Genomic DNA, 72089 nt, shown 5'->3' with positions numbered 1-72089 from the left:
TAGGGAAGCAAAGGTCTCCCTTAGCAAAAAAAAAAAAACAACAAACCAACCAAACAAAAAAAACCAAACCAAACCAAACAAAAACACCAGAAACCAAAACAAAACAAAAACAAAAACAAAAAAAGAAAAAAACCCAAACTCAGGAGGCAAAATCCATTGGAGATCTTGGAAAGCTGCATAATTGAAGCTGTGAATAAAATAAGAGACTCTGTTCACCGGGCAATATGGGAACTCCCAGCTGGGACCAAGTTTCACAATTTTTCCCCTGTGGGCAGAAATTTTATGCTTCTCTCTTTGCCTGCCAAAAATAATAATTAAAAAAAAAAGTGGTCTTACTGCTGCAGAAAGAACTAAACATTTCCCTCGTGGGCTGTCTTAGTTAACAGTTGTGAAAACACCAGATTTCATTGTAAAGGTGGGATTTCTCAATGGTGAGGAGCTGCAAACGAGGCATGTTGCAGGGTCCATATGGAGTTGCTGGTAGAAACTCAACACCAGGCTCTTGGAAGCATTTCAGAAGAGGCTTTCAGGAAACAGCAGAAAAGCAGTTCAAAAGGTTGGCTCTCAGTAATACATAATGCTGTAAAAATAGCATCTGAGCATCTTCTGTTACCTGGGCGCTGGTACCCAGATCCTGTTGAGTGATTTCTCTGGCATCCGTTCCCCCTGCCTTGACTTTAACGGGTTGTGCAGATTATTTTATGATCAATAAATATCCAGGCAGACACTGTGAAATTCCAATCAGAAAAATTTACAACATTAAGGCAGATATTGTATAGCAGGATATAAATAAATAGAAATTGTCAGTCAAATCCCTGGCAGCTAGAGTCTGGTGTCAGTTGCAGTAAATTAAGTGTTACTTCACAAATCACCTTTACGGTTTTGCCCAGTAAGTGTATCTGTGCAAAGGCTTTTTTTCAACTTGCAATAGTAAATATCCTCTGGTCTCTGTGACTTCAGCATGAAGCCAGTGCCAAGAGTCAAGGTGAAGCGAGTGACGGCAGTGGATTTTGCCATAATCCTGAGTCTTGTTCCCAGCCCCAAGATTTACTCGGGGGAGTTGAGTTCAGGGGCTGAGCAATCCAGGCAACAACAAACCAACAACACGACAGGGAAGTGACCGGATCCTTTTAAGTCAAGGAGAGCTTTCAGCACCACGGGAGGGTTGCTTGATGTAATGATGTGGAGACCCGCTGACAGAGGGGAGGAGCAGCACGGACTCCTGTCGTCTCTACCAAAACGAAGTGAGCTATGGTTGGTGAAGGCTGTACCTGGGGGTAGGTGGGAAGAATGAATCACGTCAATAGTGAGACCTTCATTTACTGCAGCTGGGACAACATTTCACCTACAGATTATTATGTTTCGTTAACAACCGTTACGCTTGCTGGCCTGACCAGCAGTACACAAGTCCTACAGTATCATCTGGAGGTTCCTGCACTCTTGCGATGGCTGGAAACTGCATTAATTTTCAGCATAGACTTTTATGAATTAAAGCTGAATGTTCAGCATGGAACAAAAAAGGAGAGGAGGACTAGCTAGCGGTAGTTTTGTACTTTATTTGAGAAGAGAGAGCTACATAAACTATGTCAGGAGGGTACAGGTCTACACAGTTTCATCAATCAATAAATGGAGTTGTTAACATAACACTGAAGATATGATACTTTGAAGAAGACATAGACACATGACCAAGGAATATTTACAGCTCTAACATACAATATATTTATATTTGAGAGAGAGAGATTCGTGTGCATCTGTGCACACAGATACCACTGTGTACACATGGTGCACGCACGCGCACACGTAAATAGGTATAAAAAGCTTTAAAAAAAAAATGTACGTAATTCAAGAAATGAGTCTGCCTTTCATTTGCAGCAACTGACTATTTTCAAGGTGGAAATGGTTCCAGTTTGTGGTGGTCTGGAGTGGAGGTTTCGGTTTGAAACCTCTGTTCTCCAACGGTCGTTGGCTGAACCTGAAGCAGGTTTCTGGTGTGTGGTACACTGTGGTGGGGTGGTGACGGAGGGATGTGTGAGGTGAATGAAAGGGAGGGCAGTGGAGTTACAGGGAAGAGGGGACGCACAGCCTCTGGGGCTGGGGCAGTAACACGGAGATGAAAAAAATGACCTTTGGTGATGCCATTAAATCATCCTTTATACTAAACATAAATTATTGACACAGTTTTAAAAAAATAATTTTCTGTTTCATTTCAAGGCTGGGGAGAGAGGAAGGGACAAAGCGGGGCGGGAAGGAAGGGAAGGTCTGGGGAGGATAAATACCTCAGCACTTTAAAAGGTCCCTTGACCTCACTGCAAATCCTTAATTTAAAAAAATCTTCTTGTAAGTCTGACTAACACTGTATCAGTCGTCCCCTTCCAGGGTAGCAGCATGCTCAATGCACGTGATGTGGCAGGTAGGGGAGAAGCAGGGACCCTACCTTGGCCAATACCCAGATCAGGGTTCCTCACCCTCTGAGTTGGAACCAGAGGAGGTGGGATGGGCAGGCAGAGGTCACGACCACCTTGATCTCACCAGGTTCTCCCTTGAGGGGTAACCTGAGCTGTTCCCAGCAGGGCAAAATGGTGAGTTTTGATTTGGAGAAGGGGAGACTGCGGGATGGAAAAGGTTGAGAACCGGCAATTCAGTTGCAAAATGGCAAATAGGATTCAAAAGATGCAAAAGAAGCCCCAAACTAAGCAAATATGTCTTTTGGTGCATGGAGTAAAAAAAAGTCTGCCAAAAAAAATCAATTCAGCAAACATCACCAGAGGATTTGTTTTCTGCTCATGCAGACTTTCAGTGACATTAACTGAGATTAAAATAAGCTGTGCTAAATAATAGTAACAACAAAAGTGCCATCAAAATGTCTTTCCTCTGAGATGTAGCCCCATCCTCCTCTCAGTATCAGCTCGCCTGCCAGAGTGAGCTGTGGACCAGCACTTTCTGGGGACCAAGCCTGCCTGCATCGTTGAAGGGCAGTTCAGCTGGGAGTGGGAGTAGTTTCCTGGAAGTTAAGTCTATCCTTGCAGTTTTCTGGAGGGTGGGTGTTTCTCCTTGTGGCAGGAGTGCCAGCATGGGAAACCACTGTGGTTTCTCTGCCTGGCCATCACACTGCCACACAAGCCACTGATGGACAATACTGCTTCAAGAGAGATGTCTTGCAGAAGTCACCAGAGGCAAGTGCCCAATGCAGCCCCTAAAGAGCATCCCAAACACAGCCTGAAGGCCCCAAGACAGCCTTCACCCAAGAAGATTGTGTATCTTCAACCTTTACCTAGGGAAACCTTGCCTCCTTGCCTGACCCAGAAGAGGCAGAGGGAGCTGTAACACCCACTGAAAGCTAAATCAATGTCAATCATTTGCCTGCACAAAAATCCTTCATTTCTATTGAAATAACTTATGTAAATAGCACTTTGTTAAGACAAGGAGGGGGAGGTAATTTCGTATATTTATTTATTTATTTTTGTTCTGCTTTAAGTCTATCTATACGAAGCTCTCATGCAAGAAATTGCCTCCCAGTTTAGCTGAAAATTTCAAGGACACTTCTAAAAAAAAAAAAAAAAGGCAATTCCTTCACAGTGGGAATTGGCTGGGTGTGGGCACTGAGCAGGGGGCGTGAGGGGAACTAAAACATTATTTAGCCTGCTTGTACTGAAACCAGAGCCATCAGAGAGCAGAGGAAATACAGTGAAAATTATGGTATTTGTAAGGGTTTGAAGCAGAGGAGGTGGGCCTGGGAGAAGCCCAGCAAGGCTGAAGGTTTGGAGAAACCTTCAGGACTCATTTAGACGAGCACACATTATTTTGTAGTAACTGCTTCCTCACATCCATAGTTCTTCCCTGACCAGGGCTCTCTTCTGCCTCACCACAGCTCACATCTGACTTTCACTACCCTCACGATCGCTGACCCCTCACTGGGAATTAAGCCCTTGCCCATTTCCTTCCTCTCCCTGTGTCCCAGTAGGCTTCCTTGCTCCCTTCCCTTAGCACCGTTTGGTCTCTGAGCTCCTTATTAAATCATCTTTGCCATCCCCTGCAAGCTCATACTTTCTGACTGCCACATGGCCCTAAGCATCACAAATCTGGCCTCGATTCCTCATTTTCAGTATTGCCACTTGCAGGTTTTGAGGTTCTGTGCCTCAGGCACTTCCCAGCCCTCGCTGTCTCTAGGCGCCAGTCCAAATGTCCCATCGTAGTAACTGCCAATCACAGCTGGGGAGTACATGGGAGTTGGGATACAGAGGAAACTGCTTCTAGGAAGCAGCATGGAGGGCGGGGGGAGGATAGCCCAACTTTCTGGCTCACTTTTCTCCTTTTCTTCCTCACTGTAAGTTTTTCAGGGATGGAATGGCCTGCGTGCTCCTGCCCAATAGCTTCTTACCACGATTATGAGGTTCAGGAGGTGTTCAGCTCTAATTTGAGGGTACTTCCTCCTCAGTGTGATCTAGAAAAACAAGTGGGATGAAATCCCAAGTATGCAGGCTGAGTAAACTGGATACTGAAGTACCTCATATGTGAGATATGACTACTTCTCCGTTTGGAGCCTTGCCTGTTGATGCCTGCTTTTCTCTGCATGGCTCTTCATCTTTGACTAACTCTGTTCTGACAACTCTCCATTACACAGTAATGTAGCTTTTTTATGGATTGATGTCAAAATAACTTTCAGAGGCCACACTGTCATTTATATGCCCCTTACTTTGAATTTTCCAAGAGATTTGTCTCTTCACCCTTTACCAACAGTAAATTTAGTTGATGGCCAAGCTGAATCACATGATGCTTCCAATAAAAGAAATACCCTGTTTCTAAAGGGCTAGCAATATAGTATCTCTCAATTTGTCAAACTGTCCCAATAGACGAGGAGATAGGAACCTTTCACAGTCCAAATTAGAGTCGGAGCCTTCATAGGTAGAACACCAATGCAGGAAGAAGTGGGGCAGACAGTTTAATTCTGCAGGAAGAATGGTTCTCTCCCGCATTGGATTGATTGTTTTGCATTTTAAACCATTCCGCCTCCATCCCTTGAAAACAAGATACCGCTAACGATTTCACACTAGAAAAAAGGGTGGGAGAGAAGAGCGAAGGACGAGACAGCTGTGCCCTGAACGGTGTGGGCATGAGGTCCCCTGTGCCTTCAAAAGTGGAGTTCCTTCTCCAAAAGTGGAGTTCCTTCCTCAGAAGCGGAGCTCCCGCAAGAGCGGCAGGAGCGCGGGGGAAGCGGCGCGGCGGGCGGTGCCGCTGTCCGCGGTGCTGATCCGCAGGGGCGCGGCTCCCGACCTCTGTCGGTCCGCTAAAATCTCCGGCTTACTTGGGAGTTTTTTGTTATTATTCTTGGGGACTGAACTGGTTTATCCTCATTGTGAACACTACTTTGCACCAAATAGGGGTTGTATAAAAAAAAAAAAAAAAAAAAAAAAAAAAAAAAAGAAGGGGCACACCAGACACTTGCTACTGAAAAGGTGCTGGGCTACAAAGCTGTTGTATCATCCAGCAGGATCTGGTCTCTCTCTTCCCCTCCCAAATCTGCCTCTTACCTAAATTTCAAGAAAGCCACAAGCCAGGATTTGTTCTGTATTAGCAGAAGAAGGAGAAAAAGGAAATTAAATGTGAGAAGAGGTTTGTAGGATAGAGAGCTGCTCCTGTTGTGATGGCCAATTTCTTGGTTGCCAGGGTGAGTATTCTGAGTCTTTCTCATGTACAGCAGTGGACTTCCTTGTATTATAAACGAACCAATATCTTTTCTGATATAATGTTTGGTTTTGCCTTGTAGCATTTCTCTTCCTCTCTCCTATCGTTCTGTTCCTAACATCATAGTGATCTTCAGTGCCTCTCAGTACTGACTTCAGAAAAAGTTGTGGGTGTTCAACCCTTTCAAGGTTTAGCCTGGTGTTACACAAGAAGGTTTAGTTACATAGGAAAAACATTAAGTCCCTTGCTGATTATTTCTATTGTCTCGATCTGGCTACATAAGAATGAGGTTGGACTCGAACAGATCACAGCCGGAATCAATCCCAACCATCTCTCCAGCAATCAGAACAACCTGCTGGGAGCTGAGTAACAGCTGAATTCTTGGTGAGAGAAATTACAGGCATAAAAACAAAATCAAATAGACTCCTTGTGCTCATTCAACATTTCAAGGCATATTTATAGGTACGGCTGCATGGCATCTTAAATATCTGAGTTTAAAAAGAAACTGGATCACTCCTGTTGGGGAAAATAAATTTTCTGTTCTGTCACTTTCACTATCTTTGCCCCAATGAAAAAGATGGAGAAAGACACTGAATTACACACCCATTCAGTCCCTGCCATCTCTTCTTTGGGCTGTTTGGGTACCCCTGAGATGGATCTGTGAAGATAAGGAGATCTGAAGGTCATCTGAATGTCATTCCTCAGAACTGGAGTAAGAACAAGAAAGCTGGGCAGAAAGCTGCTCATGAAAAGCTGGGGGTTTCTTGCTGTGTGAAGCTGGGAAGGCGCTAGTAGGTGAACAGAAGACCTTGCAGTCTAGGTCTTAGTTGAGTCCCTTCCTTAGACTGCTCCACTGTATCCCTCTACCCTTGCTCCCAAATCTTGCTGTCACTGGAAGGAAAAGCTGAAAAGAAAACTTACCACTGATGAAAATCCCTACATAAGGGAGATAAGTCCACCTTATTTTTTCACTTTTACTTTCAAGAAGAGAGAAGACTTGGGAAGAGGATTTTTTAGACTTTAAGATTTTAGGAGGGACAATACTCTTCCAAAAAGTTCACAGGAAAATTGAACAATGGATCAGTATTTGTTATAGAGAGGTGAGGCAGAAAGCATACGGCTGCCAAGGCCAGTGCTCTTTAATAGTCTGGGAGAAAAAACACTGAGCAGCTAATAGCATTTGCCTTGGGAACAGCAGTCAGGAGCCTCGGGTGGGGAGGAGTGTAGGAACCAAGCTAAATCAACACACTTGCCATTGGTCCAGGACCAGAAGTAGCTAAAACTCCTCTATTGCATGCCTGAGGCTCAAGTGCTGTGTAATCTCTGTGGCATAGACATCTAGGAACCATTGTGGATAGCAGATGGCTGCTGAATGATGAAAGCAGATGACTGAGATTCTGGGCAGTGCAAAACCAGAAGACCTCAAATCCTGATCACAAAAGTCAGTTCTTGAGATTAAATCAAACCAGCTGCCTGAGCAGAAGGGTGTCACAAAACAAACATACTACCAGACATGGGAGGGCTCTTGTAAAAAGCTCCACCTCCCTTCCCCCCCACCAACACACATACACACACACTGCCACATACAGCAAAAAATATCAAGGTCATGTGTTTCCTGAAATATGGTTGGCTGAATAAATACACTTACAGAGAACTCTTTGTAAAGCAACAGCAGAATGAGTAAGAGTGCATCGCTACCATGGGAAATAAAAAGAAAAGTAACCCAACTGCAATTCAGCCAGAATCATTCCAAACCCCAGAGGTTGGCCTCTTTTTTTTTTTCTTTAATGTGTCTGACATTTTATGGCATCAATAATGCAAACAAAGAGGAAATCATATTTGCAGAACACTAATGCACGGATGTCTAAAGCGAAATACAATACTGATTACTTTTTAAATGAAGCCACCAGGTTTTGATGTGCTGTGGTGGTTAAATTGGTCCATCAAATCCCTTCCAAAGCAAATTCCAGTCCAAAGCAACAGCTTGACCTTCTCTATAACCTTGGGCAGCCTTTTCAGCTGTATTCTGATTGGGGATAGTAAATGTTAGTTTGAAGCAATCTTCCTGATGGGCTTGATTACAGAAATGTCAGGGGCACACAGCTCCATCTGAAGATGAGGGGGAACTACAGGCATGTCCCCTCTTCATAGGTTATCCAAAGCCTTTGACAAATACAACAGTAACCCTACTACGAAGAGCTGTAGGTGAGAGGATGGGTGGGCCCTGAAAGAGATTTCTAGAAGTACTATTGAGATATTGCCCTTAGGGTTAAAGGCTAATCTGTTCGGCACCTGATAACTTGTCTTTTGCCTAGAACCTCCTGCAGATGACTGCAGAGCAATGTCTGAGTACGAAAATAAGCATATGAATAAGAATGTGTGGCAAAAACTCACAAACAAAAAAAACCTTACCTTCCTCTTCCATTTTTTTTAGATGCTAGTGGTTTTTTCACAAAGAAGTGCATCTCAGAGATGCATCTTGAAAACCACAGACAGGATTGTCTCTACCCACACAAGAGTGAAGAAGCTGTTGTGCTCCTGCCTGGGAAATCTTGCTGCTTGACCTACTCTTACAGCAAAAAACAAAAAGGGCTTGGGGTCTGGCCTATGCTTCCAACTTGACAGCAGGATCTTTCAGTTCAGGAGTCAAGAGACTTCTTTTGCAATGTCCTCTGACTTGCACCAAATGAACCGTGTGAACTTCTTTAATTCATACATTTTTGGTTTGGTAGACAAAGTTAATAGTGCGCCTCTGGGCTGGTGGGTAGGATTGGATGCCATCGTCTCACATCAGCTGGGAATTTGTCTGCCATTTAGTCCTGGATCACGAGTGATCAGAGCATTGTGTGTGGGGATTGTATGTGTTGGAGCTAATCAGTGCAAGCAGCTAATTGCCACTGGTTAACTAGCGCCTTTTAATTAGGACTCTGTTGCTGGGTGGATACGTGAGGGGAGCTGTTTGTCACTGGCAAAAAATGTCAGCCTTGTGATGTAAACCTCTTTGGGGAATTAAAAAAAAAATACAGACTGGAGCTACTGTCACTTTAGCACGGTAGAAAATCAGTTTCAGCAGAACTGGCCTGGATGAGGTTAGAGTCACGCTCTGCTGGGGTCAAAAATGATAGCGGCTGCTCCCCGACCCTTTCTCCTGTGCAGAAGAGTGGGACACTTTGGGCTTCAGCTGGGATTTACAGGAGATACCCCACATGCATTACAATGAGCTTTGCTGTAAAATTCACTGCACAGAGGTTAATCTAGATGTCAACACTGCCTGACAGCAGTGAAATTACTCCGGGGCAGTGCTCCTTCTGAAGTCTTAATATAACAGTCAATTCCATCCTGCCTGCAGGAAATGAAAGTTTTCTGCTTTGTGTGTGGAATCATTCGGCGCCAATTTTCTCACTGTTTGAAGTCCAAACTGTTTGTGGTCTTGGGATTCACCTCACATTAAGACTTTCGCTTCATTTAAAAACACTGCTAGTCAAGTCCTGAGAACTGCAAGGACAGGAGCCGCACAGGGAGAAAAAGAAGAGGGCAGGGGGGAGAAATCTTATCTCACCACATCGAAATCAAACAGCTTCGTCAGCTCTCTGTGCTCTGAAAAGGGAGTGAATGCAGAAAGCCATCTATCTAGGTATCACGGAGCAAAGATTGGGGAGGCTGGAAGCTAGCAGGGAGAGAGAGAAAGCATGCAAGAAGACATTCGGACCTCCTAGAGCTATGATTTTCTTTAGAGGTATTTCAGTCCTTCCCTGCTGGGACCTTGTCCTAAGAAGCCCGTAGTTCAGCAGTTTAACGCTCCCTCAGAACAACTGCTCAAGTTTTCAGCTGTAGGATCAGTCGCTTGTGCTGGGCGGGAGATCAGTTCCCATAGAGGACTCCTGACAGTGTGAGGAAGCGAAGGTTATATTTGTTGTGCCTCCTTTCCCCTTGGCAAGATGCTAAAATTGTGGGAGGAGGGAGCAATGGTCATTCCTTTAGTCTGAAAAGACCTGTCAGATTGGGTCTGTGAGAAACTCAAGCCATCCAAATGAAACCAACCTATCAGCTCACTTAGCGCAGACCCTGAAGAAAGCTGTAAGATTGTGCCCTTCTTTCTCTTTGGTCTCTTATCTCTTTCCTCAGTTCAGTTTTTCAAAGTTGCAAGCAATGGGACTCCTATCGCTTCTCTCAGGGAACCATTTCATGGCTCAGTAGTGTACTGGAAAGGAATAAGAGGCACAGGAGGGAGAGAATGCTCCTGCATTCCTCTTGGAGCAGCGACTGACGTCTCTGCCTGTGTCATTTATGACACTGCCAGCCAGAACGGATGTTTTGAAAACACCTACTTTCTCCAGGCTTGAAACACAATATACGTGATTGCAGGGAGAGTGGCAACGGGAAAAGAATTTTTAGGACTTAGCAGCTACTTAAAGAAACATGAAATGCATACTGATGTAAGAGACACCTCGGGCTGGGGGTGGGGAAGGCACCTTAGAGTTAAGCAAGTTTGTCCACTCCTGGAAAGCAGTGCCGAGAGGGGAATTTTCTCTTTTTCTGTTTTTGGTATTCATTTGGAGACAGCACTGTTATGCCAAGGCTCCATGACCCTACCATCCGTCAGAAAGCCACTGCATCTGAAAGGAGAATAAGCCTTTTGGGTTGTGTCAGCCCGTGCCTGCTAAGTCTCACAGCAGAGGAGCCCTGTTGATAGCCCATAGCCTTCCAGTTATCAAAGGAGCCACTACAGCATGGTATCACAGCCAGGATCCCATTTATTCAGCTTGTTTATCCTCACCATTGCCTTACTATCAGACAACACACCTACAGCTGTTACAAAAACATGGAATATGAGCCACGACTGTAGTGGTTCAGCTGATTCCTGGCCAGACCAGGAAGCAAAGATGGACATATGACGCGCCAAAAATTCAGCTATCTGCATTGCCTTTTCATTAACCATTGGGAGTCACAGTTGAGCAAAGGATGTAGACACTCCCTGGGGGGGGAAGGGGAATGAGAAGGATTTAAAAAAACTTCTTAAGATGACATTGCTGAACAGAATACTGTCTCCACACTGACAGTCACATGAATGCTTGCTGATCAAGTGTTCAGAACTACTTCTGGTTTCATGGGCTTGCGGTGACCCAGGTCTGCATTCTTCAACCCGTATCCTGAGCTCAGGGACACTCATGCATTTGATTTCTGGGAAATAAGAGTCTTTCACATGAAAGGAAACAGCTCATGTAGTAGTATACTTCTGTCTGTGGCCCCGAAAAAACATAACTTTTTCAGGTCTTCTTTTAGTTGTATTTTCTTATAGAAAAAAGAAATCACAAAAAAGCACAAACCCTACCGATTTTGTTTTCTGCCTGGATAAATGGTCCCTTACTTTTATTGGTGGCTATCTCCTTTTTAAACCAATATTTGCCCAGCGTTGTAGCTAACTTTTCCTGGAGCTCTAGTATGTTGCTATTTTCTCTTGTTTTTTGTTTGTATCCACTATGCTATTTAAAATTCCATGCCACACTCCCGAAACCAGTCTCGATTTCCCAACCCAAGATACTCACTTGCCTTCTAAAACCAGCCTTTCCTTTTCCTTGGCTTTTTTATTTCCCCACATATTTTCTCACCTTGTTCCACCCACTCCTGGGGATGAGCAGACAGCTCAAAGCTAACGACGTCTCTCAAGCAAGCAGCCTCTCTAAAGGCACTCCAGATTTTTCACATTCGTCTGTGAGCACATGTTCCCAGAGTCACCTGTCTGCAATTCAACACCCTGTGGACCCAAGGACAGGCCTGAAATGAGGCAGCCCGGGCTCTTTTTCACCCCCAAAATACATGTATTGAGGGACATTTAAAAAGACCAGATGGGCAAGCTTTGTGGGAGACAGCGTGGACTTTCAGTCTGGCAGATCATTGTGTGTCTTCCCTTAGCCACATTTCAGCTTTCATCTTGCAACCTGACAGACTGGGGTAGAAGGAAAAGTAGCAGCTGGAGAAGACAAGACAGGTCACTGATGAGCCCCTAAGGCTGGAGCCACATTTACTGCCCACCGTTTGCAGCCCTGGCATGCGATTGCCATCTGTACCATGCACCAAAATAGCACCTTCACCTCCAAAAAAGCATAATTTCAGTGACGCCCTTGGGTGACTGAGTTGGTGCTAACAATTTTAATTTTTAGAGAGCGGGATGCAGCTGGGTCAGGGAAGACCCCATGGCCCCTTCTCAGCAGTGCTCAGACCAGCGTTCCTCCCAGCTCCCTTTCACAAGCCCCTTGAGAAAACTGCAGATGGAAGAGGCTGGGTGGTTGGAACATCTGCCTGGGCATGCTGGGGATTAGGCCTGGCTTTCCCCAGAGCTGGGTGAGACCTGTCGGTGTTCCGAGGCAGCAGGGATAGCTCTCTGCTCTTAGCAGAGGCAGGGCAATGATAAGTATCTCTCCTGGAAATGGCTAAGGAGTGTGAACACATTTCTCTTTGCCTCCAAACAGTCCCCACACTCAGATTCATGGCACTCGGTGAGGTTTTCCCCCCAAACTTGCTCTTCCTCTTCCCCTCACACACAGTGGGGTGGTGGCAGGGCCACCCCAGAGCCCCTCTTCCTACAGGGAAGAGCACTGTCACTCATGCTGATGGGCAGCTCCGCTTCTGGTCCAGGGAAGGTGGTTCTAGAAATGAGGTCTCAGGATGTTCACCAGGAACTCAGCACAGCTGCTTTAGCTCTTCCCCTCCAAAATTGCCATGCCAAAAAGGGATGTAGCAGTTTTCATCATGTCTTCAAACATAAAACAATCTCCTCCTGCCCCCCCCAGCAAACCTCCATCCAGCACCAACAGGCCAAGGGGCATAAAGTAGCAGCAGCATCCAGGGAGACGTCACGCCGCAGAACTGCAGCTTATCCTGCTCTTCTGAGCGATTGTTCACAATTAACTTTGACAAAAGGACCTTTTTCTGAGGCAGTCGCTGCACTTGGTGGGGCTAACAGTAAAGCAGTCAGACAGCCTGAACCTTGGTCTCAGCCACTTCACATCTTCTGGGGGACCCATCTCCTTGCCTCTCATAGACCACTTATTCCTAACCACGCAGCACCAAGGCTCAGTGTCGTGCTCAGCTCCTGAGCTCACCTGGCTGTCGTGACCATACAAAGAGGTGGCAAAAAGGACAGGGTGGTGGTGCTGGGGAGGAGGGCAAGGAGGAAAGAAGGAAGGAAAGGAGGATGTAGCTGCTGTGCAGAATGGTGACAGGGGAATCTCATCAAACCTGGGAACACAGTGTCTGTAGGTGATTTGATAGTGTAAAGGCCAGTGACATTGGCCAAAAGAGAAATAAGGGCACGAGAGCGAGAGAGAGGGGTGGACAAAATGGTGGCCTTGCATAATCCGGCACAGTGCCTGGGACCCACAAGAGCAAGAAGCCATTTTGCGGTAAGAGACAGGCAGCTTGGGTTTTCTTTTGGGGACACTGGGCTATTAACAGCCATTGCTTGTTCTCCCCTTGTACAGAGTCTCCAGTCCTTTTAGCCAAAGCAGCCTGCATACAGAGGGAGCCAGGCCAGGGCTAGCAACCTTTCAACCAATCTTTTTCAATTCCAAAGGTGGAGCTAAGTAGACAGATGAGGAAAACTAGATGTTCTCTCCCAAAGGAGCAAGATCCTGCTATTGAGGGGTGGCATGGTACGCTGTTCCTGTGTGCGGACTCCTGGCGCCGGTCCACACCCTTGTCCCTGACCATGCTGTCTTTGGTGTCCATGCTGTGAGCTGCTGGTGCCTGTTCAGCGGCAGTCCGTCCAGCCTCCATTGGCACGAGCTTGTCCCATTAGCCCAGATGTCTCTAACACGCAGAGGAAGGTTACATCCTTACTCCCACGTGGTTACTGCCACCCATCATCTCCCACCCCAAGCTTGCACTGCTCTTTACACAAGCACAAAATAAATCCACAGCCACTGCTGCCACCACAAACCTCCTTGTAGTACTGTCCCCCGTCCCTGTCTGAAACCATAAGCCAGGTCATGCCAGAACCATGGGTGGGAGGTAGAGATTGGCAAGAGACAAGGGGATGAGGAGAGGATGCAAAATCTTCCCCTTTCAGTAGCTGGCCATAACCAGGTCTCAGCCAGGGTCACCCGTCTCCCCTTGCATCCTGGCCATGAATACTACTCTGGCCTCGGGGAAGGAGCCAAGCTCCCCTCTCCATCTCCTCTTCCCCCATCTGCATCCCCTTCCAGGCAAGCACCACATCTGAACAGGCTATTTTTGTGCCAGTGGTTGTTAACTTCTCAAAATTGCCTTGACAATGCCTGTGGTGCCCACTCCCTGCCTCCTGAGAGCAGCTGCCAAGCTGAGGTTCCCCCTCACCCTCCATTAACCACATGAAAAAAAAAGACCCAGAAAGGTTTTGTATTCTCAGCCCAGTCTGGACGGCTGGGATTCAGCGTCTGACTCAGCCTTTCCCCAGGTCGGGATTGTTTCCTGCTCAAGTGAGATGGGCTATAGGGAGGATGCTTCTGTCTCTCCCTCGCTGTCCCCACCACCCCCCTGTCGCTGCCTGTCAGGCCTTTATCCTCATTGAGATGCAAGGCTGGCCGCTGCGGCCATCCGCTGAGCCGTCTGCTCCTGAAGGCACCTTCCCCCCCTCCTCCCGGGGCTGCCTGTGGAGCTATTCTTCAGCCTCTGCATTTCACAACAGCTCCAAGGCAGATGCATCAATCCTTTCAGGGGATGGGGACGTGAGGAGAATGGCAAGGGGGCTGCAGGCAGGTGTTGGTAGGTTCCCAGCCATCTCGCAAGCCTTGTCTCCCTCCCTGTCCCCCGCCGGCTTGTGCCTGAGGCTTGGATTGAGGCATGGGGCAGGGATGGGGAAGGGAAGAGGATGGGGAGGAAGAGCGCTGGGATATGCTGGCCCCATAGACATGCCCAGCCGGGATGCAGGCAAGCTCCCAGCTGTCTGCACACTGCAGCCTTTCCCCCAGGAGGGGAGCAGGGATCCAACCCTGTCTGCTGCGGGTTTACACCAGGGATCAATTTGGCCCCGGTGCAGACAGCTGAGGGAGGGGGAACAACCCCACGGCCGCTAGCAAACGTGAAGGGTGGGGAGAAAAAGGAGGGCTGGGGACGGAGGGTTGTTCCTTCCAAAGTCGCCGCCTGCGCGAAGGGCACTCCTGTCTCGCACACTGAAATGGGTTGGGGATGATTCAGGACTGGGTCTCCAGGACCCCCCCTCGACTCCCTCACGTAGCTGCTTCGGTCCCGCTGCTCTCCCGGCCCTGGCACGGGGCAGGAGGGAGGTCTGGGTCTGGCCGGCTCGCAGTCTGCGGGAGGGCGGCTGGTTCCTGGTGTGTGTTTTACCCGTAGGTGCCACAATCCTTTGACTGTGTGTTCGAAAGCCTTGAGTCTATACATTTAAGAATCAGCAAATTAGAAAAATTGTCCTGAAATGTTGGAGGGAAGAACAAGGCAGGAAGGCAGAGAGGGAGGGGGAAGGACTTGGAGGGAGGGAAGGGGTTGGTAAAAGAGAGTTCATCCAGGGGCACTGCCCTGGCTTTGCGCCCATCGCCTGCGGGCTGGGAAGGAGGGAAGGAGGCAAGGACGAAAAGGGAGGACTGATTTCACACATTCAGTGCATATCATACAACCAGGGCAAGGCTTTCCTCCCAGGGCTCCTACCTGGGATGGCATCGCTGCGTAGCCAGTCTAGAGCCCTGCCCAGCAGCCCGAACCGTACTCACAGCAGGGTTACAATTCACTGCTTCATTGCTCGGGGGAAAGATACCTTCTCCTTTCTTTCCTTTTTTTTTTTTTTTAATTATATATATCTTTTTAAGGACTTTTTTCTCCCTTTTTTGTTTCTTTTTTTTTTTTTTTAAGTCTTATAATTTTCTGTAACAGCAGCTTCTTTCTGTATTGGTGTGGAAGTTATATATAGAGAGATATCTATAAATATATATGTAAGCCAAACTGCCTTACAGGTTGTTGTTTCATGGGATTTTTGTTGGTTTGCTTTTTGTTTTGTTTTTTTCAGTGTTGTATGTGTAGCAGGCACTTGAGTTTATATGAAGATGTTTGCTTGGGAGCTGAGGGGCAAAGGACTTGGGAGAGGGAAAGGGAAGGAAGGACGGAGGAAGGAGCAGGGACTTTCGACGGGTGGCCACTGCTAGCCAAGGATGTCCAGGTAGATTGGTGTGGCCTTGCCCAGAGCATGAAGGATCTTGTAGATCTCCTTGATGTTGAGCCGTTGCTGAGGTTCTCTCTGCCAGCAGCCCAACATGATGTCGTAAACCTCCTTGGGGCAGACTCGAGGCCTTTCCAAAACTCGGCCTTGGGTAATGCATTCAATGACCTGAAAGAAAGAAAAAAAAGAGACATTGAACGCCAGTTGGGCAGTTCCTGGAGGATGTCCTGTCCCAGCTACTTCTTGGCTGATGTGGTACCATTTAGTGAATGGGAGCACTGAGAAGCCAAGAGATCTGCAGATCCTCAGCGCTCACCTGTTTGTGTGTAGTTAATGATAATTTTACAGTGAAAAGTTTGTCTCCAGCTGCAGTCTTGCAGTTCCCAAAAACCTTCCTCATTTGACACCTAACTACCTCAATTCACTCTCCAAACAGGATTTCCCAAGCAAATGAAATGAAGTTTTAATTTATGATGTCAGTTTTTTCTGCTAAATTGAAGAAGGAAAAAAAAAACCTTAAAATCCCCAAACTAAAGTAGTATTTTGCACAGCTGAAATTATATTTTTCTTCCCTGAAAGTCAAGAGTCCTTTCCATTGCAAAGCCCAGGAGAGTTCTACAAGAGTTCAGAGCATCTTTTCCTACCTCCATTTCCAAGGGCAGATTTGCCTCATTTTGACAGAGAAAAGCAGCTGAAAGAATGAAATTTCATCTCAAATCACATCTGTGATGGAGAAAAAAATTTGCAGCACTAAGACTCTGTTCTGGGTCAGGTCAGTGCTGCTAATGAGAGAAATGTGAGCTCTTGGACAGCACTGGAGTCTCTTCAGAGGGATGCCATTGGAAAGGGCTCCCCTAAGTGTCTGTTTGCGTTTTGCTCACCGGAGGAATGGATGCCAAGGGAAGGGGGGTATGATTTGTCAAAGAGCTGCTATTACCGTCTGGCCTCCTTGGTTGGAGTTGATGAGTCCCAGCATTGCAGTGTGCGAGTGACCTGCCACGCTCTGCAGATAAACACAGATCCCAAGCAGTGTGTTGAGGGAAGCCACCCAGCAAGGAGTGTTTGGAATTTATCATTTATGAATAGTAATGGGCCTGCCACACAGCTCAACAGATACTTATCGCTTTGCTGTTTGCATATAAATACAGAGGGGAGAGATTAGGACCTGCTGAAAGCTGGGCGAGGAAGACGCAGCAGGCAGAGAAACCTGCATCGCCGTAAAGCTGCTCGGCAGCGGTGACCTGTGGGAGGAGGTGAGTTACGGTTTCTGACAGGACATGCTGGACATGCACAGGAGCCCTGTGTTGGGCCCTTTGTCTCCAGGACAAAGGAAGGACATAGACAGAAGTTAATGGACTGGCTGAGGCTTTCAGATGAGGGGGTGCCCTGCCTCGTCCCTCTGCTCAGGCAAGGTCTCTTCCAGCCTTGAACAAAGCTACTAAAAATGCTCTGGGGGTACGAGGCCATGCGGATGCCACAGGAGGGAGCGAGCGTCCCAGCCTTGTTAATGCCCAGCAACCCAACAACAGCAGTGCTCCGCCAGCCTGGTGATTGCTCACGCTCCGGTCTGGAGCCTGGCACAGACTCATTTAACCTGCCTCTCCACGGGGCTCCGCAGCTGCGGCCAGGCTGCCGCTGAGACTTGCTCTGATGCCTCACCATCCAGGAGCTGGTGGAGGTGTCAGTCCCCTGCAACCACCCAGGTTCTGCCCACCTCTCCACAAATTGTGAAAAATGAACCAGGTGAGAGCTAATGTGGCTCCCTCCAGGATAGTGTGGTCTGGGGTGGAAGTCTTCAGCTCTCAGAAAGAAGTGGATACAGCAATAGGAAAGGAAAGGATAAGAGTTTTCCATGGATGGTAGAAAAGCCAATACAGCTGTATCGGTGCAGACTTTAGTCAGCCCTCCTCCCTCAAGGTTAGGGGTGACTATTCTCAGTCCTACTGCCCCGCAAAGGAAACTGAGGCAGAAAGCACGGGAGCAGCTGAGCTGTCATATTCCAGCGTGCCTATCACCCATAGACAAGCTACATGTGCTCATTTGTGTGTGTTTGTATTTACCCTCCCAGGGAAATGCAAGAGCAGCTCATTAAATAGCGTGACAAATAACTTCTGTCGCTGTCGATTCCATTGTTTGTGTCTCTAAAATGTTTGCGTGTGCTACTTTGGGATATGCAGTCAGGCCCCATTGAGCACACGAATGGGCAAGTATTAGAGCTGTAAAGCAACACCTTGGATTTGCCATCTCTGCAACTCACTTAATTAAGGGATCTGTATCCAGAAAGCAGAAAATGCACATTTCTCATTACAAAAGGTGAAATTTCTGAAATCCATTAGATACACAGTAGGATAAAAATGTGCAAGATTCCCACACACCGCTATGTCAATGCATCTTGTTCCTCTTCTATAATACCCCCTGCTATTCCGAGCAAAAATCTTCCAAACCATTTCTGCTGATGTGCCTCAAACCTCAGCTCTGACACTCTGCTAATCCCAGCCAGCCTTTCCTCCACATTTTTACAGTACAGCCCTATACTGACGGGCTGCAACTTTTGCTATTCAAAGAAACAACAAGGATGAACCAGGTCCTTGGGTCCCACCCTCAATGAACTGGGGCAAACCATGTAATAGATATCCCTATGGGAAAAAGCCCCACAGAGACGTGCCATGTGCTATATAACAGGCTTCAAACACTTTCTCATAAACCGAAGGCTGCAGTAGGAGCCCCAGCTATAAAGTAAGGAGAAAGAGAGCAGAGGAAATGCAGGACATGGCAATAACTTAGATCCCAGCAGTAATTTGGGTATCCTCAGTTCTGGCAGCACCCCAAGAGTTTCTCAGATGTGGCTGTTATGGAGGTATGTCAGGAACTTAGAAGGGAGAGACTGAGGATGAGCCAGTACATGGCTTTAGCAGAGCCTTTTGATTCCTGCATGCCTCAGTTTCCCCAGCTCTTAAATAGTGACAATGACACTTCTCCCATGGTGAAGCCATGGGAGTGCCAAGGAGGGGACTATCTATGCACGAACTGCTTTGCAAGCAATCCGGAAAGGAGAGGTGGTAAAAAGTACAGTTTCCAGCTGAGGTGTCTCAGCACTGTTGTACCTCTGTGTTTGAGAGCTGAAACCAGGGCTGCTTCCCATATGTGAAGATCTCCCAGAGGATCACCCCGAAGCTCCAGACGTCACTCTCTGTTGTGAATTTCCTGTACATGATGCTCTCCGGAGGCATCCAGCGGATAGGCAGCATGGTGTGTCCTCCAACCTGGGTGAGGGCAAAGGCACAAGGAAATCTGAGTGATGAGAGCCCCGAGGAAGGGGTCAGCCCTGACGTGACAAACTCAGGGCCTCCCTGTGAGCTACATCAACAAGGAGCTGTTCAAAAAAGCTGGGCTGGCTACTGGCTCCCCGACCACCCATGGGCTTACCCACCAATCCCACCTGGTTAACATGATGGATAGGGAGTGAAATGTATCCAGACAAATGATGTCCTCTCCTCTCAAAACGGGCTTGTAAGGAAATCAAATTACAAAATGCCAAGAGTATACTCCAGCCCTACAGTCTGATGAACCAGGAGGCAAGGCAAAGTATTGTGTTGAGTTTTGCAGGGCCTCAGTGCTCTGAGGCACCCACCAGAAATACAGCGTGAGGTTCATCCCTCTGCGGTAAGGTTTTCTAAAAGCCATGCACAGGCATCTGCACATCACCTAATTGCATGAAAGATTTTGTGCTCATAAAACTGTGCTACAGGCCTTTTCAAAAAGAGCTTTGAATATGTAAATGACTGCAGGACCGCACTGCAAAAAGGCGGTCTGTTTGTAAAGAACAGGCTCTTACAGGCAGGGATATGCCCAGCTTTTAATGGAGGCAGGAAAGCCAGCCCCTTTGGAGGGTTTGGAAATGGAAGAGCCCATGGGCGAAGTCCCATTGGGGTATGCCAAGCCAGGGAAAGGCACTTTCTCAGTCAGGGTCTACCCTCTCTAGGGCACATGAATCCAGCAGGTATACAGCAGGTTTGCAGGATACATGCAAACAGTTTGAAAACAGCAGATTCACTAGAGATTTCCAAAAAAGTGTCTCTGAGCAGGACAAGTTTTTCTCTGTTCTGTCCTTCTACATAAGAAGCACCATCTGTGGGGAAATAGCTAATTGATAAGCCCAGCCGGTGCTGGAAGCAGTATGGCTGCAAGTCTCCAGCACTCGTTTCTGCTGAGGGTAAAGTGTCCGAGGTTTTAGTGGTGATGAGAAAGAGGGCTTTTTTGGTACTGCTTGGAAGACTGCTTGTCTCATTATGGACTCCAAAAAAGCAAGTGCTAATAACTTTGTAGCACTGCAACTGAATCAAACAGGCAGAAATCTCTCTGGTCCTATGACAGATCAGGGGAGAAGGTATCTGGTATCTAGGTTTCCAGCATATGTATGGCTATTCAAAATAATGAGATTGTTGCGCTTGCTTGGATGAAAACGTTTCTTGTACAGTTTTCTCAAGCTGCCACAGGTTTCTTTGCCTGATTAAAGCAGAGCTGGTGTGGGGAAGTGTCAGTACAGAGGCACGCTGCAGTGCTTGGAAAGCAAGAGGGACAATGCTGGGGAGGAGTGTTGGAAAAGGGTGTGAAATGGCTATGATGCTTAGCAGGCTTTCTGCATGGAGGGTGCGAGTCAGACTTCTCTGGGGTTTGACAGAATTCGGACCCGGGCTGGCAGCGTTGTACCCAGAGGTCTGCAAACCAGCCCTTTTTCTAACTCTGAAACAGCTTCTTCCTACAAAAAAGAGAAGGGGTTTTAAAGGTCTCAGGAACATCTTTCTTTCCTAAGTGCAGAAGTGCTCAGAAGTGCGATGCATGAAGATAAAAAGCTCATTGCAGCTCTACACCTCCTATTTAGAAATGGCTTGGCTGGCATGTTCTCAGCTTGCTGCTCTGAACTCCCAAGAATGTTCTCCCGTAATGGAAATGGAAATATGCTTTTCTTTCTTTGTTCCTTTGAAACCCTGGCTGCAATTTTAGCTCTTTCCTGCATTCCCAGCTTTTACAAGTTGCTTTCCCTTCTTGTGCAGGGCTCTGAGGAAATGTTATCGACAGAACAGGACATGCATCAAACTCGATTGTTGCAAAAACTGTTTTGTGCTAACGCTTTTTGTTCTCCTTTAAGTAGCACTAACTCTTCAGTTTTCCAGCAATCTCAAAATGATTACTTATTGCAAAGCTCTCTACATTTGCAATATCCTGAATCTTGCAGGATCATTTGAGATTACAGGCAGTACAACATATTGAGCACACTTAAACTCCCTTTTGAACAGCTTATGGCAGTTCAGAATCTTTGAACCAGGCCCTCAGCTTACACAAACACTGTTACAGCAGTTTTGCTTGAATGGGAGGGCCCTGGTTTACACCACTTGAGAATCCGAAAGCAGAATGGAGAAGCCAGTAGTTCCATCTCAGTTCTAATAAGCTAAAATAAAGTCAAGGTCTTTGGTCTCCTCTAGACACATCCTGGTGAAGAACTGCCAACAGTCAAGGGTTGTCCCAAGGATGTGATGACACAATCTTAGCTCATATGGTAGAGCCCAGGGACTGCCAAAGCATTCCTCTCAGCCCTGTATGTCATGTGAGACACACCTTTTACTAAAAATTAATCCAGTAATAATTAATAATCAAACTAGGGGGGGGGGGAACAAGCAACGCCCAGAAATGTGTAGATCCCAAAATATGGCTCAGTTATGCTCATAGATAAGGAGGTATTCTTTGCAGAGGTGTCCTTTGCATCTCAAACAAGGTGCCACATTTTTGAGAGGAAATGTTAAGTCTTGCACTCGCTAGCTATAAGCAGAACAGGCACCAATTAAGCTGTGCCATAAACCACTCCAATGTCTAGCTTAGCACATAAGGCTGACTATTACATTTTAAAGATTTGACTATCCCATACTGCTCCCCTTGCAAACTGATTAGGATTAAAATTCCCATTTAACAGATGAGAAAACAGATGCAGGAAGGCAGGGAAAGGCCCTGCTCTGAAGCTGTATAGTACGTGAACACTAAGTCGAGTCTTCCTGGTCTGCAGTCAGCGGTACCCTGTTATTTGCTGATGTGGCAAAATTATTTAGAGCTGAGCACAGAAGGATTGTGCTACTGATGCCATAGGGAGCAGAGTGTGTCCAGGGTGACAGAAATCCTTTGCATAACACCTAGCGGCTGTGATCTGTGTTACGCCAGTGTAGACTTGCACGTGATTCCAACGGCTACATACTTCTTTCACAGGACCAGCCGTTGCCAAAAGCTTAAAAGCAAAACGGTGCTATTAAATCAGGCTAAAAAAAAAAAAAGATGCTGTGTTTTTCTTTTGCAAAGACAGTTTACATGGCATGTCCTTGGCTCTGGAAAGAATCGTTATCATGTCTTTAGAGAGAAGCTGAAAGTTTGCTTCAGTCAAGCCCCTGTTTGCTCTGAGCTGGGCCTGGCAGGTTTCAGAAATAAGTGACCATGCAGGACTGATGCTTGTCAGGAGCATACTACTTCTGAGACTTTTCTAAAACAGTCATGTCATCTTCCCACCCCACCTTCCCCACGCCATTCTCCTTGGGAGCCAGGGATGGGGGAGCCCAGACATCATGCAGGTTCATCTTCTAAACGCCCCTAAGGGTGATATGTCCTCAAACAGTGGCATTGCAACGTCTCCCCTGGAGACACTCCACAACCTGGAACAGGGATTTGCTTTCAAGCAAATAAGGCAAGTAAATCTTCTTCTGTTCCTCCCTTTAAATCCTACTATGCTGCCAAGTTCGCCCTTTCTCCTTGTTATTTTAATGCTTCATAGACCTGCAGACTGGCCACTTCATCCCATTGCCATGGCTGTCTAGCTTTGCTTGACATTTTTAGCTCTCTAACTTTCTCTCCCTAGATCAACTCCCCATGCCCATGTTGACATGTTATTCCCACTGCTTTGCTCTTTCTGTTTGCAGTACTATCCTGGTAATAAATAGAGCAATCAGTGCATATCCTCCGAATGGCCAAAGTTTCCTTCTTCTGTCTCCATTTCAAGATCACAGAATCACCTACTTGTTTCCATCCCTTTCTAATGGATATTCCCAAGTGCATGACCTGGTCTACAGCCACATGTTTCTGATACTCCAGGGCACCTGGCCTCTGCTCTGAAGCCTCATTACGCGTCCAAGCCCGTAGACTTGCAAGATAACCAGCCACTCCCTTTGAGGAGCTTATTGCTGTATTAGATATAAACCTTGGGGAGCTGGAGGAGGTTCGTGAAAGGCAGTATTAATGGCCGTTAGGGAGAGAGATAATTACTTAATGCTAGTGCAGCCCTTTGACAATGTAAAGCTATATAAGTGCTATGTACAAGCAACATTATAAGGCTCGAGGTTTGTCTGCTATCAAGGAAAGCTGGTGTCTGGGGAAAAAGTTCTCCTTGTCCCAGCTTTCTGAATGACATCCAGCTGATTAGGAAGGGAAAAGATGGCATGTTATCCCCAATGAGTTCAACGGTACAGCAGCAGGTAGTGGAGCAACAGTGTTCAGCGAAGACTGTGCAATATAGCCACTGTTTGGGCCACTAACAGAGAAACCATGGAAATCAAAACCAGAGTAAGGCTGAAAAACCCTCATGAGAACTGTGGACTGGTGGGAATTCAGATCCTAACATGTTAGAGGCAGCTCTTGGTGGGCAGCCCTGTTTTCCCCCTCCCGACTCACACACTAGCTCCAGGGCTGTAGCTCAAAGTAGCATTCAGAGGGCAGCTACTGAGCCATCCCCTCCGTGCTCACAGCTGAGGGTTGCTTCATGGATCTCAGCTAAGAACAGAATTTGGTCTCTGGCATACTCTAAGGCTGTGTTTTATTTTAATTTTTGTGCAGTTTCCTTCCCAACTTTGAAATAAAATGAAAAATAAATCAGTACTTTTGTTTTCCTTGGTCATTGGACATTTGCTTTCCAAGGTCATTTGATAGCGTTCTTCCTGTTCCTGGCATACTTTAGAGAGGTTCTGCTTCTGCTCCTGCCTTGGGAAAGTCACAAGAACCACCATAGGTGTCTTCATATGGTGCAGCATTATTCGAACTTCCCTTTTATGCACAGGAAGCTGAGACATTTGAGTTTCTAGAGAATCAAGTAGCAGCAGTGGAGACCTTGGCACCGTTTCTCTCCAAGAAAATCCACTCAACACAATCCACACAACCTAGTGAAAAGACACACATTCTCTGATCGCTGTTTCTGTTCCTGCTGCTGTAGGTAGGGATGACCTGGGATCTTCTTTAATTTCAGACCTGGCTCTCATCCCAGGCTGGGCTGCACCAGAACATACATCCTTTAGACCTCAGCTCTAGGAGCTGGGTGATCCCTGGAAGATACTTAGCTTCCCCCAGCAGCCAGATGTATGTCCCCATCAGGACACATTAACTCCTGCTGTGGGCAGGATGTGTTATTCAGCAGTTCTGGACAGCCTTGTATGAATAAGAGCCACAGGTGGCTGGGTCACCCAAGAGGACACAAGGACAAAAAAAAGCAATGCAAGCAAGAAGCAGGAAAAGCTTCTCTGTTTGGCTAAGTTGAGCTCCTGGAGAAAAACAAACAACCAGCAAAACTGCTGTAGATCACGCCTTTGTGAGCCGAAGTTTGTCAGATCAGGTTGCGGCATGCAAAGGTGGTTTCTCAGGGGTGAGGCAAAAGTGCTCATGGCTGGGTCTCCGGGAGGAGACACTCCTTCCCTGCCTTCAGTGCTGGATCCAGCAGCACTGAGAGACATTTCTCTATCAGATGTGCCAGTATTTTGCCTGTGTGACTCCTGACAGATTCCTGGGCACCTTTTGCAAAGCAGAGGGATTAACCCTGACATGCCAGGCAGAGCTGAGTTTTGCTGAACATTAGCTGTCCCACACTTCATAGTTTTAACTGTCACCTTACTAGGCTCTTACGTACCCAAGTAGTTTACTTCAAAGGTGGCTGAATTTAAGTGCAAGTTGCGACTGGATGCAATTCCCAAGTACTTTACCTGTAATTTCCTTTCAGCTTACCCAGAAAGAAGGGTGCTAGCTATAGCTGAGACTGCACCATTGCCAGAGTTACTCTGGCCTCAAAATATCTCCAAGGTGTTCCCCTGACTGAAAGGCATCATGCGTTATGGCCGTACCACCCCCAGGCTGAGCCTCTTCTAAGAGATTCAAAAGCCACCACTGCAAACTCTCAGTGTAGCGCTGTCTTTGCCTTCAGGTCTTGTGCCTTTGCTGTCCCTGCTGTCATAGCCAGTGCTGAGTGTGAGTTTAAAACCAATCAACAAGACCCAAAAAGCTTCCACCAAACATTTTGACTCACTTTTATTGTGTCCTCACCATGCAGCACTCCGCACGTGTCTACTCCGCTTTCTGGGAATGGCAGATCCGATCCCCTCCTAATCCTCACTCTGCACCCAACCATCTTCTCCGTTGCAGGCTCTGACAGTGCCGCAGTTCGGGGCTCGCTGCTCCCCCGCATGCCAGTGACTGAAGACATCTCACAGCAATTTGCAAGGGATCAGAGGGGTTTTGGAGATTTACAGAACACACAAAGCAACCTGTAGCTGTTTCTCCTACTTGCATGCAGCTGCGCTGGGTGTCCCAGCCTTGCCCAAAGCAGGGGAGATGCAGATCACCTGCTGCCAGAGGGGAGAGGGTTGGACTTACCCAGAGAGAGCATGGGGAAAGGAACCAAATGTCCCTGGCATGAGGTGATGTAAGGAGCCAGATGGACCTGCTCAGGAGCAGGAAAGACTGACCAGGCAGGGTTAATGAGAAACTGAGAAGGGGGTGAGACCTTCCTGCTGTCAGTAGGACTGTTTGGCAAGGGACTGTTTGTTCCCCCGAGATGCACACACCGTGTTTAAACATGAGTCTAAAAATAAAGCCTGCCATTGACATTGTTTTTCCTTACTTCATTTAACAATCTACTTGCTTTATGACCTGTAATTCTGAATCGCATTGAATCGAGCGGTGTAATTTGCAAGCAGGGACAGCGGCCTTTCTCCCCCTTCCCCTCATCTCTGCTCCACTGAGTGTGTTTTAATCCCATGGTTTTCAGCATTCCTAATGAGCCATTAACAAGCTGCCAATTACTTATGCAAATGAGAGGGGGCAGACATGGAGGGGTGGCTGTAGCTAGAGGTAAATTCTGCTACCTCAGAACAGCCTGAGATAAATCACTGCTGCCTGTACCCAAGAGTCCTCTCAGTTATATTATCTGCCATCTAAAAATGCCAGAGGTAATGCAGAGGATGGTTAAGAAAAGGGAAACAGAGGAGTAATCAGACATATATTTTTAATTATGTTTGCCAATAATCTATTTGGTGTGCTCCTTACCACAGGTCACCCCTCCCCTTTTCTTCCCAGAACTCAAAGCAGCAGCACCCACGGCTAGGAAAGGGCTGCACAACCAGCCTGCAGAGGAACAAAAGCCAGTTTCTCATTTTCATATAAGTAAATGCTCCAAAAGCCATGATCCCCAACACCAGGACATAAACTGTGAGAAACCCCAGCCATGCCTCATTCAGCTGGGGAGACGTGGGAGCAGCGCAGCTGTAGTTTGCAAAGCACCTAGTAAAGAGGTCACTGAGGCCACCACCAGGTCCCAGCAGGTCCTAAACCCCTGTCCTAACAGTTGCTGCTAGAGCCTTCCCAGGTGAAGGAGAGGTGATCGGATCAGCCTCCTGATCCCCTGGGCTAATCACTGAAAGCTTCTTGTGGCCCAGAACAACAAGACCCCACACTAGGATCTCAGACAGTGGAGGAAAGTGGTAGCACTGGGGAAGGATTCACTGGTGGGAGACCCAGCGGCTTCCCAGGAGTCCCACTGCTTGTCTGTGGGTTGGCACTGGGCGGCTGTGCAGAGGGGTGCGTGCAGATGGTGGCCTCTGCGGTCTTCTGCACCACAGCCACAAGAAGGGCACCCCATCTGGGCTGTTACAAAGCCACCAACTAAGCCACCTTTCTCCTGGTCACTGCCCAGATAACAGCAGAGGCTGGGAATGCCACTAAACCTATTCAAACTACTGCCATCAGATAGTTTGTCAGGCACCGTATGGATTTACCAATTTGTCTCCACCAGGCTGGAGACCCTTGCACCACACCACTCTTTTTTAGGACCGATCTGCTCAGAGACACGCAACCCCATGAAACAGCACAGCTGTCGGCTGGTTCCAACTTCAAAGGGATCTGTAGTCTGCAAAGACTGCATGTGCCAACTGAAATTGTCCATGACTGATCTGCATTATCATTTTGCAGTGAGCTGGTAATACTACAAGAAGTGTTTAATAGCTCAAAAGCTAATCAGGTAGAGGCTAAGTTAAACCATCATGATGCAAGAACGCGTCCATCAGAATTCTGCTCTTTTGGTGACACAGAGAATGAAAATCAGCTCAGTTTCCAGCTTCGGAAAGTAGGAAGAAGATTTGCCCGATAAATCTTAACCTGGCAATATAAAAGCAAAGTCTCAAAATGGCCTGAGAAATGCAACTTAGGAAATAGGACCAATAAAGCATTGCGTGTGCGATCACTCTATGCTAAAATGCTTTCAGATTGGTATCTCATAATCTCCCCTTCCGTCGTCCCTCTCTGTCCTGACAGTGACTCCCCTCTGGGTAACCCATAATGCTCCGGCTTTGTCTGCAGCCAGAGCCATTCCTGACTGACGACTATACATGATTTAGATAAGGCTCCATTACTTAACTTCTGGATGCTGGATAATCAGTTCAACTGCCTTGGTATTAATCATAATAATATTCAAAATTCATTAGCCTAGATTGTTTGGAAATCTATTTCTTGTTAATGTCGGATTCACTGAGCATAGGCCTGGCAGCATACAGACAGAAACTTAATACGATGCAGGGTATGGGAACTCCCTATAGAAACAGCCCCTTTCTTTATGTGCAGCTGGACCATGATCTGGCAGCTCCTGCCTGGTTTGCCATTTGTGAATCTCGTTAAGTAGCGTGAAACACTGTTGGTTGACCAAGGGGCATCTATAGAAATATATAGCTGGGTATGGAGTTTTCAAGGGGGAAGGTTAGATGCTCAGATCTCGCCCACAAGTCTTAATAGTATCTTTTGTATCTAAAACCTGGGAAGGCAACCCAGAGACTTTTATGTGCAATCATGGTATGGAGGTACAAAAATCGAAAGTCTTTTTAAAATAGAAATCGGTTCCTTGCTTTCCTGAAAACTTACAGTACTTTAGATTAGCGCTTTACCAAGCTGAAAAACTTTCAGCAATAAAATAGCTGGATCGTTCCTTCTAGCCAGTTTCCTGGCTAGGCCAATTGAGGACAGTTCCCAATGGTGCGTTTCCTAACGGTTTATTTGGCCTGTTTAAGCATTTTGGGTGATGGTGCTTTCCTTCAGGTACAAGTTCTCACCCTCTAGTTGAACAGTGGTTCCTCAGCAGGGAAACATCACCGAAATATAGAACAACTTCAGAAGATGCATACGCTTTCTCTCCTAATGAAGGCAGTGCAGGCACAGATGGCATCTCAGACAAACACGTCTAAAATAAAGAGCTCATCATCGGAGGCTGCAGTGTCACACCTACTAATGATGTGATTAAACTCATCAGTGCCGGTGGGAAAGCTGTGCCAGCTCTGGCACTGCTGAATGGCGAGCTGCATTTCACGGCAGAGGCAAACTCCAATCCCCCTCCCACCCATGAGTTATGCCACCGTAGAGAGACATTGAATATATGATGCTGATGGCTAAACTTCCTGAGACCTAAAATAGGGGAGGTTGCCCTGGACATGCCCTTCCCATGCCTGAAGCATCCCTGTCAAAAGGCAGTGTGGCACACAGAGGAGACGCTGCAGATGGTGACAACAGCCAAAGAGGGACAGGCACAGGAGAAGAGAGTGGCTGCACCCATCTAAGCACAGCTGTGATGGGGAAGCAGCAGCAGCGCTGGGAAGTGGCAGAACTAAAACCAGCAATAGCCAAGATGGTGGCACGTGCAGAATGAGAGGCTGGGGTTTGGCTGTAGGATTCTGCTGGAAAACAAGCTAAATTTGAGCATTTGAAGGAATCAAGCATTGCATCCTCTTCTACTCTATTTTTCCACCTGCGACTTTCTCTGCATTGAAGTTTCCTCCACTCTTTATCAAGTTTTCTGGATGCCCTTGAGTAGGACAGAGTTGCTGGAGCCCCGTGCATTTTAACCACTGTGTTAAAATTCTTCCTCCCTACTTTGTTTAGCCAGGAGCATAAATAAATAAGCAAACCCACAAACACAGGAACCTGGTTCCCAGGTGCCATTAGAGCCCTCGAGCACTAAGTGGCCATCGCAGATATCGTTAGTTGCCTTCTGCTCCCCTTCCTGCAGCCAGCCAGACGCTCCACCCCAGTGAGCCCCACTGGGACCATTTCACAAACCCAGCACCCGGTAGGACACACCTGACTGTTTTTGCCGTAATATAGGACTGCTTCTAGACGGTCAGCTCTCCAAACCGGGTTAGTTTTCCTAGAGGAGTCTCTAGCCACCAGCTCTCCATTAGGGTTAGCCACAAGAGGAAGGACGGAAGGAGAAAGTGAGTCTAAAGAAACCGCTAATGTTCTGCAGTGTCTGATAGGATGAATGACCCCTGCAGACATATGCTGAGCAGACAGGACAGACCTCAATTATGTCATTGCTGGAGCATTTACTTCAAGGAGAAACGTGACTACAAATGCTGGGCTTAAAGCCTTGGCTGGTTTCACTGCCTCTGGATAAGCTGTTCTAGTCCAAGAGCGTCAGGTATGTGTGTGCAGCATGCACAGGCAATGACACATGTGTCTGCGTATGAAACAGCTTTACAGCCCAAAGAGTAGAGCTGAAAAAAAAAACCCCTATTAAATTTCATTCCGCCCTCTTTCCTTTGTGAGAGAGGGCCCTAAAGGATTTGCTAAGACATTGATGGGTGCCAATCCATATACCCCACAGGGCAACCCACAGCCTCCCTCAGGAGATCACAAGCAAATCTTGTCCACATGATGGAAATTTCCTGCTTGCCACACTGATTTTCCCCAGCCTCATCCCCACTGCATTATCCCTGTGCTAACTTCTATATACTTCTCTCAACATTTTCTAACCTTCAAGCTCACAACTTTGTAAATATTTGCGATCAGGTAGCATATCTCCTCATTCTGGTCATTCTTTAGACAAACTATTTACATACGGCTCTTTCTATCCTCAGTAGTCAATTGCTTCATGCTATCTTTGGTTCCGCTGCACCTCTCCAGAAGCTGTCGACCTTATGGATACTCTTTGTGGGGCTGAGTCAGGGACATGTGGCTGTGGAACAAAAGAATATTTAAAATAATGATTGCTGTAGAGGCATACACTTTGCTCTTTGACTTGGGTTCTTTACATGGATGGCTTCAGAAGAGCATTTGTTTCACTGGCACACTGAAAGCCACGAGCTTGCTGGGGAGCTGCCACCCCGCAAGGGACTCTGCTTGGTTTGAAGAGGACAGGGTTTATAAAGACAAAATGCAACGCGGCCTGGGGCGGGCACAATTTCACTTTACAGCAATACTTGCTGTATATTGATCAGAACCGGCTCGGTGCTTTATTAGCCACCCGAGAGATGCAATGAGCTGCTACTGGAATTTGTGTTTGATAATCAAAGGCATTTGTCATTCTTCAAAATGCTCGATGAGTAGGTGTTTGATTTGGGTGCGTGTGAAAAATGGAGGACAGCAATCCGGAGCAAGAGGCAGGGAGGCAGCAGGCACAGGTAGGGTGTCCTGCTGCCCACCCCTCATCCTGACCCACGGGGCATCCCCGCTGCAGCATCCCACATGGCCCCGTGGACACCATCCCACGGGGCAGGACCCAGCTCTGTGGCTCAGCAGAGTCCTCCACCACTGGCAAAGCTCTCCCTGATGAAGCTTGAAGAGCAGCAGCCGTTGCTGCCGTTCAGCCCCCAGCCGCCTGGCACACGTATCTCCCTCAAAGCCTTCCTTTCTCTTTTGGCTTTCCCACATTTTCTAGACAAACTGCTCTGGGTTTTTTTCCTCCCTCTCGCTGACAGGTATAGGTGGCCTTGCTGCCCTCTCATTGCACCTCCCCAGCTTGAATTTTAAAGTATTTAACAGCTTTAAATTCGCCTAATGAGGTTTCAGTCTGCACTTTGCTGCCATCCTTCTGCTTCTCTGACACCGGGAAGAAGAGTGGTTTGGAAACCTATCGTGGACTTCCCTGCGTTGGAGGTCTAATTACATGGTAACTGGTGACCTTGTAAGTACAGGGTAATCTGCTGTGTAATACCAGGGTAAATTATCCCAGTACTTCTGTCTTTTCCACTGCAGCCTTCTGCAGAGATGGAAATACAGCCGGTTAAACGATAATTAATCTTTGAACCATTTGACACTTGCCCAAGCCGGTGAGCAGTAACCAGCAGAAGCCCTCTTGCTCTGCGCGGGGCAAGGGACTGGCTCAGCAGCCACCGCTCTGGGAGTGTCTGGTGTCACCCGGCCAAAGCAGGGGCCACTTTGTCACCCAGACTCTCCGCCTGGGGAGCTGGCTGGGGCAGCGGGCACGGGCTGCTTTCTCAGAGCTGGATGCGGCTGTCTCCTGCCTGCCCTGCGTTAGGCATCGCTTATTTGGAGGGACACATCCAGAGTCATCTGCAGGAGGAAGGGGGCACCAGGGGCATGTGGATGCCTGAGGGGAACGGGCACCCACCCTGTCTGCGTTAGCAGGACGGGGCCAGAGGTTCAGAGCGGCTCATCCGTGATGGGGGTGAGCCGTCCGGAGCGCTTTCTTACCCTCACCGCGAGAGAATTGCGTGGGAACGGCACCAACGCCTTCCTCTGAAACCATCCAAACCAGCCAGGCACAGCCCCAGGCATTCACCCTGCAAAACTCCAGGAAAACCAGCCAAGAGATAAGTTTTCTCCCTCCCTGCTGTGAGATGCACTTCATTCCTTCCCATGCTAACAGCCTGTCGCCCCGGGGCTGGGGGTTGCCTGTCTGACCCTTGGTACCTTTATGGCAATGAAATACATTTGCACGTGTTTTAGACCTGCTGACATCATTCCCTCCGGAGAGCTTTGGGTTTTTATAGTTACCACGGTAATGATTTTCAGATTATAGACTAATAAAATATTTTAATTTGTTAGGAACATTAGGGTGGGCCCTGTAAGATTCTTATGACATTTAAATAATGCTTAAAAAAAAAAGGGGGGAAGGCGGGGGGTGGGAGGGGGGCTCTGAGTGCATTTCTTTTCCAAACAGGAACACTGAAATAGAAAGTCAAAATCCCACATGCTGGTACCAAGATCAGCTCTGACACTTCCCCTCCCTGCCTGTTTCACTTGAATACCTGCCAAGTTAAATAAGCAAACATGGGATTTCGGTGTCCTAGTTGCAAACCTGTTTTTGTCAAGTGAGCCCTCCTCCTTAGTCACTCTGGCCGATTCTGCTGCGCCACAGTGACCCGATCTGAGCCTGTGCGACTCCCTGTGCCATTGCCCTCTACGGGCTGGGTCACAACTGATGGGTGCTGCAATGGGTAACACAGCAGTTTTGCACTTCTGCCTATACTCACCTATTTCTTTCCCCCCCTCATTCATTGCACACTCTGATTAACTAACTGGACAAGATTGTAAAGCAAGCAAGTCATGGGTCTAGAGCATCCCATCATTTCCCCTGCATCAGCCCCTTTCTAGTCTGGCTGGGTAGCAATTGCATGATTTGGAGTGAATAAGACTGCACTGAATAAAGCAGGGGCATTTTGGAGGTGGAAAGTTGCCCTTGCAGCTCTAGGGGTGGATAAGGCTGATAGCTCTGTGCTTCGTTTCCTAACCTGTAAACTGGGGCAATGCAACTCACTGACTTCTCAAAGATGCTGTGCAGGTAATGACTTGTACAGCAAAGTAATAAATGGCATGGAAAAGCCTGCCAAGAAAGGGAAAAATAGTCAAATGTTTAGCTCAGGGTTAGTTATACCTGGTAAAAGAAAGAGAAGGTTACACAATGAATATTATGGAGAAGAACAGCAAAGAAGTTCCTTTGTTCTGTGAGTACTTCTGCCTTGTACTTCAACTGGATCATATAAGATTAACGGCAAGTGATTATGTAAAATCTGTACTACAAGGCAGAGGCAAGTGTGAGCTCGGGCCTCCCCATTATCATTACCTGACCTTGCACGTTCCCCTTTGCAACCTCAGCATTTTTTTGTGGATAGGATTGCTGGGTGATTATTTTAAGAAAACTGTGTTAAATTTCTTGCTTCTGTGCCAGGTACCTGCTGTTTAACAAACGGGCCATGACTAAGCATAGACTGGAAATTAGAAGCATCTACGAGTTAAAGCAATGAGATTCTGGGACTGTCTTCCCTCAGGAGCACATTTAATAGTAGTGCTTGATTATGAAAAAGATAAATCTGATGTGATTGATGCAACAGGGGATAGGATTTGATGATCCAGGGAATCCCTTCCAGCCCTCTCTACTCCTAATGAATGTATTTTTTAAGGGCGGGGGGGGGGATGCAGTGCTCTACTGTTGGCAAACAACAGGGAAGCGTGTAGATACCTGCTGATGGTTAGTGGGTCTCCATCCCAGATTTAACCACTTCCCATCACCAAGAAGGTGGAGCAAAGTCTCTCTTCTCTGGTTCTGCCCATCCTGAACATACCAAGCAGAGGTGGGCACAAGGATGCTACCTGCTTCCCTCTTTGCATTTTCCAACTACTGAGGACTTCCAAAATTCACTCCCCTTGAACCAGTACCACAAATGTCTCAGCTCACAGGTTCCCTATGTATTTCTAAGGTACTTACCTGTGTCCCAACACCATAATGACTGTGTCCCTTGCAATCTTTTTTTCATGTGAATCTCCTTGGTGAAAATGAGCAGGGATCACCTTTTAACAATGGGAAACTGAGGCACGGAAGGACTAACTGAATTTCCTGCGGCCACAGAGGACATTGATAGCATGGAAGGGACCTGCAGCCCAGTCCACGGCTAGGATCTCACTGCTGGGACTCCTCTTCTTCTCCATACACCTAACTGAGCTCTCTCTTTCAGAACAGGAATAGCAGAGCAGAAAGCGTTTTTCAGCCCAAGTATTCACTGGTCTGGGATTCCCATCCTCTGTCAAGCCAAAGCGGCTTGGGGTTTCTGAGGGCACAGTGCAAGGTTGTTTCAGAAGGCATGCACGAGGAAAGTGGTTATGTTCCTTCTTCCCCCTTGAGTAGTTTTAATTTTTTAATTCCTACTTGCTAAGAAGATAAAATGCTGTGATTTCTGCAGGATTAAATGGTGCAGGATAAGCTAAGGGAGTTTATTAATTAGCATGCTTTCAGGGCTGGTAAAAAAATAATAAAAAGAAGCAACACAGTTGTAGATGATAGCTATAAATATGACTCAAGCATTACTTGCCATGACATTTTAGCCAAGGGGAGGCTGTCATATTAGTGCTGGGCATGGCACTCTGATAGTGAATAAAATCATAAATGAGAGGGCAAGGCTTTCTCTCTCCAAAATGTGGCTATTCACAGACATGTGCTACATTTCTCCAGGGCCTGATCCTGCAAATAATACCAGGTATAGCAATTCTGTGTGTGAGTGCTCCTCTGGCTTCCCAGGGATTGCTGGGAGCAGTGAGTGCTAAGCCCAGTGGTAAGCGGCTGCAGGATCAGATTCATAGTGTGCCAAGCATTTTGGATGAAAAGAGCTATAAAGAAGTCACATATTATTATGTCACATTGCAAAGGTCAACCCCAGTATTTGTTCTGTCATAAGGACATGATTGAATGGCAAAAAAATAGTGTCAGGGCACAAGGGAAAATAATTTTTTAAAAACTGCCTTCAGGGCTGAGGATACAAAATTACATCAGTGCTTAGAACTAAATTCCCATCCACACCCCACAATTCAATTTTGGCTCGGAAAGGCATAAACGTAACAAAATCACCTTTCGGTGGCACGTCTTCTTATCCGCTGACATATCCCCTGTAAAATCAGCGATATCTAAACTCACACTCCCATGTGATTCTGGCAACAGTCAGGAACTGCCAAAGCCCTGCTCCGTCACGGATCCCGGGAGGGCTTTGTGAGATCCACTCAGCTGCTTAACACCATGTAGGCACTCGCTTAATCCCCGTCGCTGCCGGGGCAGGAGGAGTGGTGGTGATGCTGGGAGGAGGCTGGGCAGTGGGACAGCGAGTCCTTCATCACCTGGCCAGGAGCATATACCTCACCTAGCAATGTCACAGGGAGGTTTGGGTAATTGGACCTCGGTAATTTGTCCCAGTCATGGCTACTTTGCAAATATTTATGTCCATCTCTCTGGGCTTGCTGGCACAGGGAAGCTATTGAGAAATAAAGTGTGGAAGCCATCACTTTCCTGCCTTAACTTATGAGGGGTCATAACTGCTCTGCAAAGACAGTGTCTTTGGGTGGATCACCTCAATCCACTTCCAAAACGGACTCAAGCAAAGGCTCTCCAACTTTCTGGATCAACAGACCACTTCCTTGTGTGCCAGCAGCAAAACGACACAGGACAATCAAGTTCAATGTTTGCCCCTCTCACAGGCTTCTGCAGCTCACCTCCAGTAGCCTTGCAGCTTGCTGGCGGTGGCTTCTGGGATGCTGTGACAGTTGGGGACCCACTGGGCTGACCATCCCTACACAGAGGCTCCAGCATGCAGTGAGCACCACGGGATGATGGCTCGCCTCTGTGGGAGGGAGGGCAGGGTGAAGAGAGGTGTTACCGGCTCTCAGCTGGCTCGCACGGCTCCCATCAGCCACCACCTTGGCAAACCCAAACTCCTTTGCGCTGCCAGAGCATCGAACCCACACCGATCTCTCACTGGCCCTCCACTGGGCAAGGGATGGGAGGAGCGGTGGGGCAGTCATGGTTGACATCCACTCAATCGCAGCTGCAAGCACCCAACCGGTCAGACACCGAGGCTGCGTCTAGACTAGCAGACAAAAGGCGTCAGGGCTGGCATGTGACGGTCCAACTGTTCAAATGGTCTGGTTTTAGCCCACGCCAATTTGACAGGGTCCAAACAACGGTTGAGAGGACAACACAAGTCAAGGACAGTTCCCGGTGAGCAGTGCAAATGCCACCCTGCTTGGAGGCACGGAGCTGTTTAGCTGCATGGAGACAAACCATGCTGCGCTCGCTGCCATCAGAGGCAGAGGACGGCCCACACTGTCCACTAGTGCAGACACAGCCTGAACACCCACGGAGGAAGATCGCACTGAGGACTTTTGCATTCATCCCATATTATCTCACCGTACAGACAAGCCCCAGAGAGTTGCTATAGTAACATGTGCAGTTCCCATCACACAGGAGAGCCCCTTCGCTGCCAAACACACTAGACCCGACCTAGTCCCAAAGCCGCTCAACCCCACGTGTCATTTCATGCTCAAGCGGCACCAGTCCCCCGCTTCCAGCTGCCCCAGGGGTCGAGATCCACTCACTGTTGCAGCTGCCGGCGGTGCCAGTCTCTGTCGCTGCCACGCTGCGCTGAACTGGCCCTTCGGACGCGGCCCTTCCTGACAGTGAATGGGTGAAAACAAGGGAAGGAGACAAACAAAAGAGAAGGGAAGGGTGAGAGAGGGAGGGAGGGATGGGGGGGATGAAGCAAGAGGACAAGAAGGGAAAGGGTATGTCTTTAACCGAACCGTACGTCTTTCACTGGCTACAACATCCCAACACTGCACAACCCTTGCTGCGGGGGGACAGGGCGGGTGAGACCCCCTGGCCCTGGTGACCACCACCTTGGACCCCACACCATCACCTGCACCAGTACAGAGGAAGGGCGAGGAATGAGCACTGGTGCTGGGCAAGAGTCAAAAGGTGCTCTGGCCTCCTGAAACTTCTTCTTGGACTGTGAAGCCACATCCCTTGGGGGACCCAGAGTCCCTCTCTGACGGGAGAAGTTTCAGGAGGCTTGAGTGTTTCCTCTGTATCTGGTACTTAACCATCCTGCTCCTTGGCCATCGCCAGCCCTCCTGGGCACAGTGCAGGGATCCGTCTCTGCCAGCAGAACAAGACCCAGGCCTGATGTCTTTACTCAAGCAAGTTTGGGTTAGCCAGAGTTAAGGGCATCATTGGCCAGATGTCCCAGTGAAGAACCTGGTACATCACCCTACGCTTCCCCGAAAGTCTTTGTCCCATCAGTACTGTTCCAGGTTGGGGGAGGAAGAAAAAACTCATCCCACAGCTCCCGATCACCCGCAAACCTGCCAGCGCTTGCAAAACTGAACCTTAGGAGGGGACAAGGGAAGCGAAATGATGGAGCAAATAATACAGCACTACTTTTTCCCGTGTATCAAAGTAGGAAAGATTTGGGGAATGGGAGGGAGGAGAAGGGGTAGGGATCTCAGTGTGCAAATTAGGAGTGAATGACGAGCATAAGGTCTGCTGACTTTCTAGTAAGGTGTTCGTGTTCCCACCGGGACAAAAAGGAGACAAAATCCCAAGATGAAAGGGCAGTTGGTGAGCACAGTGGTTTGGGGGAAGACGTCTGGCTGCGCTACTCAGGCTGACAGTTGCCCAGGGAATACCAAAAATACGGCCTCAGGGTGTGTCCAGCTAGTCATCACCCTGGGCGCCTTCCCACCCCGCACCAGAGGCGAAAACTGAGCTGCTAAATGTAGCTGACAGCTCATTCTGCTTGGGGAATTGCCCCGTGAATGACTGACTCGCCTCCCTTCCCAAAAAGTTGAGGTAGGAAATGGGTGGGGGAAAGGCTTAGAAAATTGTTTCATGATGGTTGTTTAAACTGCCTCTGCATTACAATGTTACAGTTAGGGAAAAAGAAAAGAGAGATCTATCGCATAAAGCCACATCCTAAAGCCAGCTGTGGCAGAGGTATGGACATTGGAAAGAAGCAGAGCAAATGAAGTCATCCAGCAGTGGGAAAAAACATCAATATAATATAGTGCAGAACAAAGCAAATTCTACCTCAAACACAGAGCTGAAAGAGAAACATCTTCTTCTGTCAGATCTATTACCATGCATTTATTCCAATAACAAATAACTAACCCAGAGAGTAACCCAAACCTGATTTATTCCTCCATCTAAGTAAATATGAAGCGGCAGCTGAATCTGACTGTAAAAACCACTGATCTCATATGTTTTCCTTGCATGTATTGGAAAAAATAGGAGTGGAGTTTCTGCCTTGCTGCCAGGGGATGCTGGCAAAGCATTTGAGCTATAGATATTGTATCTTGTCACTAATGACTGCAGGGAACTAAAAGGGATTTGGATTTTTTAATGCTTCACATTAATTGATAATTTGGTCTCAGAATCCGCAGCGGAACACAGGATTTGCTATATTGGATCAGTCTAGTGGCCCATAAAATCTGGCATCTTGCCTCAGTGATGCTTAGAAAAATTATCATCCAGTGTCTTTGCTTATAAGGTTGCTGGCCACTTCTGTAAGGCCATACAATTGTAACAGAGGAAAGGTCTGTCTGGCCTGCACAGGAAGCCTCTTTAAAATCCCAAAACGTGGCTTTGGCAGGGCTATATTACATCTTTTTTTTTTTTTTTTTTTAATGCGAGGAAGAAACTCTGTAACTACAAACATTTTCAACAGACATGCTGCTGTTTTTCCTCTTGGTCACCACAGCCCAAACAGCGAGAAGGTGAACTTGTGTTTTCAGAGGGCAAATGAGAACACGACTGGGGCCAGAGGAGGGGAGATGCCTTGTACTGAGCAGAACAATATTGATAAGGCAGTGTAAAGATTTCCCTCACTAATTCCTTTAGCAATCTTACCATGTGTTGCCTGCGTAATTGGATGGGGAAGAGAGAGGTGGAATCACTTAAGCGTTCAAAGCTCAACACACACCGAGAAAAGATTCCTATTTTTTGTGTGTGTGCAATTTTGTGCATCGTTGCCCCTTGATTATACATTGAACGTGCTCTCTTTGACAGCCTAGCCCTAAACAGCCTGTTTATTAAAGACAGCTGCTTGCAAATAGGGGCTTTCTCCATCCAGCTGGCGTGGAGAAGGAGCTCGCTGTGGCTGTGAGAGAGGCAGGACTATGAAATGGGGGGGGATCAGGAGGGGAAAGCCTGCGGAAACTCTGACCACGCAGGAATCAGGAGGAAAAAAGAAAGGTAATGGTTTCTTTCCATGCAAACATCTTAATTAAGGAGGACAAAGAAGATATTTGCATCTTAATTTTTCTAGGGAGATCTTCAGTTTGTCTTGAAGCAAGGCTTTTCACACTGGGGAAAACCTTTAAGTCTATCTCACTCAAAAAGTCACTACTCCACTCCAAAAATCAGGAAAAAAAAGCAAGCCAAGTCGTAATTTATTCATGCTCCCACTAAACTGGCTTATAACTTCTCTGCCTCCGATTCTTTTGCTGATCATACTGAGGTTTGGGGATGCTCCCCACCTTTCCCGACTAATGTGTGATCTCATGGCTGTCCCCATGGTAAAGGAAAGCTGAGATCATGGTCCTGCAGGTGGGAAGGCAGGAGGAGGCTACTGGCCAGCTGGGATGCAGCAGGGAAATGGGTTCAACAACGTAGAGAAGGTGAGAGGGGAGGGGTTTACACGTCCAGGTCTCCCTCGATTGTAAGTGGCAGTGCTCTTTCCAAAGCGCGAACGCTTTGTTTCCATATGCTCAGGAGCACACACACTGTTTCTGGTCCACCTGGGGCTAGAACAATGAAACTCGCTGGCATGTGGTTCTCCACCTTCTTCTGCTCTAGCTACAGTTTAAATCAGGCCATCTTGGTAAAACACAGGAACCATCAGCTCCTCTGGCCTGCCCTGTACAAAACCCTTCCTTGTTTCCAGTGATGCCACAGAGGAACATGTTTTGGCTGGATCTCCACCACAGAAGAGTCTCTGTGGCTCCAAACTAGGCACTGTGCTCTTTTCCATCTATCTCACAGCTTTCAGGCTAATGGGATGTTCAGAGTGGGAACAGCGGGAGGAAGGGATCACATTGCATGCAGGCAGCCACTAGCAGGTGGTTGGGAACCGCACTTGGACAATACAAATTAGAACAGAGGAAAAAAACAAGTTTCACAGTCGAGGGGAGGGGGAAACTACTCAAGGATGGGTGGGGATCACCCTTTTTGGATCTGTTGGCTGTACCCAGGGAACACTGAAAATGGAAGAGTCCTGCCCTCTCTAGTTAAGTTTTATGGGAGAGGGCTTTGAAGGAAAGGGCTCCTGAAATCCCTGCAGGAAACTTGCTGTCTGAAGTTTTCACAGCAGAGGTGAACAGGTTTTCTGAACTGACCTGAACCTCTGACTTCCTGGGGGCGGTGTCACTACCCCGCAGCTGGGTCCAGCATTTGACTGGTTACGCCCAGTACTCTCTCCAGCTCCCAGTAAAGCAGAGATCAGCCTGGACAGCTTTTAAGAGCAGCCAAAGTCCAGTCAGCTGGGTCCCTGACCTCAGCCAGAGATGCATAGGGGGGAGTATGGAAACAGAAGAGCCCACAGTATATGTCCCACAATATCTTCCAGTCCTCAATAATCAGTGGCACAGGGATTTCCTGAAACAGGGGAGGTATTTTGTTTGATAGCCCCTGATAGATTACTTTGCTTCTACATCTCTGTTCAATCATTTTTTCAATCCATCTCAGCTGTTGGCACTTACCATCTCCTGAGACAAGGAGTCCCACCACTTTACTACCCACTGTAGCATCTCCATTGGATCTGAACCTGCCATGAACATCACCAGGTCTTTTAGGTCAGGAAATACTGAACAACAAACAATTCCTTCCTATTTGACTACATCTATGATTTCCGCAAATGGAAGGTCAGGAGTCAAAACTGACATCAGGAAACAAAATATCAGGAAGCTAAACTGAAAGGCTTTGAACTCCCAGCTCTCTGGAGCGCAGTCCAATGGTTGGGAGAAAGCAAAAGGCTCAATTCAAATGTCTGGGAATGGGGCTGAACTTTGATTAGCTCTCAGTAAGTGTGTGAGGGTTTGGGGGGAACATAGAGGGGTTAAGCGTGGAGGTCAGTGTTCGGGTGAATATTGAGACTATATTAAACAAAAAATCTGAACCAAATGACTTGTAATGCAGCAGCAACATATCCTGAGCAGGAGAAGAGGTGAGCGTGGAGGTCAAGCACCATAGCAGGGAGTTCTTATTTCCCAAAAACAAACTGCTCTTTTGTGCCTGTGCTTCAAAGAAGATGTCACCAGATTGCGAGAGCTCTTCACCTGCCACATCCCTCTCATTACTGGAATGAAATAAATGGCAACAGCATGAAAACAGCAACTCAAGCAGGAGAAAGACAGGTAGACAGTGAGGAAAAGGGGAGGAGGGAAACAGGTTGGGGGTGGATGTCTTGGCAGGGTGGAGAATTAAGGTAATTACCATCTCTGAGAAAATGCCAGAAATACAACACAACCTAATTTCCCCAAGTAATTCCTCTGCACTTGAGCTGCTTTGTGTGAAGGGTTCTTAATGTTTCAAACAAGAGGAAGGGGAAAAAAAAAAAGTCTAAACATTTGTTTTTCCCTTAGTGTAGAAATGGGGAAGTGTTGAGGAAAAATGTCTGGCTAAAACACAAGATGATGCTGTTACGTCTTCCTTTCAGGAGATAAGGAACTGTGCCGCGAATTCAATTTGCAGAGGTTTTTATAGGAGCCACAGAGGTATCGAAGACCGGCACGTTCAATAACACACTGACTTTTCCTGCACGCAGAACACACCAGGACAGGCACAGAGACACTCAACCCACGCACCCACATTGAGCGGTTCCCTCACCTCCCCTGTTTCCAGCCCTACTGCAGGTTCGGGGGAAATCGGTTCTTTTGTCCCCAGACCACCAGTCAGGGCAGTTGTGAGGCACCATGGCGTGAGCCGTCCACACCTCACGGGGCACAGAGGTGTCATCTAGGGGGAAGGGTGGCAGTGAAAACAAGGAAAGAAATAACAAATCAGGGGTTGGGGTGATGGGACACGTTGGGTAAACAGATGCTGAGAAGGGCCTGTAATACTTTCAACAGCAAACATGGGCTCTGCCTAGCTGGCCCCTCTGTATCAGTACTAGGGGTCTCCAGGTCACATCTCCAGGTCACTATGAGATTATCCTGCCCTTACTTACGTAGGTAAGCAAGACATGTTCTTCAGGATCCCACTTAATACAGGAGAAAATTAAAGTATTTTTCACTTCTAAGTCCTTTCCTTAGTGCAACATATATTTACAGATACGAAACCTTCCCAGCACCCTGGCAGAAAGGATGGAGAGAGAGTAGCACATTATATTTCTCATTTCAGAGAAAGGGTAGAAGAGACAAAAGGTGGTGCTTGCTGCTTAGCATCTGCACAGCACTTAGGTGCTGGAAATGGTACTGGTGTTGGAAGCTGAATGTGGCACAGACATTGTACCATCTACACAAGATTACACACAACAGTCAGCACAGCCAGGGACTGAACTTGCTTTCCCCACCCATCGACATTGAAACAGAGCCTGAGCACACTGTCCGGGTGCACAGAGCCTGGCTTGCTCTCTGTCTGGAACTAATCCTGCCAGTGTACACCAGGTCTACAGTAAAACCTGAGAGTGGCAGATTTTTTTTTCCCCCCAAAGTGAGTCAGTACCATATCCCAGATAGAAATTTAGAGGGAGTCTTCCTCCCCTCTGCTTGTTGGCATTCCACTTCGTAGGTGATGCTGCAGAGCCCTAGCACGCTCATCACAGGGCTCCTTCCTGGTGCTAACAGGGCTGGGCAGCAATTTCCCTCTGCTAGGCTCGATCTCCCATGCTATAAACGTGCTGCATGAGATGGACAGCAAAGCAACAAAGAGAGCATTAGGGGACACGAAAGCGGGTGTCGTACAGCTGAAGGATACACACGGGCATTAAGGAGCCCTGGCAAGGTTGCACAAAAAATGCCAGTGGGAGGGTACAGCTAAACCTCTGCAGTGAGTTCAAAGCTGGTGGGAACAGAGCACCATTCAATGATGGTCTGCTCATTTAGGGACCCTCGATCTAGGAGAGCGTGGGTCAAACTAAATTAACTTTCAATGTAAGGCTTGTCTATTTGTCTTATCTACCATGCTGAATGAGCTTCCAAAGGAGCACGACCCAGGCAGCTGCTAATCCTTGCTGATCTATTACTTGCGTGGAAACTTCACTGGAAAAATAACTGACTGTACCCAGGAGAAAGAAAACAATTTTGAACTCCAGAGGAGAAGAACTAAAGTAAGAGATGGTCATCAGGAAGCAACCTGACAATGGGTACTGAAGATTATAAAGAATATGGCTTTTTCTCTAGCCATTTTAAAGAAAGAGAAAAAAGAAAATGTTTACACAGTAAACCTCCATGCTTCAGAGGAGGAGGTATCTGCCAGAGGGATCCTCGACTTTTTAAAGAACACTCACCTAAGGCCAAAGTCATAGCAGAAACGTTGTTTTGGATCTGATGGTCTAAGAATGCGAAAGCCAAGGTTCGTAGGAAAAGATATTAATCTTTTATTAAACTAACTCATACTACTGAAAAAAACAAAAAGAACCCAGAGAGGGTTTGTGTGTCTAAAATTCATTCTTTTTTTCCCCTCCAACAATATCGTATGTTCTAATAAAAGATATTACTTCTTCCTGCAAACCTTGTCTCTCCCAAATCCAGACAATGCTCCAGAGTGGTGAGGACACAGAAGCAGGGAGCTTTTTTTGTTATTATGTTTAGCTCTGTGTTGCTAGAAATAGAAACATATTTTCAGAGCCCTTTGCAAATCCTGCATGTGTCTTTTTTTTGACAAGCAGGTGTCCTCTGCATGATGAACTGTGACCTGGAGTACACTCAGGACAGACCTCTGGGAAAGGACGGAGCTAAATCCCCTGGAGGTTTCAAGCCCAGCCCAGGATTTGGGGCAGGATGCCAGAAGGGTAGGACATAAGAGACCTGGGCAGAGGGATGTCTTAATGAGGTTTAATGCCTGCATAAATCCTTCCTCTACTTGACATGTGTCTTCACTGCTGGGTTCCCACCCATGTCAGGACATTACCTTGGAAGTTATTAAGGACTGTTGACTATGATTTAAGACTGTATTCTCTTCTAAAGATGAAGAAATACTGCCCTTTCCCTGGGCAGCTGCCACATGATTTTGTTTTCGAATGGAATTACACATTTTGGGGCAAGAAAGGAAAATGATCTGGATTTTACTGGAGCACAGGTGAGTTCAGAGCCACAGAAGGGCTCTGGGAGCAACCAAACCCCAGTCTGCTGGGTGAAAAAGCAGTCAGGGGTTCTAAGCCCAGCCCCGATGATGCCCCCAGCTCTGGACAAACCCCGTGACAGCCTCCAGCTCCCCAGGCACCGTCTGCCCGACTCGCTGCAGACTCCATGCCACACTCAGCTTGGCTGAGGCACAACGTCCCCGACCTGCAGCATCCCACCACCTGCTGTCACAGTCCTGAGTCATACCTAAAAAAAATCGCCTACTCACACTTTTTTTTTTTCAAGAAAACAACAAGGAAAACAAAATCCACCCAAATCTTTCTCTCCAATACGGATATATTCCATCCTGCCTTCCCACAGAGACCCACACCAAAGATTGCACAGCACATTACACAACACTTCGCAGAAATGCTTCTTCAGCATCCCCGCCTTTACTCTTCACACAGATGCTGGGCTACTTCTCCCCATCTCCCCAGTCCCTCCACTTTCCTCTGCTTTCAAATCAGATGCTGTTTCACCTCTCCCCACCACCTACACCTCCACAACCATCTTCTCTCCATCCTGTCTTGTTGAAAGAAGGTTTAAAGGCACCAGCTGACGGGATCCCTCTGTGATGCACAAGGAAAAGGACACATCTGTCTTCAGGCAGAACATGGAGAGCCTTGTGGAGAGGGGAAACAAGCCTCTCTGCTGCTTTTGTTACACAAATGTTTGTTTTCTGTATCCAAATGTGTAACAGGAAATTAAGCAGTTCACCTTTGTTAAAGCACTTTTGCATCCCACAAATGCAGGAGCCAGATGGTGTTCTTTCTTTGTTTTAAAAGATTAAAAATGGGAAAGAAAGGAAATGGCTAGGAGCTAATTCTCAGCCTGGAACACACATATCTACATGCCCAGTTATCCATGCTCATGGGGCCTGGGCAGGAGCAAACACGGGGACCCAGCAGACTGAAGTGAGTCTGCTTGCAGAGAGCTCCAGTTCTGTCACTTTGAGTCAGCTTCGAGGTGGAATCCTTCACTGTGTTCCCAGAAAATGAGAAATTACGGTATTCTCCCGGGGCTGCAGCTTGGACACACCAAGCAATATTTTCTAGAAACCACCTGAAGCAGAACTTTGCTCCAGGTCTTACTGGTGGGAATGGCAGGCTGTCGACAGGAGAGAGCTGCTGTGCACAAACACTGACAATCAGACTTGGGAATATCACCAGGCAGGCTGTAGATGTGACCAGGGACAGCACCAAAGAGTTTCAAAGTTAAACTCTTCAACCACATCTCCACCTTCCATAGGTGAGACCCAGGAGCAGTTTGGTTCTCACACTTGAGCTCATTTGCTCTCTGTCTGCATCCATTCAGAAGCCCTCACTTAAGGGTGCCTTGGTGGATTTTATGATAGGTCTGTGCACTCGAAAGGATTGTCTCAGAAGCCTTGAAGAGCCAGTTTTCATGCAAGGGATGTTAGGAATGAAAATTGCGAGGAAGACAGAGCACAAACACACAACTGTTGTGAAGCCATATAGTTTTTCTCACCTACGTTTGCAGGAGAAAGAGCATGCTGCTTCTTACCAGAGTTAAAGTCTAATACAGTCAATTCACACGAGCCCCATGTGGCTTCATTAATGTTACAACCAGCTTTCTGTTCAAAGGGTTGACTACTCTTGTTCATAGGGAACTTAGAAGTGCAGGTTGCTATGTAGAAACCAAATAGATTTCCCAGTCCAGAGACAGCAAGGCTCACACCAGTTCTTGCAGAGAATGAATGCAGCGGTGCTGTGCAAAGGCAGAGGGAGAGGAGAGGACAGGTACGAGATAGCAGTGGATGGGGAAGGACAGAGACTGTCACATAACCGTGAGTGCACCAGAAGGATGAATAATGACATCAGCTGCATGTGCTCTCCCAGTAAACATGTCCTATAAGGTAGTGATTAGAGAAGGAGACTGAGAAATGAACTGATCTGGGTTCTTCTCATATGCTGGGAGTAGTGTGGCTGGGTTGTGGCTGGAGGAAGGATGAAGGACACTTGGCTCCTGGACTTCTGCTCCTTGCTGGAGGGAATATATGGCCTGGATGGGCTTCCCAGCTCTGCCACTGAATCCTGATTTGGCCTTGGGCAAGTCATGTAAACCCTCTGCTCCTCATGCCACCAATGTAAATATGGGCAATCAAAACCTTAATTTGCTAGGACCCCTCTTTGGACTGTAACAGGAAAAGGTCTCCCTGCATGCAGAGCATGGACTTACTGATCAAGAGTTTTAAAAGTACCAAAAGTCAGTGAAAACAGAGAAAGGAAAATCAACTGAGAACAAAAGGTCTGAAGCTCAACTCTTGCTCTGGTAAACAGGTGATAACTAGTTATTGCTTTGGTCATGCATGGCAATTTGTGTTAGCAGAGAAAACTCCACTAGAAAAGCCTTACGACACTGCACGAGGTAGCACGGAGCAATCCTCAGCAAAGCATTTTGCACAGACAGGATGAGGTCTACAGGACACCACCACAGAGAAGACAAAAAATCCCACAACACTGAACTGGCCCACAGAGATCTTCTCACGTCTCACTTTTTGGAGGCCCTCCCAGCCTTCACATGGCAATAGCAGCAAATTCTCCTATTGCAGAGAGACTTGGTGCTGCAGGAACACAAGCTTGGCTGGGATTGTCTCCAGCAGTGTGACTCTGACTGTGGTTGAGGTAGGTCTAACATGGCAGAAGAAAAGGAGCCAGGCAAGAACGTGGGTAATCACACAGGCTGCTTCTCATCCTCCCCTGCATCTTCTCTTCCCTACTCGCTACTTCCTGAAGTTTCTGCAGTGATGGGACTGTCGCCACCTCTCTTCCCTCATCACCGCCCAGTAACTGCACCGAGACCTTTTCCCAACATGGCTTTTGTGCTGCACAGTGAAGATTCGTTCCCTCACCGGTAATTAAACTCAGTGATAAGCCAATGTCCTGGGCTGGGAGAGGTGATATGTCACAGCAAAAATCTGATCACATTTTTTCCTCCTCCCCAACGCAGTAACTCCACTTGGCAACTGCTTATCACATAAAGAAAACCTTCTGAATCAGATCAAGACCATAGGTCAACCCTTTCTCGGGTAGCTGATAGAAATCATCCAAAGCCAAACATCCATGTTGTAACCAGAAATAAACCAGCCTTAGTCCAAGCATCAGGCTAGAAACCACTGCTCCTTAGCCTGAAAAGCCCTTCCCTGCTGATGGATGGCTCAGCGACAAACGCCTGCTCCAGTGTGTTTCAAACTCTGCACATCACAGCTTCTCCTGTAGCTGAGGAAGGGTGAGAAAGACGCTGTCCCCCCAGGGAGGCTGCCATCCTTGGCAGATAGGGCAGTGCAGACAGGTACAAAGGGAGTGTTCAAGACAAGGGGACAGCACGAGCACAAATCACAGAAGAAAAGGCTGGAAAGGTATTCCTGACTCATTGAGTCCATCCCCAGAGACGAGTGCAGGATTAGCCTCTGCACTAAACCCAGGCATTTTTATCTAGTTGCTTCCTGAACTTCTTTAATGACAGGCCCTCAGCAACCTACCTCTGGCAAATTATTCCATTGTCTAAATGATGACCCTGCTGGAAAAAAGTGTTTTGAGGTCAAACCTAAATTGCCTATTATTTCCTCCTCCATATTTTATGCACTTATCAGTCAGTCCTCCAGTTGCCTTTTCTCTAGGTCCCTGTATTAAGTTTCTTTAATCTAACACCAGAGTTCACAGCCTGTAGTCTTTGTCATTTCTTTTGATTACCTTTAATTTATCAGTCTTCAAAAAAGAGGGAGAAAAAATAGGAAGGAAGTGAGAATGGGATTCAGAGCCATCCCAAAGCATGTGATTGTGTGTTGGGGTATCACAGAGAGCTCTGTGTGTAGGCATCTGCATGGATGTCTGAACTACAAGCACGCCCAGGACTGAAAAGGAGTGAGGCCAGTGTTTGATCGACATCCGTGTGCATGTTTCAGTGAGGAAATAACCAAGGAAGTGAGCCCAAGTGCTCCAAAAACTGATTTATTGTAACATTTCCTAGCCTCCCTTTGCTCTGAGCATCAGACTGCTGCTGGAGCTGCCTTACCCTGTAGTAATCAGTGCTGTAGACATCTCTTGACATCCCAAAGTCTCCAATCTTCACCAGCAGGTTGGCTCCGACCAAGCAGTTCCTGGTGGCCAGGTCTCTATGGACAAAGTGCTGGGAGGCAAGGTACACCATTCCAGAGGCGATCTGGCTAGCGATGTGGAGCATCTGGGATAGCCCTAGCTCCCCTTTGGCTTGTCGAGGCTGCCCATCCACGAGGATCATAGCATCTGGGCCATGTGCCCTATAGGGAGGAAGAAGCAAAAAGCATAGAGTTGGGTCTCAAAAGTGACCAGGAGATAGGAATCCCACACGGTCGCTGTTCCTGCTGGGGTAGGGACTAGCCCCCAACTCTGCACTGTGAGGATGTACACACAGCTCCAGTGGAAAGAAAAAAAGAAAAGCTTAAGAGAATAGGAGGTTGGGGGAACATTTGGTGGGTGAGAGGGTGCCATACATCCTTCTCCTATCCTTAATCTTCTGCAAGCAACCTTTTACAGCCACAGATGGAGACAGACTGCCAGGACAGAGGGACCATTGGCTTGATGCAACATGGACATTGTTCTCTCGCAAGACCTATGCAAAACTAATGAGCCTCCAGATATTTACATGTGTGCTCCTGTTAATTCTTACACCTTGGAAACCTTAACAGAGGTAGAGATATCGCCCCCTTTTCTTCCACAGCCATCATATTCTTGCTCCCTAGTCTATTAATCCCAAACAGCCTCCTCTATTTCCTCCAAACACCATATCACCAAACAACCTCCCCCTGATCAATACCAATACAGCCAGAGATCACATAAAAGATTTCAGAGGAACACCAGCAGCTTCATCCCTGGAAAATACTTTTTATACCCTAAGCTATTCCAGAGGTAACACAGGTAACTGTAAACTGTGAAGGCACGAGCAGAGGTACAAAAGTTAGACCTGGATGTCAGCAGATGCAGAGAACATCCTGGGCAACAAAAGGAAATATTTTGCTGAACCAAGTGCATTGTAAATGCAGGACTGAAGGTCAGTCTCATTCTTGTTCTGTCCCCTCTTTAGTCCCCTCCCTCGCTGTGCACCAAGCCTGTCTTTGTGACGTCTCTTCCCCTGGTAGAGCTCACCCTGTGGTAGCCTGTGTGAAGGCGGAATAACAAAAGGCCTCATATTTAGGGAAAGCAAGAGATTTTGCTGTGACCTTCCTCCTTGTGACTAAGATACAGTACACCGTTTCCTCTGAGGCTTTCATACTGTTCTCTTTGAAATGATTCTTGGCATTTCACCCCCTTCATCAGCAGTAACCCCACAGAGAGCTAGCAAACTGAAACTGCACATACAGAGCTTTTCCTCCTTCTTGACGTGGGGCTGAACAACCTACAAGATCCAAACTGTTTCCCTCCTTTGTCTCTGTTCCCTAATTGCTCTGTTGGGCTTGAGGATGCACCAAAGGGATTAGCATCCAGGCATTTGGGGCTCAAACGATAGTTTTTCAAATGCCCTCATCTTCAGCTACCTCCTGATGCCCTACCACTGGAAACATGGCTCTGAAGGTCCCCTCCTGGTAGAAAGGACAGCTGGAAGAGGAGAGCAACTCCAGAAATGAGCGCTGACGAGTCAGGAGTGGTTTTTGGGAGCCACAAGTGGGTGATGCTGCAGTGAATGGGGGATGAGCTGGCTGGGAGCAGCACTGCAGGCGGCAGGGGGGGAATCTTGAAGGCTCGCAGGCATGGCGAGAGCAGCAGCACACTGGAAGAACTGCTGGGGGCAAGGAGGAGCTGCAGAAGAGTGTATGCAGAAATGACTGCCTGATGTCTTATTTAAACAGCCCACAGATGGGTTTAGCCTAGGAAATCACCTGGTGGTGACAACAGATGTTGACAGCAGGTGAAGCTGAGCCTGGACTGAGTAGGTTAGCTAAAAACAGCAAAGCAGGACAAACAATAGCTTCTAAAACTGTGCCGGATGGTTTGTGCCAGTCATGCCTTGCAGTTACACCATATTTAGCTGCAGCTGATACCTGTTGTCATCAAAGGTAAACATTCCTAGGTGAGAAGTGAAGGATATATTACTATCTCATTACTGCCACCACCTTTTTCAAATACAATAATGGCCCCCAAATAAATGTCTGTGTCTGAAGGGAACAGGTGATGTTTAAAAAATGGTCAGCCAACACCTTTATTTCATTGGCCCTTTTTACATCCTACTATATAGGACACATCTCAGTATGTCCTATATAATACATACACCTCCCTCCCTCCCTTTCTCCATCCCATGTAGGTATAGTCCAGAAGAAAGACGTGTCAACACATTTATGAGATTAACAGGAGGGATATTGCTACATTTTGTTGCATCAAGAAGCCTGCAGGGAATACAAGAGGGGTCTGCTTATCTCTTCTTGGGGAAAGGGGTTTAATTCTGGCCTTTACAGTAAGGCCAGAAGATTGGGTGGATTCCTTGTTAAAGAACAGTTGGTGGTTTTTTCTGTTATGGAGTGATGGAGGCTTTTGCCAACATGGGGAAGAAAATCACCCCTCTGGCTTCCTCTGCTGAAGTGCCTCCTTCTGTCCCAAGAGAGTCCGACTCGGGGGGCTGCTCCACAGGAAGGACTGACACAAAAACATCAGAACTGTGCAACTTTTCTAACAAAATCTGCTGCCTTTCTGAGTTAACAGCAAATGGCAACAACTTACTAGAGACTGCAAAGAGGGTTTGTAATGGCAACATGCAAACATCCCTACTTCCAATTTGCTGCTGCCACAGACAGAAAACAAAGGCTAGAAAATCAGTGACAGAAGGAAAGGGAGGAAGCGATGGAGATATTCGGTGAGCAGAGAGGGATGGCGGTTGCTGCAGACCCCGGAGCAGCGGGTCTGTGTGCCCGGGAGCTCCCAGCCTTGCCACGCACACACCGGGCGGGCAGTCTGCAGCCCCCGTGTACACCAGCCCTAGGGATGCCGTGCTCCCTGGAGAGCAATGCCTGTATTTCTCCACGGCAGGATCTTTTCACTATCCCTTTTCTATTAGCCAGGACACCACAATTGCAGTCTCCCCTGGTGCAGAGCGCAGGGTAAGTTGTTGCACGACCAGTGATGGTCTTACACGCAGGGGCCCTGGGAGGCGTGTAGAGCCATCCCGATACATGCCACCTCTAGCCCAGCTGGCAGGGGTTGATCCTAGTGCTTCCCCTTGCCACACCAGTTCATTTTACAGACTAGTAAAATTCTCTCTCTTTTCTGGGAAGCCCACAAAGGTCTAACAACACTTAGGGGAGTATATTTATTGTGCTTTTCTCTAGGAAACTGGATCTAAAGTGAGCCTCTTCCATTTTACTGCTTTTCCAATTTCTGCAGTTAAACTGGGAAAAGTCCATCTGAGTGTTTCTTACAGACTGCCAGTGCCCCTGGCCTCCAGTGCCTGGAAGGAACTGTCTCCTGCTGTGGGCTGGGTGAATCACACCACGATAAAAACTGCTACTCACCAGGGATGCCAGGCACTCCTGCACCACCGCCCTTCTCTGACACCCTTGCAGCCCCCATCCCTCACCATCGCTGCTGTGAGGATAGCAGATAGCTGACCTGACAAACAAAGCCCAAGACTCTCTTTCCATATGCCCCCTCAGGCGTTTTGCTGGGTATAAGCTCCCTTGTTCCAAAAGCCAGCTTCCTTTGGGACACAAAGGGGTTTCGCTGCCTATCACACACCAACATGCAGAGAAGGGAGCTCGTAGCTGCTTGCTCCATAGCTGCATGAGAAGGAAAAGCTGGCAGCTAAATGCAGCTGGAAGATGTAAGGCTGCAATCGCGGGGACCACACATCTGGAAAGTTTCTTTTCCTTCATAAAGGCCAAAGATAATACAACAACGAGCTTTCTTCTCCAGTGACACTGGGACAGGCCCTGGCCTCCCAGGGCATGAGCGTTTCTCAGACAACCCAGGGCAGGGGTGGGATGTGGGGATGAGGGGGCACATGGCTTCAGCCTTAGGACCACACTGTTGCCTGAAGCAATTACACAAGGCATTGGCACGAGACATCCCTCTGAGACAGCAGGAGAGCCTGTTTTCGACTATAATGTTTGGGAGGTCAATTAGAGCAGTGAAGGAGGCTATGCCTCAGCTGTAATGTCTACCTCCTCTAAGGAGAATAAGGTTGCTGGTTTTGCCAGGAAAAAAGATGGGTCAATTTTCTGCTCTTCCTTGTGAAGCACTTCAAGAACGTGGTGTCTCATGCTCTATTTTAGACTGCCTTCCTCCAGTCATGAGGTTGAGGCACTGTCCTTAACCCTGCACCTCCAATCTGTGCTAAAACACTGTTTCAGCCCAATGCACAGTTTCATGCCAGTAGGCAGAGTTCAATCTGCTGCTGCTGGGAGGTTGCTGAGCACTTGCAAGACAGGGTACCACAAGAGAGGGTCCTGGGGTAACCGAGGCTGCTCCCCTTTGAACATGGGTCTGAGGAGCTCTGCAAAGCTAGTGTAGCACCAGTCTTCACTTGTCCTACCTTGTCAAGGATGTCATCTGTCCAGACCCTGAGACAGGGACTGAGCTACAAAATCATATTTTAATCTATCCACAACTATGCCGAAATGAGGAGGGAAACCAGTGCAGGGATGTTCCCAGCCCAGCCACTGCCCTGCAAATGCCCCAAGGGAGCTGCAGACAGATTGACACTTCTTGCCAGAGGAAAGAAGAAACCTTTGAGGTCCTTCCCCATAGCTCTTCTGGTGTAGGTGATTGCTCAGAAATGAAAACCTCAGGGAAGGACCTGTGTTTCCTGGTCAGAAACTGACTGTGATGGTGGAAAAATAATCACCGAGTATATCCCAAGATCTAGACCTGCTGTGCTCAAGCTTCTTGTTCCTGCTGCAGTCATGTTCACACTTAGCAGTCAAAACAGGAAAATATCAAGGGTCCAATTTTCTAAATACTGGGAAATAAAAATACTAATTATTTCAAGAGGTAGGGACCACTCCACTTGTATGCAGGTTTCGGAGCACAATTTCTGTATCATGGGAGAACAGCACCACAAACATCCTCCCACAGTTGCTCCCTGCCCCTCACTGCTGGCGGATTGAGGGCATACAAGTGATCTGCTTCACGCTGATGAAATGGTTGAATGATGGCTGGGGGGGCTCCAGCAATTTGCATCTCTCTAGAGGCAGGGAAGGCAATTTCAGCACTTCGTCAGGCCTTGCCTAGCTTCTTGAGTAGCGTGGTGGCACAGGTTAGGATAGTTTGTACCTCAGTCAGCATCTCTGTCTAATGAGGCTTAGGGAACAAGGACGAGGGATGGACTCCACAGGCACTGCCTGAGGCCCCTCCAGCATTTCTCAGCTCTTTTCTGAATATAGGAATGAGAACTAGAGAACAGTAAATGCCCAGGATACCAATCAGACCAAGGACTACAGCAAGTTTCTCAAAGGAATATTTTGGTTATGGTGCTATTGAACCAGGAGCTGGGTGACATGGGGACTGATGGCTAGTGTAGGACATGTCTTTGCTGTGTAGATGGGACTCGGAGCTCCTGACAGCCATGGCTTCACATCCTACCCCCGCAGGGCAGAGAGGGATTGCAGCCACGTTTCCTGCAGCTTGAAACTTGCTGGGGTGGGAGAAGACAAGTCTGGTTTCCATAGCTCACAGGGACCACCCCTGGGACTACCTAAGAGGAAATGCTGGGGTAGGGTTAATAAAGCACCAAATCTGGTGAGGACCATCATCTCCTACAAGCTGTCCTTGGACCAACCAGCTCTCATTACCCAGCCCACCAGCATCCACATGCAGGGGCATCACTGGTACACCACAGGTCTACAACAAGCCACACTGAGGCTGCGGAGCGGCTCTGCAGCACCTCCCGTGCCCTCCTTCACACGTACCTCAGGAACTTGTTCAGGTCCCCGTGCTTCATGTACTCGAAGACCATGATGAGGGGGTCGCCGTCACCACACACGCCGTAAAACTTGACAATGTGCTCGTGCTGCAGGTTGGTGAGCAGCTCTGCCTCCCTCTGGAAATCCTTGCGGGCTGCCAAGGTGGGGTCTTTCAGCGCCTGAAAGAAGGGGCACAGATACGCACAGGGTGGGCTCAGGCAGGGGCAAAGCCAGAACTAACGGGTCGCCGTATCACAGAGGAGCTGATGAGGAAGGGAGGGGAGAGGAACCGCTGCTGCCAGCCTGGTTGCACTGGGAGGGCTGGCAGTAGGTGCCAGTAGCACCACCACGGCGTTTCGTTCATGTAGTTACCGGCCCAGCAGGTTCCCCAACTCATTTCCCATGCAGCAGCAAACATACCTCAGAGGGCAATAGCTTCCAATTATTCCCAGCTTGGGCAGGATTTGTACTGGTGACCTAGGGGTGAATGGCTTCATATCTCATTATTATTAAATTCCTGAGCCAGCCAGTCTTTGATATCTGTCTTTTATTTTGAAATAGCTGACTACACTGCCTTTATTCAGAAGATGGATTTGCCTGGCTGTGCAGTTATTGTGTGGATTTTTCAAACTGCTTCTGAAGAAGGACACTGTTAAGTCTTTTTTCATAATTTTTAAAATCATGTTTTTATTCCCTACTGTTTATAATAGCTCCCCTGGCAGACTGATGCTGAAATCGGTATCCTTATTGAGGATATCTCATCTTCCACATTTGAGCGCACCACTTTGCCATTGCAGGGTAGCTTGCAGGCTCCAGGCTGTGTGAACCAGCCTGACATCGCAGGGTTGCTATGAAGATGTTGCTGTGGGTGCAGCCGGTGATCGGGGAGGGTTCCCCAGGGTTGGAGGCCACTTGTTCGTGCATTATCGTGCAGTTGCATCGAAGAGCTAGTTTGAAAGCAGCATGTTATCATCCCAGGGTATCAAGGGAGGGCTCTTCCATGAGCACTTAGTGAAAAAGTTGAAGTCCAGAATATTTGACAAGATGGGATGGCCACGAGAATCAGCAGGGTCTTTGCAAACATTTAAGGAAATGAAGAGGCAATTCTGGTTTTGAGTTGCTGCGTCTCAGTAATATTCTCCCCATCCTCCACATGTCAGGCCAGGACTGTTTAATACCAGTGCTGGCTTTAACTGTGCAGCCTAATGGGAGTTGAAAAGGATTCAAAGCAACTTGTTTTAGTTACCCCCAGATTCAATCCGATGTGCACCGGATCCCCCTCAGTGGTGGGGAACATAGGTAGCTCTCCCACAAATACGCCTGCCCCCTTTTCCCCATACCTTGAATCTCCCCGTGCTGACAGGAGAGGTGGCGTCAGCAGGTGCAGACTCCAATTTACGTGCAAAAAGGGATGTTAAGCATCAGAAAGGGGTCGAAGATGCTGCTCTTGCACCTCCGGCTGGTCCATGGCACTGCTGGGTGCAATGCCATGTGCAGCGGAGCAGTGAGTCCTCCAGAGGAGCTGCTTTTCCCCTTGGAGCAGATCTCCTGCGAGGTTTTTACCCAAGCCTTAGGACACTGCCTCATCTCCTTCTTCTGCCCCCAAACTGCTAGTCACATGGCATAATTTTAATTCTATGTCCTCTGGGATAGCTTGACTAGAGATATTTAGATGGATGTTACACTGTGCAGATGGCAAAGCATCCATCCTTATCTCAGGCACCCAATTACTTTTAGCCATTTAAGATCTTCATAATGTTGACGCTACCCTATTTTTCCCCAGGAAAACAGTCCCCCTCCCCCATCACTCTTTTCTCCTCCTTTTTCCTCTAGTTGCATATAATATTTCAAGCTGCAGTGAGCTTAGGCTTCCCTTTCTTCACTCGCAATCATTTCTACAAGGTGTTAGGACTGTAACTGTGTAAATATCACACACCAAAAAAAAAAGATATTAAAAATACCACATTACTAAGGTTGCACAACCAAGCATTTAGAAATAAGGGAAACAGGAGCTGGAAGTGGTGGAACAGGGAAAGAAGACCAGGACCGGAGGAAGAGAAGGGACGTCTCAGCAAAACCACTGAAATGCCTCTCCTAGGAAGGTTTGGGGTGGATTTTATTTGTGCCTCCATCACACAATTTCTATGTGACATCTGGCAAGTCACTCAGCATCTGCAGGTTGCAGCTGTTGTCACGAAGTGTCAGTTGTTCCAATATTACCTGGAAAATCCCCTCTCACGTGGCATCAGGGCCAGGTCTGCTCAAGCTCCGCATGTTCACTGCAGCAGCAGAGGTCAATGTGGGTCTGGTACCTGCTGTCCATGGGGCTGGAAAGGCAGGTTAGTAACTCCATCCTCCACCTAAGCGGATCCTTTCAGCTCAGTTTCCTCGCTTATCCATCTGCCCTCTGCAAAATGGGGATGATACAACTCCAGCACCTCACTGGGAGGCTGTAAAAATGAGCGCACTCACATCTAGGGAGCCCTCAGACACAGGAGTGAGCATCACAGTGAAGCAGTCCAGAGGGAAATGAAAAATACGTGTTCGGAGGACGTGCCCTGAATACCAGCCCCTCCAGCATTTCTACTACCTGACTTTGTAACCTCAACACTCTTCACTGAATATAGTTTTTGTGCATTTCTTGGGATGTTTTTAGAAGCAAGCTGAATAAAACAGGAAGCTTGTCCATGCCATCACATCAAAACTCAGCGCATCTGCGGGGCTGCAACCTTTAGATCCGCTGAAAATCTGAGTCCATATAACCGAGTAACACAGCCACTTTCTTTGGCCCTGGGAGGGAGTCCCTGAGAGCGCAGCAGAAGCAGACTCTGGGCTGTGGACTCAGCTGCCCTAACCAGCGCGTCCTGCTGCTGCCCTGAGCTGCAGTGACCGGGGAGGTAGCTCTCAGCCTCTGTCAGGAGCATGAGATCTTCGGGAAATGCAGCCAAATCTCAATTTAATATGTAAAGTCTTTTTTTCTTGCCTTTTTTTTTTCCCCTGAGACTTATAACATGGCCCAAATTAGAGGGCTTTTTCCCTGCCCCCTCCTCCCCCCTGAGCTGGCAAAAAGGCAGATTTCAAGGCCCTGCTCTAAAGCGGGATCTGTATGATCTTGCAGGATGAAAGGCGCTCTGGAGATGTAAGCTCATAGTAGCAATTAACAGAAACAAGTTCGGATGCTGCTTTTGCCTACGTGCAAACGAAACTCAGCAGAGACTTGAGAGACAGGATCGCATAAGGGATGGCTGACACTGACAGGCAGGTACCAACCATAGAATCAGGCAATTAATCATATGGGTAGTTGTGCTACCTCGGCTTTAACCACTCTCAGAGGTGAAAGGTGCAATCTTGCAGTTCACGGTCAGAGCATAAGAGGACAAAAAAAGGCTTGAACTGCCAATGATTAAAACAACTCTCAAGTAACTGGATGCCTCCAGCATCCTGGAGAGAGTGCTGGAACCTTTCTCCCTGTAGAGCATCAGTTCAAGTGCAGATTGACTTCTTCCAAGCAGTTAGGAGGCATCAATTAACTCCCGGGGATTAGACTACCTGTGTCTGCCAACTGGTGCCACTTGAGAGGAGAGCACATTTCTGCACTGAGTGGTCTCCTCTGCCCAGAGCCACACTGATGGGGCACAGCTCACATGAGGACCTCACAAGGATGCAAAACAGCACAGCACAAGCCAAGCTGAACTTGTGTTGGCTCAAAATCACCAAAACAGGAGCGATCTGTGGCTAGGCAAGCAGAAGCTGGGTTGCTTCGCTCCTCTTGCAGCAAATTGATCCCACTAAATTGGTTTGTCGTGCTTAGTTTTTAAGTGCTCGTTTTTGCCGAGGCCTTTTTCTGTTTCAGCTTCTGCATGTTCCACAAAGAGAGAAAATCCGGAAAGATAAGAGCCCTGCTCCTTTGCGGAGGGAAGGTGGACTCCACACCGCGCTGCTGCAGCTGCATGGGAGCTTACAGCTTCCAGACCAACTTCTCATCCCCGTCTGTCTCCTGGCCATTTTTTTTTTTGGCATTGGCGAGAATAGACGACCTTGAAGCTAAACACTGAAACTTTGTGTGACTAAGTGGATTTACCACAATCTCCGGCATCAGATAAACCTCCGCCTCTGGCCCCCAGCCCCCCCGCTTCCCTTTCCCACGCAGGCTCATCCAACCTCGCTCCACCGGCCAGCCCCTGCCCTACTCTCTGCCATTCGCCCTTGGGATTTACCTTCACTGCCACCAGCATTTTGTCGTTGGTGGGGCTGAGGTTGTAACACTCGGCCAAGAACACCTTCCCAAAGGCACCTTCTCCCAGCTCCCTCTTCAAAACGATGTCTCTTCTCTTAATATGCTGGACATCTGTTGGAAGGAGGGGAGGAAGAGGGAGAGGGTTGAGGGAAGAATGAATTAGGGTTAATTCAGGGAATGGAAAACAACTAATTCAATTTTCTAGCAAGCTGCAAAGGATCTGAAATTGCTTTGCAAAAACATCTACAGGGATCTTTTTACCCACCCGTGGAACGCAGCCATCTCTGGGATGGAGCTAGTCTCATGCAAAACATCTGCGAGGAAAGTACTTGAGGTTTATCACGTTTTCACTGTAAGCTCGCAGCAGGCTTGTCCTCAGGGAGAGAATCCTTTGGGGCAAAATCTGCTACAAAGACCTGAATCTCTTTGGAATGTTCCTGGAAATAATTCATCTCCTGCGAGGCATAGCAAAGGTCACATACTTCCGATGCCAGGCCAGGCAAGATTAGAAGGTCCTGTTGAGTTTTGCATTTCAATCAGATTCAGTTTAAACCCAAACTCGGGCAGATTTTTGAGGCTGAGCCTTGGCAAGCCAAAGCATTCCCAAGGGGAGGAGGACCACTGACCCCCATGCACCTTAGGGCACGAGCAGGAGCCAAGCACTGCCCTGCAGCAAGACCCTGACCATGCAGCCATCTCCTACATGACTGTTCCCTCAGACACAAGGTCATCCCAGGATAAAGTTACTGGCACAACAAGCAAACTCAACCCATTAGTTTCAATGATCCCTTGCACTAACATTTAGGACGGCGAGGACTCACAGAGAATAGCAACCGAGGTTTCAGGAAGAATCAAAAGAGCAATAGCTATTCATTTAACAAAGGTACAGAGGCCTATGAAGATTGGTCTGCTCAGCTAACAGGGTCATTCATAAGGGCTAGATCTACCCACGTACTAGGCACCTTCAAGGGTAGATAAGTGACTAGCAGGATCTCCAGAAATGATGGGTCATGATTAGATGCCACTGGTTGCTGGGAGAGCCTGGGGGTCTCCGTAGTCTCTTTTGGGAATGACACTAAGGCACAGCTACTTGCTGCCAAACCTCTAAGCACCTTTCTGGCATCACAGTACCCATACAGCTCCTCTGGCAATACAAAGAGGATTTTTTTAATGCCTGGAATGAAACAGCTAGAGATGCACAGCCACCATAGCATTTTCTGGAGGCACAGCACCCAAAACTTCGTCTCTCTAAACTGCCCTTCACTGGAGCTTACTGCTTCCCTCAAGAACTGTGGCAGCACAGACTATGCTCAGCTTCAGCCTGGTGGTCATGGCAGGGTAGTAAGAGCTACACACTCTTCTCCAGTGCTTGGTGAGGAAAAGCTGATGCATTAGAGGTCTCCTCAAGCAGAGGCATTAGACGGGACAGTGCCCTCCTTCCGCTCCTACCCTGGGGCATTCGTAACTTGGCCTTGCATCTGCTTGCTCACAAACTGGACTGCTTTTGAGTCTTTTCCACCTCTTCCATGTGCCACAGGAGCTGTACAAGCATGCACCCCTTAGCTCAGATACATCTCCCTTGGGGCACTGCAGATGTAGGAGGTGGAGGGACTAACACTGGGTTCCAAACTGGCTGCAGGGAAGTGTCATTAACAGCGATCACAATTTGCCACCAGCTCCTACCACCTAGGTGCCCAAATAGGCACCCACATCGACCTGAGGGAACATATGCCCCACAACAACATGGGTACCACTTAATGCATCAAAAAGCCAATGATTGGAAGACTAACATCCTTACGGCTTTCATACAATTAATCTTTTTAATTAGGAGCTCACAGGCAGGTTTAAGGAGCTGCCATCTCTGGTCCTTTTGCTTGTTTGGGAAGATGGATGCTGCGAGATTGCCTAAGCAATGGGCCTTGTAATGAGCGACACCTCTATAGAGAATTCCTGTTGACCTTTTCATTAATTGTTCAATAGACTGAAAACTGTTAGTTACCAATATTAATAATATTAGTAACGTTAAGGCACAGGATGGTAGGCACATCCAAAATTACTTTGGTTTTAAATCTGCAGTGACAGCCAGGGAGAACAAATCACATGTGGATTTTGCCTTCTCCACCTGGTTTAGTTGAGTGTTTAAGGAGTACCTTGAGAAATCTGAAATATTATGTGTTGAAATGTTAAGTCATGCACTTGGGTGAGGAAAGTCCTAATCTAAGAAAAGCTCAAATGGCACCAGTTTACTTAATAGAGGAAAAGGGGTTTTTTTCCTCTTTCTCTTGGCAAGCATTTCTATAGCACTCATCACTACAGTACCTAGGATTTGCCGTATTGACAAACCATGTATTTGCATTCTTCGACTCCTGAATAGCAGCAGTCAAGAAAGCTGTGGGGAAATGATCTTCTATTAAAAGGAGCCCAAGGATACTTTAAAAAACTCATAATCCCCACAGAAATGTAGCAATTGCAATCCTACTGCCCCATTTGATGTGAGATAAAGTTAAAAAGGAAACTGCCTCAGAATAACCAGCTATTTGAGATTATTTACACTTCTGATGAGTAAATGGTAAGATCATGAGAACTGAAGCAAACCTCTCTTTCTGAACTCCCCAAGGTCTTGCCCAAAATTTTCAGCTCCCAATTTTTCCTCCCAACAACATCTTAATAAACGATCAGATGTTTCGGAGAGCCAGCATCCAGACCGTGTAATTATGTCTACATTATTAAAATAATACCACATCTGTCTTCAAGACCAGATTTCGCAGCAAGTTGTTAGGGTCACCTGAGAAGCTTCAGGGAAAATTTGTATGAAGAATTTAAGGAGATATGGTGGCAGACGGAATTGAACTGAGGGAGGAGCAATCCTTTTGAAGTAGTAGACTCACATAGCACTGCTGGATTTAAAGTAAACTTGGATGGTTATAAAAAAAACAGGGTTCATGAAGTTAAGCAGTTTGACAGCAACTGGACAATCTTAATGTAGAGTCAGAAAAGTACTTTTGCTGATCACAATTTCTCTCAACCTCAAATGGCCATAAATTTTGCTTCACAGTATTTTAGGCACAAATGGAATAGTAAGTGAGTTATAATAAATTGCTTTTTCACATGCTATAGGCTTAAAATACTGAAATTTACATCAAATTCTTCCATTCACGGTGAGATCAGCACGATGATTAATTCTACATTATTATTAAATATGGGCTTTAAACACAAAGCAATGACAAACCTGCCCTGGCACTGTGCAAATGGCTGTGTTATTGTGCTAACCTTGCATCTCTTTGCTTGTCTGTCCTGGCTGTAACTCATAAGGAAGGCCGAGTAGCCATGAAAGACGCTGTGCTGCAAGGGCACCTGGGAGGTTCATCTGCATAAATCTGTTTACCTCCTCCTGGAGAAAGCTGAGCCCTGTCTGATAAACAGCTGGTGTTTATTTGTTTTAGGCAGGCAGTGGTGTGCTAATCTGTCTCGGCTGTGTTGCAGTCAGCCCTGCCGACAAGGTCTATGCAAACTCTCTTCCCGTAAGTACCACTCTTTTTTTTTTCTCCCCCCTGTACCATTAACTTATAAAAACAAGGCAACAAGACAATTCAAAAGAAGAATCTAGGCAGGAGCCACAGTAAGGCCTGACAGGAAAATAACCAGACTTGACAGCATGATGGGAAGTCATTCAAGGCCGTGCTGTATCTACAGGAAGGATGTGAGCGCACAACACTGAAGTAATTCCAGTTTTAAATGAAACATCTTGCAGTCCTTGTTTTGGGATTACTATGTTGCTGCATGACACAGAAGGAGAGTTGGGTAGATACCCCACCTTCCTTCTCGTCCGTCGAGATTTAACATATGGAGAATGTGTTTCAAGCTCTTGCCTTCACTGTTGTTCTGAATAACACATGAACCACATCAGAAAACACTTGACCTGCAGGTGGTTGGAAATGCCTCACGACTTCAGTCCAGTGATGGTAACGTGTGGGTAAGCAAGAGTATTAGCAAGAGAGTAAGTCTGGGACACTGCACTCACCTTTACAAATTGCCTCCAGATCAGAAAGCTTTCCTTTTCTCTGGAAGAGTGAAGGCAGAAGAGTTGCGGCTTTGGGTCTGTGATGGGATCTTACCTAACCTCCTCTGAACCTTTTGCAGGATGGCTGACTTGATCTGTGCTTAAAGTGCACTCAGTCAGAAAAGTGGCTGTCTAAAAACAGGAACTTCTTCCTCCCCGTATTTGCTCCCATGTGTCTCTTAATCATGTCTGCTTCTCTTCTCGACACAAACATATTCTAGTTTGCTAACCTTGTGAACCAGCACAGCCATGGGATATAGGGGAAGAAGAAGAGGGAACAAGATTAATTCTGCTTTTCTCATACATCAATCTACCATATTTTAATGGGTCACTTCTGCACTGGCTCCTGGGATGGAGCTTGGAAAAGCCAGAACTTTTTAGTTTAAATCACTGATTCAATGAATCTTCACCCATCTTTTACACTCATATTGCAGAATCTCTCTTCCTTGTGACAAGGTCAAGGCAAAAAGACCCCAACTCAACCTCCAAATCCCCAGTAGAGCATACAGAGCTGGTAACAGACTGCGTGCGATGAAAACACCCTTTTTCTGATAATCACCACATTTCAATCACATGAGCAGAAATCGGGAAGTTGCATGGCTACATTTAATGAATCTAATTTTCCAATTATTATCTCATTTCCAAATCAGTCCTGGGGGTCAGGTGAGGAAGAGGTGGGCTCAATGACACTGCAAATTCTGCATTTCAGATTCCCGTCACAGCCAGCATCCTTAAAACCCTGGTTTGATAATACTCTTGAAGCCTGGATGCACATGATGAAGTGTTTGGGCACAGATGACTACAGTGGGAGGTAAATGGACAAATCAAACTCCAAACAGAGTAAATCACGAGCAGTGCCAATACTTAAGTTACAGTTAAATGCAAAACTACTTCTTAAGCTGAATCATTTACACCAAGTCTGAAATTAATTTCTCAATCTCCTTCTTTCAAACTCCTGAACAGCGGTCTACCTGGTTGCTGTATTTCTAGTGGGTTTCCTGTCCTTGGACTCTTACTTCACGAACAACATGTAGCTCACTGGCGAAACAGAGCAAACCTATGTAAATCTTTCCTTTTATTTTTGCCACCCTCTTTATCAGCAGCTTTCTCTTCTAGATTAGAAAAGACCAATATCAATTTTCTCTCAGTTTCTTTTCTCCTCTACACATTGGCCCTGTTTTCCCTAGAGGTAGGTCCTTTCCTGCACCTCTCCATCACTAGCTCCTCCCTCCCTTAGCTTTGTCACTTCATGCCATTTCTTCTTTTTCTTCTTCTCTATTTCTTGCTCCTCTTGCTGTTCAATCCCTGTTTTAAAACTGACTTCTTTCAGACGTTTTTCTAGGGTATCCTATTTGAATCTGATCCTGGGCTCTTTGTGGTAATGGTTTTGATTTTTGTAAGCTTCTAAAGCCTCATTTGCATCAACAGCACTTTATAAATGATAACAACAATGACATTTTTCAGTAGCGGTTGAGTCATTTGCTGTAACAACTAATTTATGCCGAAGAGTTGTCTCTTTTTTCTATATACGTAAGTTGTCCACAAAAAGGTAGCAAAGTTCTGTTAGTCAATATGATTCATTCACTTCTTTCTTGACTCACTGCTAAAATAATTCTTACGAATAAACCCTGCATAGCTTCCCTCCTCCATGACAATTAAAATCAAATAAACAAAGCTTACAATTTACACTGGAAATCTTGTCATTAAGACATGTAACTACCAAACAGAGTGCCTTTCATTTCAGGCAGTCAACTGCAACCTGGATGTCAACTAAACACATTGATGAGTTACCCGATATACCTGATCAGAGCAAAGTGTGCAGATCAGGTAGGACCAAATCAAAAAGCCTTGCCGCTGGAGGGCTGATAAGTCATTCTCTCACAGATCTATCTCATAGTGAGAGAAGATAATGCATAGGATAGCTGCACAGAGTCTGAGTCTCCCTCCTGGCCTGGTGCAAATCCATCAAAGTCAATGAAGGATATTGTGAAGTACTCATAAACAAAGGGAGAATCAGTCCCATATAATTTAAAAAAATAGAGACATAAACAGGCTGTTTCTTAGCTCCGTATGGACTCCGAGTAGGTAGCCCTCCACTTCTGGTGGCTTCTCTCTCAGCTCGGACATAAGCCACCTCTGGGAAAAGGCCAGGATACAGGCTTCGGCAGCTCGGCGCTGTGCCCAGATGCTGGTTCTTTGCCAAGTTCCTCTATTAAGGCACCCTTCAAGGACTCAGCTTGAAAAGAGTCATGATTATAAGCACCAAGCAGTTCTGACAGTCCTTTCAGAGACCCCAAATCACAGAGGTTTATGTAAAGCATATCTGAATCTCTGGGAACTTCATGGAGCAGGCACAGTCCTTGGCCCACTTGGGCTCCAACACATGGGTGCACGTTCCTTCCCACCCCCTTCTTTGCAGGCCACGTGGACAAGACCACCTCGCTCAGACCTTTCTCTTGACTTTGGGGGGAGTATTTCAATCGTACTAATTCTGCATGATAGCTTTAATAGCCATTTGTGTGTGTCCACACAGAAAAGTATATAGAGAGACTTTCTCACATCTTCCATCCATCTCTCCTTTGGCCTTGATGGAAATAACCTGAAATGCAAAGGATGCTCTCCCTTCTACTGTGTTACCCCTCTCTTTGCATCCCTTCTCAAGCTTTTCGATCTCCAGCAAACCAATATACATCATTGGCTTCACAGCCTCCCTTCAGACTGTTTTTCATGTCTTGTATCTTACCAAGATGCTGGCAACTCGCTTCCAGGCAGACCCTGGTGCCTGACTGTATATTACGTAATCAGACAGTTGTGATCATACTCCTTCATAAAGACCTTAAAAGACAATAACTTTATGTTTCTGCAGTTCTATGCATTTTCTTACCATTGCCTTCATTCCTTGGGAGCAGCTGCAAGGCATGAGTGCAGGTCCCAGATGTGAAGGAGGCATTATTGCCCAGCTGACCCAGCAGACCCGGAGCTAATGCAGTACATGCTGCTAAATAGACCTTGGTAAAAAATAGCAGGCCTTGACGCATTTAGCTGGACAATCTGGGCTAAAACAAATTATCCAGGAATACCAATCTGCACCAGGAGCTGATGTTCAGTGTAATCAAGCTCAAGAAAACAGGAGAACAGAAAAGCAACCTGTGCAAGCCAGATCTCTGATGCTTTGAAAATACCTTACATCCACCACTCCCAAGCATACCTCCAGCAATTAGGACATCATCAACTCCTCTGGCTTTTGCTGTTGGAATAGCAGGTGGAGAGGAAGCCCTGACCCAAAGGGCTGCCTTTCACTCGCCAGCTAACTCCAGCCAACCTTGATTCGAGGGAGAGCCGCGTTTCTGCAAAACAGCCCTCAAGCTCCACAGAGTGATTTGATTAGCGGCATGGAGCGACTGGATTAGCACCCGCTGAGCTGCCGTAACTTGAGCTGCTGCATCTCCACTGCAGCACCAGCTCCGATATCAGCCACACAGCAACCGCCGGCAATGACAGTCTATACGTACAATGCCCTCGGAGCTAAAGGTAAGTGTAAAGGGAGTGTGTCTGGGTGTGTGCGCGTGTGTAAGGGAGCTGACAGAAAGGCAGAGTACAATCACCCCTTAAACCAACAACTCACCAGATGCAAGCCCAGAGCCTGCCAGACTCCCTCACCACATTACGCTGAAAACCATTTGGAAGCAGGTGACATAACCTGGTGTGACATACCTGCAAAGCTTAAACCCAAACCAAATAAAACTCTCATTTTCTTCATGAAAAAAATCTGAAAAATAATAACGTTAGAACACACTTGGCACCACCCCACAAACACTTCTTAAGCAAAAACTTCTGTCCCAGCTTAAACCACCTGACACTCCTATAAAAACAAAACGTGATACCAAGCTCTTCTCACCCGTTTCAGTCTCATAAATCTGAGTACTAACGACTTAGTACTTATTTTATGAAGATAGCAATATAAAGTGTCCCATGGCTACTGGGTGCTGAGCAGTCTCAGCAGGGATGCACAACACCGCAGAAGCACAGCCGTCCTGGGGAGATCCCAAAGCAAAGGAGCTGCAGCAAGAGGAAGGCTCCTGCGTATCACCCCAATCAATGTTTGACAACGACTATAGCAACAAAGAAAGGAAGCCTCCAGCACATCTGGGCCTTGCACAGCAGTGGGCTCTTGCCTTTAAGACAGCATCTACCTCCTCCTCTTTCTGCAGATTTGCGACTTACTGAAATTACTCAAGCGAGAGCTCATCGTATCAACGGGACCCTTCCTTGATCCAACAAGTTAAATCCCTTCACCTATGCTGTTGTCAATGGTTAAAATGTTCTTTAGTATGGAGACCTGGAAGACTTCCCAAAAGAAATCTAATGTTCACAAGGCTCCCTGCAGCTGCTGGGGTCGGGGTTAGGGAGGAGGCACACAGCTGTAAGCGGGTTCCCAGTTGTGCCCCAACCCAATCTCTGCCCGACCTACTTGTGCCCAAGGCACATGTCAAGATCCCCTCAGGTTAGGACAGACATCCTGGTCCCCCTTGCTGCTGTCTCCTCTACAAAACCTGACCCATGCCTCTGTATGCTCCGCATACACCAGCTCTCCTCAGCTGGCTCCCAGGGGAACACGAAACATTGCTGATGGGACCAAAACCTTATTAACATTCCAGACAGAAGACTTAAAAACCGACCAATAATTCCCATCGTCTCCTGCACCTTAACTACACAACTGGGCTCTTCTGAGGAGGAAGACTAAGCCCAGCCCAGATAGAGGAGGGACTGGAGTGGGCTGCAGAGGTCTTTGCATTGGGTGAAATGCCCAAGAGCCCCATGGCAATGGATCATAAAAGGAACCTTACACAAAGCATCATCCTCACCGACTCACTGGTATGCTCCAGCAGCTCTTGGAAACAGGGATTGGGATTCTTGGCAGTGTGGGAGGAAAAGGAGAAGAGAGAGGGGAAGGGAGTCTTTCTGGTGAACATGTTTTCCTTCCACCAGCCAGGCCCCTAGATCCCCTGTTGCCAAAGCACTCAGAATAAAACATTAATTCAATACCACACATTTAATTACACATTATTTGAAAGTGAATTTATTTAACGGAGGAAAATAGTCTTCAGAGAGCATCTGCCTCCCTCAGACTCATGCGTCTACAGGGAAGGGGCTTGGAGAGGAGATAGGAGGAATAATGGTTTGTTTTACATCAGCAGCTATTGCCATTCAGTTCATCCCTTCAAAAGGGGAGATTTAAAGAGATAGAGTTGTGTTTTACAGGAACTTACCAGCTGATTTGATTTTCCAGCTAGTTTTCACTTGATTGGAAAGCGCTGCTGCAGACAGATATCACTTGTCTTTCTTTTTTATTGTTTTTCCAAGGGAAGGGAGGGATTACTGGTGGAGGGATGGAGGAGGATTGCCTGCCCCTCGAGGGACCACGCAGTAGTCAGATTTCAGGCTTAAGGCTTTAACAACGCAGTAATCAAACACTTAACAGCATCTTATTGCCGAGATGGATAACCACAAGAAAGCTGGAAGCGACCGGGTCTCAGCAGCAGCCTCGCAGCTTTGAGACCGTCTCCCACCAGGAACACTGGGGCTTACCTTCTGCCCCCGAGGTCTCAGAGGCTCTTGGCTATCGGCTCCCCCAGCCTGCGAGTTCACTGCCAGGGCTCTGCCTGCTCTAGCAGGGCCAGAAGCCCGGCAGCGCCTGCTTTCAGGCAGCGTCGAGCCTCATATTTCTGCAGTCAAAGCTCCACTGCAGAGAGATGGGGACTGACTCCAGTACCTGGCACAGGCAGCAGCCCCTCCTCGGCGGCGTGTGAATCATGCTGAGCTGCTGCAAGGCCAGAAAAGAGCTGCCGGGTCCTTTGTAGGAAGGAGTTTGCTCTCAATAAACTCAACCTGAGCTTTCGCCTTTGCTCTCCTCTGGGTTTTGGCATTCCTTTTTTTTCTGCAACGTCCCAGCAGGAGGTTGTCACTCAGGGCTGGGTTAATTGGCTCATGCCACAATACGAGCCTTTCTCCCAACCCTCATCCCTGTGCTGGGTCTTCCTCCCACTCCTTAATTTGGGAGCAGCACCAAAAAACTCCCTCATCTTTGCAACAGCCTTGATGAGACAGCAGTCCCCACCTGGAGTGACAGGCAGACACCAAAGGTGCCACGCATCACCGCTGCTAGCACCCAGTGCTCCCTCCAACAGGTAACAGAGGGAGCTCAGCCCAGCTAGTACTTACCCCCTCAGCAGGGTACGTCTCTGACCGACAGACGTCCCACGGTCAATCTATTGCCCTTTTTGGCCTCACCATCCAGATCCTGCTGGTGCCATCCCGGTCCCAGCAGTCAATCTCAGAGCCATGCTGCAGTTTGCTTGCACGCCCAGGTAGATACTGCAGCCCTGGGTTCAGGTCACGGTGTTAAGTTTTTCCTTGCAATTTTGAGGATTTAGGGGGTTTTGATACTACTGTTTCAATGTTGTTCAGTCTCTGGCCTGATCCATGGTTTGAAGGATTTAGCCATAGGTGTATGCTGCTTTTGCCTAGTCCGACTCCACTGTCATTGCCTTCCTAACGGCTTCTGATCTTAATGTGCCCCCACCATAAATGCTAAAAAATTACAGATATATTAAATATGCTCTGGGGACTATATGACCATTAGAAGGGTGGCATTAAAGAAAGAGGTATGGTTTGGAAGTGGTTTGAGCACTGAACTACAGCTGTGGTCCCTAGTGCAGAACCCACTCTGAACAGAGTAAGAACTGGCCCCAAAGTTGGGCGCAAAATGAAGAAGTATTTTTAGAAGAAGCGCAGTTCCCTCCAGATATGGAAGTGTGAAAAGACTTTCAGAAAAATCTGTTGTGACAGAATTCCTGGACCGTCTCAAAGCAGGAAATTTGGTGAGAGGGCCTGGTCTTCTGCATTTTCCAGCTAGAGCTCCAGGCAGGTTGGAAATGCTTCTGATTGTTGCCAGCCTCACCATCACCACAAAGTAAAAGGACAATTTTGGACAAAGCATAGCATCTTCTGGGTTTTTTTTTTTCCTTTTTTTTTTTCTTCTGTGATCTCTGGGTACCTATGTGTTTTCTTGCCCTGTGCCCAGTCATTCTCCCAACCACAACTTCCTTTGGTGGTCATTAAACGAGTGGCTAATGCAGCCAAACTCATGGAACAAGAAAATTCCAGAAGTGAGGCCATATGGAGTAAAAACATGAGGTGTTGAAAGATAGATCTCAGGCTCAAGTTATGATTTCATTAGAAAGCCTCTCTCCAATTTGCCCAATTTCCATCTCTCCCCTTCCTTCCCACCTCCTCCGACTCCCTTTCTCACAGGACCGACACAGGAGGTGCGCTTACGTCTATGGCTTGATGAGGTGTTCCCTCAGACTTGTGTTTTCCTAACACCCCAAATGGACCTTGCTCCGTCTTTGTTTCTGCCTGAGGTTTCCTTGGCTTTCTCCCTACTTGTTCTGTCTGCACAACCCCATCCCTTTTTTCATCTTGCCAACTTCTCCTGCAGAAGGAAAGCCCTGAAGGAGGAGTAATGTGAGACAGCTCTGCCTGCTGGGCTCTAAAATTACTGTGGTTTGGGTGATTTCGGCAATTGTTATGAGGCAGCAAATTATGCAGAGAGGAATAAAGAGAAGGACGGATCGTACAAAGGAATTAGCTAATCTGATGGGGATAGCAGCTGGTCCTTGTTTAGCTCTCCAGGTCTGTGCATAGTTGGGCCTTCCTGTACTCTTTTGGTCTATGTCTGAGTCACAGGTAGGATGCAATGAATATTGGACTGGTGCTCCTGTGATGCTTCACACAAAGAGAAATCCACCTTTTCTCTCAGGTCCCCCTCGCTGCTGAAAAATGAGCAGGGTAATGGCAGGACAGCTCCAGACGAGAGAAAGGAGCCTACCAGTACCCTGGGTCCATCCTGCAGAAGAGGACCTCGGAAAGGCAGCGGCTTGGCCATGCATCGACTCCAGAGCTGCTCCACGGTGGGATCCGACTCGCTTCACAGACCCTGGCTGAGCGGAGGCACTGTCGTGCCAACACCACCTTCCTCTCCTTGGCAGAAACAGAGCGCTTTGAGGAGCGAGAAGTGAACCAGAAAAAGTCCTCCTTGGACAAGGCTTTGGAAATCCCTCATCACCAGGAGTTCAGGACTATTTAAGGAATGACATGCTCTTATTAGGACACTGCCCTTCCTTCCCTGATGGTACTGCTTTATCGTATTCCCGCCATGTCCTGCTTTATTATTACTATAAATGAGAATCCATCTTGGTTTATTGTTTCTCACAGCATGGGGAGAACATGGGGTAATAAAACACTGTATATTTGTCCATTTGTCTGTCTGTCATCTTTCAGTGATGTCTCATGCCATTATGAGCCAGATGGTTGGGGTGAATTTTCACAGAAAATCATCACAAACTTCACTCCATGCAAGAGGGAAAAAAAAAAAAATCCTACAGTTTTCTCCTGTGGCAAAACATCAGTGTCTGCACCAGGGGAAAAATACCCAGTTAATTCTTCTTAAGGGCCCTGGTGAGACTTGAGAAAACATTCTGCAGTGCTGGTAGCCTCAGAAGACATGATTAATTGCAGATGGTGAAAAGGTGAACGTTCAGCTTTAACCGAACTATGTGCGAGGACTGGATGATCGCTATGTTGGTATTCAAGACACACGGGGAAGGCAACCTACTAGGATCTTCAGCTACAAAACCAAGATTTTATATATATTTTTTTTTTTATATATATCATATATGGCTTAATAGCTTAAATTTAAATGTGTATACCAGAGTTTTACAGCAAGAACGTACTGCTAATGGAAAGGACTAAAATGAGCAAGATTGCTGAGAAAAAAGGGAAAGGTAAATAACATTTTGCAGTTAGCTGAGGATGCAGAGGCATAAAAAGGACCTCCCAAAGCTGGCAATAGCAATTTGTAGATGAATACATGTAGATGAATGTGGCTGATGCTGCAGAGCATGGAGTGGGGCATAATGGTGGAAAGATCTCCAACATGCCATTAGCTGTTGCTCCTCACTAGCCTAGGATGGGTCTCATTTAATCGGAAAATGTCTTGAGCAAGGGTATACATGTTGCTTTCCTGAATTGTCTTAATTGGAGGGCCAGCATCAGATATTGGGATGGTAAATGGAAAAATCAGAGGCCAGTTTCCACTAATCTAATCCATCGGTCTGCCTGCAAATCCTGTTTCATTATTGCAATCTGAGCTTGGAAAGTGACCCCAAATTCAGCTTATATTATGAAGGTCACCTTGATGTCTTTTCTTTATCAATCAGAGTTTAAATCAAGTCCGTCAACCTTTTCCCAGGGCAGAGATTTTTCAAGCTGGTAATGGGCAAAGCTATCCAGATCAATATCTGAGTGCAGATGAGCACCCAAAGTTCAAAACTTCACTCAGACTTCTTGCATTTACACAGCCATGCTGCAATTCTCCTGCAAACAGAGCTCACATCAAGTCATCCGAGGTCTCCAGACTAGAAACTGGAATTGTAGAGAAAGCAGACAAAATTAAAAAATAATGAAGGAAAAAATAATTACCAAGCTGTTCAAAATCACATCTTCATTTCTGGAAGGAGTTCAATGAAGGAAAACATTCCTCTGCTGTCCAGCTTGCTTCTTTATCCTTTCTCCACAGATAGCGCTGTGTCTCCGTTGCATAAATTGCGGTCTCCCCATGCCACATCTCCTCCAGTGTGGGTATATTCCCAGTGCTGCTCACAGCACTGCAGGAGGGTCAAAGAGGTCCTCTCTCTCTCTGTGCTTCTTTCGCTTGGGATTCCTCTCTCAAACACATCCCAAATCAGGAGAGGCACTGGACACGTTTGGGACCTCAGCCGAAGTCAGCGCTGGTGAAAAATCACTCGCGTCCATGGTGTTACAGCAGGGACGGCTCTGCCTCCTG

General features: G+C 47.3%; 1 protein-coding gene across 1 annotated transcript; it reads right to left on the bottom strand.

Moving 5' to 3' along the window:
• Positions 1-15441: 15441 nt before the first annotated feature.
• Positions 15442-58233, bottom strand: NTRK3 (neurotrophic tyrosine kinase, receptor, type 3; the record flags this gene model as incomplete). Its single annotated transcript, XM_009585396.1, has 6 exons — positions 15442-15997; positions 18934-19092; positions 36260-36334; positions 48035-48278; positions 53892-54064; positions 58103-58233. Coding segments are annotated over 6 exons (968 nt in total), but the record flags the coding sequence as incomplete, so codon positions are not given.
• Positions 58234-72089: the final 13856 nt, after the last annotated feature.

The sequence above is a fragment of the Fulmarus glacialis genome, unplaced genomic scaffold (assembly GCF_000690835.1).
Source record: "Fulmarus glacialis isolate BGI_N327 unplaced genomic scaffold, ASM69083v1 scaffold1449, whole genome shotgun sequence".
Lineage (NCBI taxonomy): Eukaryota > Metazoa > Chordata > Aves > Procellariiformes > Procellariidae > Fulmarus > Fulmarus glacialis.
This window is presented reverse-complemented; position numbering and strand designations above follow the sequence as displayed.